The 68,317-nt window shown below is 47.8% G+C and overlaps 2 protein-coding genes across 2 annotated transcripts; both read left to right on the forward strand.

The window, feature by feature from the left end:
• Nucleotides 1-1,679: 1,679 nt before the first annotated feature.
• Nucleotides 1,680-4,622, forward strand: LOC139047385 (uncharacterized). The gene is made up of 3 exons (XM_070521210.1): nucleotides 1,680-1,792; nucleotides 1,875-2,134; nucleotides 3,542-4,622. Coding segments are annotated over exons 1-3 (582 nt in total). The 5' UTR covers nucleotides 1,680-1,790; the 3' UTR covers nucleotides 3,862-4,622.
• Nucleotides 4,623-15,355: 10,733 nt separating this feature from the next.
• Nucleotides 15,356-46,591, forward strand: LOC139047387 (uncharacterized). Its single transcript, XM_070521212.1, has 5 exons — nucleotides 15,356-15,484; nucleotides 36,629-36,835; nucleotides 39,631-39,962; nucleotides 44,312-44,571; nucleotides 45,977-46,591. The coding sequence occupies exons 2-5, from the start codon at nucleotides 36,662-36,664 to the stop codon at nucleotides 46,432-46,434; spliced, it is 1,224 nt and encodes a 407-aa protein (XP_070377313.1). The 5' UTR covers nucleotides 15,356-15,484; nucleotides 36,629-36,661; the 3' UTR covers nucleotides 46,435-46,591.
• The last annotated feature ends 21,726 nt before the right edge of the window (nucleotides 46,592-68,317 follow it).

The raw sequence follows: 68,317 nt of genomic DNA on the forward strand, positions 1-68,317 counted from the left end.
GTATTGCGTATGGAGGCCTGTAAGTACTTTGCAATCGCCGCGTGGCGTCGGTTGGCGTAGCATTCCTGTATATGGTCCCCTACGGTAGCCGTGTACTCTGTACGGGAGCCATATACGGGGACACCATGCATCATTTCATACTTAGCCGACGACGACGCGGAAGCTATAGGAAAGTAGTGCGGTTATACGAGTATCACTCCGAGCGTTTCGCACTGCCTTTTTTTTTTAAATCTGCGACGCTTTCTACGGAATAGCTAGCCCATGTATTACGGTTACAACTGTTGGACGTAAGGTTCCGTAAAATCAGGCGTTATTTGCGCATCTCTGCGATATATCGAGTAAGCGGCTTACTGTGTTTTCGTCGCAAGCTCAAGCGGTGCGCTGTGGCTGGTCGCAGAAACGTGTCACTCCACTCATTCGGGCGGTATTAACAAGTTGAGACTCACGAATCTTTCAATGTAGTAACTATGCCGTATTTTGCGACATAAACGTGTGAGACTTGATACACCAAGTAACATGACGCACACCTGTGTCCGCTACGTGCGAAACAGAGTATAGGTCGGTGCATAGTTGCTGTATAAGTTCCAACGTATACAGGAGCACTAGGTTGGTGTAGAGTTAAAATATACACAGTAACTCTAGGCCGGTGTAGGGTGCCTCGAGTACCACGCTGTGCTGACATCGAGGCACCCTAGACCGGCATAAAGCCCCTTAAACTTCGTAAAGTAGTGACACTCTCCTCCTCCGCCTCCCCTCCTCCTCGTTTCTCCTCTCTTTCACGCTCCCTCCTCGACCGTGGCGCCGCCTACACTGCTCGAGCGTAGCAACGGCGCCGACATGCACTGCTCGCCATTCCGTAGACGCTTCTCGAGCAAAAATGGCGCTGATGCACGGCGAGACGGCCCACATGATGCTATTAGGCCAATAGCGATGCGGCGTTGGCTTCGGCCAGAGCACGCGAGGAGGAGGCGGGATTCTTCAAAGCGTGGCACTACTTTACGAAGTTTAAGCGGCTTTAGGCCGGCACAATGAACACCGCCACCAGTGGCGAAAATTTCGGCATTGTTCGGCAGACGACACTCCTGAGAAAGAGCGGTCGCTCGGCGGGATCGCGCGGGTGCCTGCCGCGGTTTTTCGGACAGTTTGTACTAAGCGCAAGCAATCGTAAGCGACATTATTGAGCTTTAAGTATGAATACGTTGTTGCACTTCCAACTCATTGCGTGCTCACGAGACAAGAGCATGCGAAAAAAGGATGTTGAATTTAGCGTTAATGAGAAATTCGGAGGGTTATTTCGCCCGAGACAAACACAAGCACGAGAGCCTGACGTCTCTCGTAGCTTCTTCTATACGTAACGGTGCGCAGGTGAGGCCTGCAGCACGTCTTATCGGTGCCGCTGCGACCGGCAACACGGGACCTTCGTTTGGCTACCGTCTTCTTCACAGGCTACGGACGATCGAGATCTCTCCCACAGGTGGCGCTGCTCAATGAAGCGCGGTATGAGAGTGCATGCGGGCTGTACCGCAGACTATACGAAAGGGGCTGTTTTTGGAACCTCTAATATTGAACAAAATATCTAAGGTCGCAGGCTTTTTGCAGACATGTTACAGGCTCCATATAACACATCTACGAACCTTCGTAGTTTCTCTGAATCTGCTTTTATTTCGTGTAAGGGCACGATTCTTTGCACTGTCCATATATCGTCCTTCCCGACACAAGTCGCGTAAGGCTGCCGCAATTGGTTGCCACGGACCAGAAGAGAAACTTGCGCGACTTGGTGGTGGGGCGAAATGTAAGTCAGCGCCGGTGTTGTGTTCTTGTTTTCCTTCGTCGCTGTCTGTTTCGCGCCGTTAATTTCCGTTGCCACGGTGCAGGTCTCGCGCGGTACCGTCATCCGCGTTTCCCGCGCTGAGCAGCAGCGACGAGCGAGTCCTGTCCGCGTCGGTGGAACTTAGGCCTAACGTGGCGGCACCCTGGAACCGACAGTTCGGCAGCTTCGAGTCGCTGTATCCGACCAGGCCGCCACCGCCTCCGCTCAACTCGTCCCTCAGCCACTCTGCGCCGTGCGTGTCATTCGGCGGGGGCCAATCAGACCGCGACTACGTCCAGTACCAACAGTCCGGCGTCGCTGCTCGTGAGTACATGCCACGTGTCCCTACGTAACTCGTGCCATAATTGAAAAAAAGAAATAATGCCGGTGCCACGTAGTTGGAGAGAATGTAACGTTGTTTGCCACCGCTTGGAGCAAGTCGGACTTTTTTGCATTTCGCCTAATTACATTATTATTCATTAATAATTAATGCTTTTCTTTGGCTTCGTTCGTTGTTGGCTGTGGTCGTGATTCTAAAAAAAGAAATCGAGGCCCTCGGTTTCCCTTGTTATCGTTCACGCACACGCACATACACACACACACGTGTGTGTGTGTGTGGGCAGCACTTCCTTTTGGTTTGGGATATATGGTCTTTCTTAGCTGCGCCAAATTCTTAAAAACTGCCTGTGGCAAATACACGGAGTAAGACATTTAGGAGGTGAAACTCCCGTCAGTGCGAGCGAGCGCAGGCGACCAGATAAGGTCACAATTGTTGTATGCGCCGACGGGGTCGTATACAGTGGCGGCGCCATGCGGGGCGTCGTAGAAGCCGCAGCGAAAAAAAAAATGCAGCGCCCGGGCAGGCGGCTCCAGCGCGCTTTCAACGGCGGTAATTTCTTTCCAGGCCGCCAGGCGCCGCCAGCACGATAACGGCTCCGCGGGCTTGTGACCTTTTCTGGTCGCCACAAACAGCGGAGTTTCCACTCCTAAATGTTTCTTGCTCCGTGGGCAAATGGCACAATTCTAACCCTTGATATAAATTATTTGATGAGGCGGCCATTACTTGTACGAGAAATCAAAACCCTTAGCTGTATAATTAACAAATTACGCTAACTAACTTTTCTTAACTTAATTATTTTACGCATATATTTCAACCTACGAATTGTAGCCGGTGAGCTTACAAGGCATATCCACTTGGAACGAATTCTCAGGGCTACACCAATTTGGAGATAATAATTTTCAAAGTTTCCGACGAAATGCATTGGCGTACCAGTTACTTTTGTGCTTCAATGCACGAAACATATCTTTATCGCAACTTTGACGGCGCATGTCTCGAGACGTCAAGCTAAACCTACAGATCTAATCATTTCGTTGGGCGCTGACAAAACGCCGACGGCTCTCTTTGGGCATGCACTATCGAGTTTAGTAATGCAGGTGCATTAGAGTTTAGACGTCTGCAACGCCGCTGGCGGTGGCCCTCGTCACTAAGCCGCCGTTGTGAGACGCCCGGCATAGCTGCCGGGGCACTGTCTCTGCAGCGCAGACGCGTTTGCATCGCGTACTGCGTGCTGCGCCAACGCGTCAACCCCCCGTGTATCGGAACACGGAACACCGTCCGAGGAGTTCGAACGACGAACTTAAAAGCGTCGCTATCGCTTTCTACGCTTCGGACCTTCAGGGCGAAACTGCCAATTTCATCTTATGTCTTCTTTTGTGTCGTTTGCATTTTAGCTGCGAGCACGTCGTGGCAAGTACAACCGCAGTGGCCGCAAGTGCAGCTTCCTCAGGGACCACCGGCGAGCGACGTCCAACAGCAGGACTGGTGGTCGCAGGCGACCGTTGCGGCAGGCGGGGCCTCGGCTGACGTTCATGGCGATGCCCGCGAGCCGCCATCTTGGCAGACGGGCGGCGCTGGTCCCAGCACGTCATCCGAAGGGAGCGACGAGTCCGTGCCCAGCATCAGCAGCCTGACGTCTCTCGTGGTGGAGATGGAAGATCCAGACATCGAGATAGAGCGGTCCCGGCACTGGATGAACGCTGCGGACGCCTGACCAAACATCGTGACGTGCGATCGGACTTGCGAGTTGTCTCACAAAAGGCCGTCGTACGCGTGAACCCGGAAGCTTTACGGACAGACAGAGAAGCGCGACTGTACTTTTCCACGATCCAACGATCCCTGTGTAGGATGTCGTAACGTTTTGCAGCCCATATCCGGCATTGAGAAGCATACCTTCGATTCGTTGCCAAAAACTCCACTGTGATTTTAAAAAAGAGATTGATCCCTGCATTTTGTCGTTCAGACACATGTAATACAACATTTTCACTGTATTTAATACATTTGGACAAGGAACGGATAAGGGCTCGTTAAAAAAAAAAGAACTGTACCATAATAACTCATTTTTGTGCTCAATATAGTTAACATGGTTAGAACACAAAAAAAAATGCATGTTTGGCAAGTAGCGTAGACACCGTAATTCGATAGAAGCGATAACAATAGAATGTCTACCTCTGCAGCTTACACGCTGAAAAAGAAAGAAACGTCGTTTGCTGTGCACGAAAGAAGTTCAGCAATTGTCAAAGTAACAGTGACGAAATGCCAAAAAGTGACACTTGCTACTGACGAACTGAGGCTGTGCATGATGCCTTCAGGGATTAAACCGGCCGTGTAGAAAATACACGGAAAGATACACTGCGATGCTCTTATCTACCTCATGTCACACATTATTTATGATGCATTGTCAATAAACGTGCCAGAGCTACACAATTTTGTTCCAAGACGTACGCAGACTCCACAGAAAGAAAGTCATGGTGATATGGCGACCTCTTGCAGTTGTAGCGAATGGCCTTACTTACTGAGTATCTAAATGTCAATCTCCATCTGTACATTCCTGTCACCCTTCATTTTTTTCGTTTTGAATAAAGACATTTGATCACTCCCTCATTTGTTGCTCAGTTATTCGTGTCACGCTTTTTTTTATTAAGAGACAAATCATCGGCTGAAAGGACACGCACAATTATTGGCTGCATGCATAACAAGTAAAATGTATTGCCTTTTTCATTCAGTTAACCATGCTGCATTGCAAGCAGAATGATCGACTGCCAGCCAAGTCGCCTTAGTCCAGTTTTCCCTGGAAAGTATCTTACAGGGATGCCGCTCTTTCAAAGACGGCTGCGAATGGTGCAGGAGTCAAATGGGAACACGCATTTTAGAACTGTTTACATGTTCTACAACGAAGCAGCCTACGGCGAGTCATGGATTCTATCGTACCTCGGATTCTATTGTACTTCTTGTGATAAGCTATAGATGACCAGCCGTCGGATCGTCGTGAAAGGCTCCCAGAACCTGCAGAGAACGCGGTATGACGGTGACCCATTTGTTGTCCCCGATGAGATAAATGTAGCAATACGAAATTCCACTGCGGAGCTTGAGTTAAGCTGTCTACGAAGTAGGGCGTTCGGGAATAAAGGAGAATTTTCCAGGCATTCGACAACAGTGCGGCATGCAGCATGGGTCGGCACCTTGGTGGGAAACAAGGACGGATGGGCGGTCGGGGCCTATAGTCAAATAGCCTCGCGACGGTTAAAGACAGTGGAGACGACTCAGTGTGTAAGCTGGCGCGGATAGATGAGTGATCGGGGATCGGGAGTGCGCAGCGAGAAAGGGTGTCTGCGTCCTGGTGCTTCTTTCCAGACCTGTAGGTGACATTGAAGTCGTATTCCTGCAAGCGAAGCCCCTGCATGCGGCGACCCGATAAGTTGTTCAGCGATGAAGGCCAGCACAACGCAGGGTCGTCGGTTAAAGCGGCGGTCATGTAGTCATAACCACTGTTCAAGTTGGTTTTTGTGCCCGACTGGCGTGTGACTAAGGTCAACATAATTTTTTTTTGTCCGAACTCTTGCTCTACAAACCCACAAGGAGAGGTCGTAAAACTCTGCGCGAAGAGGAACGGGAATATTCCAAAATACGCATTACATTGGCAGATGGTACTCCCGTACCGCACGTAGAGAAAATTAGCATCCTAGGGTTACACCTGTAGGCAAACGGCCATAACGGAGAGACGGTGCGAATACTTCGTCGTTCGGTAGATGACACGATCCGACTCTTGCTTCGCATCACGAATAGACGCAACGGTATGCGTGAAGAGTGCGCGATCCGTCTCGTGCAGGCGTACGCGATAAGCCGCATAACGTATGTTGCCCCCTACCTGAGGTGGATCGGGTCCGAAAAAAACAAATTCGAATGCATGATCCGAAAGGCTTTCAAGAGGGCGGTCGGCGTTCCACTCAACGCGAGCACCGACAAGTTTCTAGAGCTCGGAGTTCACAACTCCCTTAACGAGTTAATCGAGGCGCACGACATTGCACAATACGAACGATTATCGAGGTCAAAGGCAGGTCGATGCATCCTCGAGTCGCTCAGCATCGCGTACCACACCCAGCATGGAGAAAAGACGGAGGTTCCCGCCTCTGTTCGCGACCGCCTGATCATCTCGCCGCTTCCCAAGAACATGCACCCGACGCACCACACCAGGAGACGCAACAAACGAGCAAGCGACCTACAGAAGAAGTTTGGTAACAGCAACGAGGCGGCATACGTAGACGGGGCACCATATGGAGGAGGGAGAAGCGCAACCGCGATAGCGGTTGTAGACCGCTCGGGTAAGTGCCTCGCGAGCGCCACGGTGACCACGGGACACACGGAGGCGGCCGAAGAAGCCGCGATAGCCCTAGCACTCGTCGCGGTGCCGAACGCTGCGATCGTGATCAGCGACTCGCAGGCGGCAATCCGCGGCTTCGCGCGCGGTCGTGTCTCGCGGGAAGCGGCCCGCATACTCCAAATTTCTGACGACGGCGACTCGTCATCGCCCTCGCAACGCCAAAATTCTACGGTCTTCCTCCTCTGGACCCCGGCACATACCGATGTTCCGCTCGCGGGCAACGAGGCGGCCCACGCCACGGCTCGAGGTCTCACACGCCGAGCCGCCGCTGATTATGTGGCCGCCTCCGCCCCCGAGAACGGGGCATCGGATCTGCCGGATCGAGACACTACAACAGAAACACAACAAGAAGCACACTGGGCGTGGGGCGATCGCCTAACCACGTTCAGAGACCTCACCCAACACTACAGACTCGAAAGACGCACATTCCCGCCACCGCACGACAAACTGAACAGGAACGAGGCCGTAACTTTGCGCTTGCTCCAGACACACACCTACCCTAGCCCCGCTATCTTACACCACTGATATCCGCGTTTATATTCAACAGACGCATGTAAAACATGCGGACAGAGAGCAACGCTGCGACACATGCTCTGGGAGTGTGCCGGCAACAACGGTAATCAAACCAGCTCCGTTGGCGACGCGTCCATAATCGCGGCCTTTGCCAGGGTAGGAGAAGGCTCGAGCTCGCTTCTTCCCGACGCCGCCCCGGATGCGGGAGCCGCCGGGGACCTTCTCCGTAGGCGTCGCCGCCGCTGGGAGGCGGCTATCAGAAGTTCAGAGCTGGCAGCTCTGGGCCGTCCGGCAAGCCGAAGATGCCGCTCGAGTCCAAGGACTTCGAGCCGTCACCTGAGGCCACCACAGCCAGAACTGCCGGACTATTCTTTATTAAAGTTTCTTCTTCTTCTTTGCTATAGGGGGAAGCTAAATTTATGTCACTAGCTTCTACACACACACACACACACACATATATATATGTGCATGAGAACGGAGAAATCGTTTTTTCTCGCCAACCACTGCACCGATGGTTTGTTACGTTTAAGCGAAGTAGTTATTAATCCATCAACGGTAAGAAGTATGCTTTCAATTTATGCCATCGGTTTTCTTTTAAAGGAATATTCCTGAAAATTGCAAAATTTCAAAAAGCAAAATGAGCAAGTTTGCTGCCCTGCAACACATCAATAAATAAAGGTATCACGATGCTGTAAACTGCACCTCATAATAAATCTAAAGCGGTAAAAAATTGTGCATTGCAAGCCGCTTTTAGGTATTGGCCTCGAGCTCCACCACTGGAAAAGCTGGCGCCACCGTCGGCGTGACGGGCTAGGAGGGATCACGTGGACGTAGCGGCCGCGTCGGCTGCTTCGGGAGCGCCGAAGCGAGCTGAAAACGAGTTTAAATTCCCTCGTACGCTGCGGTTTTCATTTAGTGGTGAAATTTTCCCGCTTCGAGTGTCTCCTTTACAACGCTTGAAAGCACTACAATAAGTAGTGGCTGCCTTTGAAGGCGCGCAACATGGTAGGCTGCTGCTCGTAGGGCATGGTAGGGCCGGAAGCACGTAACGGAGGCCGGTGTCAGCCTTATTCACACGTAGCCGCAGGACAAGAAGCTGTGTGAAACTTGGCTCGCGAAACATAAAACCGGCAAACAGTCATCGGCTACAACTCGGGTATGCAGCAAGCACAGACGCGAGGAAGATTTAGGCCCCGGCACCCGGTCTGCGATGTTCTGAAAACGCGCACTGAGACGCTCGCCCGAGTCCGCTGCCAGACTAATGTCGTGACGGTTTGGTCTATGAACTTGTCGATGCTATAGATACTGGCAAGTTCAGTGGAGTGGAAAGGCAGCGGTAAGAAGCACATTTAAAGAAAGCATGGTATGTGGTAATGTTTGTGTTATGAATTAATGCACTGGATTACAAAAAAGGAGCAGCGGGGAATTGCACGCTGAGAACGCCGATAAACATACAGTGCGACCCAACTCGAGAAATCGTATTGAAAGGTCAAAAAAAAAAGATTGAATCGTCGCGATGGCACATTACAGTCCCCGTAGGCGTCGAAGTCTCTACAATGAAATCATTTTTGAACAGCTCTGATAGCGCCCGCGCAACAATGGTTGCTTTTACATTGTCAAATGCTCATCGGTGCGAAAACGCGCGCGCGGTGAAAGCGAAACAGTGCGCGGACAAGCATGCAGACGCGCAGTCGGTCGCTGCGAATTTGCGCGATCGCTGCATTGAGGCTTCATTCTATTACGCTCCATTTAGTTATACAAACACTATAAGAACATATTTCACATAATTTGTTCTCAGCGTTTACCTACCTTTCACGCGAGAAGCCGGTTCGGGAGACTCCATCGCGGCGACCGCGCGCAGTAGCGTTCACTGTACGTATTCGGTAAAGAGATAGCGGCTGTAAACGATTGTGTGCTTTCAGTTTGCCCAAGATCATTATTTAGACAGTAAGAAACTTCTCTCGTTTCGAAAGTGGTTATAGAAATGTCCGGGAGAGCTCGCGCGTGGTGTTTTTAGTGAGCGCCGACAGCAAAACCTATGAGGAGCGCGCCACGTGATCCCTCATACTACGCCAGCGAGGCGCTTCCGATAGAGGGCGACTCCGTAACTCCTCGCCGCCAATACTGTCGTCGACGATTGAGGAAGACTCTTATATCCCCCCCCCCCCCCCACGGGATAGACAATACAGAACTTTCACAGGGCCGCACATCGAGGAAAACCACTTGAAAAAAAAAGAGAGAAAGAAAGAAAGAAGGAAAGATGGAAGTCGACTTCCCCGCAAGGCTGTTTTTTCGTCCAAAACTTGTCACATTTCTCCCTCTTCGGTATCGCCTCGTTTTGCCGCATTGATTTCAAAATTACAGCCGGCTGACCATGCACGCTTATTATTCAAGGCCACATTTATTTTCCGTATATATTTCCGTCCGACCACTCTGTCTTTTCCAGTCAATAAACTTCTTCTTCCGGCCATATTGTATATACGCATGTCCTCTTCGGACCCGAAAACGGCTTAGCGGCATAACCGCTGTTCAAGTTGGTTTTTATACCCGACTGGCGTGTTACTAACGTCAACAAATTTGTTTTTTTCGTTAGGGGGAAGCTAAATTTATGTCTCTAGCTTCTACACACACACACACACACACACACACACACACACGCTTATATATATATATATATATATATATATATATATATATATATATATATATATATATATATATATATGTATATATATATATATATATATATATATATATATATATATATATATATATATATATATATATATATATATATAATCATTGATTAATGATTTAGTGTGTGTGTGTGTGTGTGTGTGTGTGCATGAGAACGGAAAAATCGTTTTTTCTCGCCAACCACTGCAGCGATGGTTTGTTACGTTTAAGCGAAGTAGTTATTAATCCATCAACGGTAAGAAGAATGTTTTGAATTTATGCCATCGGTTTTTTTAAGGAATATTCCTGAAATTTGCAAAATTTCAATAAGCAAAATTAGCACGTCTGTTGCCCTGCAACACATCAATCAACGAAGGTATCACGATTCTGTAAACTGCGCCTCATAATAAATCTAAAGCGGTAGAAATTTCTGCATTAATTGCAACCCGCTTTTAGGTATACGGCTAAATTGTGAGTACGGCCTCCAAGCGACGGCAGACAACAGTACTTTAGTTCTGTCCAGCTACGTGCACCATGGCATTTGCATATATATATACATGCATATAATCTCTGTGCATGATAGTTGGGACACCCTGTATACAGTTGACTGTTGCTGATACTGTGTCTTTTGTATAATTTTTCTGTGACAGAATGACGTTTTATCGTCTGATGAAATTACAAGCCAAGGCTATCATGACATCGTGTACTTTACGTATTTCTTGACGCAATTTGAAAACTTCAGCCTTGTCACTTAGGCCTAGCGGAAAGGCCTAGTAGAAGAACGGGTAGCAGCACATTGAAATAACGCGCTCGCTCGCTTGCATTTGCATTCGTGCGAATTTCTGCATTCTGCCCCAATTGAATCTTTGAAACAGCGTCTGCTGCGAACGGGGCAAAATGCCTTCCCACGCAATTCATACGCGGCTTGTCCCGATCATGTCCCCCATGTGTACATGCGAGGAATGTCCGCGCTGGGCACATTCAACGCATCCCTGTAATACCCATGTCTTGCCATGTGGATCTCCATCCAATGGACGATCATTGCTGTCTCAGAAATGGTATTGTTATAGTCCGCATCGTTTAGCGTAATACTTGGCACTGTTAGCCGCCATGTTTGTCAACAAATATGTGCGAAGTCGCCTTTGGACGCACGGCGTAGCAGTTAATGGAAGGCAATCTCGAAGTAAATGCTTCGTCGTATTGCAGACCTGGTACGGCAAACGCAAGATATAACGGGCATGTTTTGAACTTTACCTGACTTCGAGGGGGCGCAGACGAAGGCAGATATGCATTTTTTATTTCTTCTTGGCAAATCGGGCAAGTGACTATATATTCCGTCTGGTATATATTAAACAATCCAGATTATACCATAAGATGTGATGTTGCTGCAAAATTTGGACGAGAACAGAGTAGCGACAAGCGCAACATAATTCGTTTAATGATATTAATGGGAGGAGGAAGAAAACGAGGTTTTCAGTAAATGCGTGTAAACACAACCCGACGAAAATAAATAAATAAAGAACGTCGGATCGTTCGGCAGCTTTCGGTGCATGTCTTTTACGGAAATCGCGCTCGTATTCATCGAAACGCGTTCTGTCGTCTGCCCACCGCCGCCTTATTGGGCAGAAGGCAGTGAGATAAAACGCATTTTTTTTTAGGAGGAAGCTTTAGCTCAGGTGCTCCTATCTAAATACACGCAAAAGCAGAATTCGTCTTTCTCGGCAACCACTGCACCAAATTTGGCGAGGTTTGTTGCACTTAAAAGGAAAACCTTAAAATCTAGTGACTGTTGGTGTCGAGTGTTTGATTTATGTTGTCAACGATTTTATTAAAAATTGGCGAAAATCTAAAATTATCAAAAAAAGAAACTATCATGTTTACAACTCTGCAAAACGACAATGAAAAATGATATCGCAGTTGTGTGCATTGCGTGTAACAGTGCATCTAAAGCTGAAAAAATTCATTTGTCGGACACGAATCTAAAAAAAATTTAGCAATAAGAAATAACAGCGTTTGCAGAAACCTTGTACACACGTAACAAATTCACGTAAGAGATAAGATGTCATATTGAATTTGTCCGCTTCCAGTGATCTAATGGGTGCGGTTTACAGAACCGCGATACCTGTTGTCGATGCAAAGTTGCATTATTAAGTTGTAAACTTCGTGCTTCTACTTCATTCGAGCTCTCGAATTTCTGAAAATTTTAAAAATAAAATTCAGGCCTTAAAGCGATTTTCCGCTCCCAACAGTCACTAGAGTTTAACCTTTCCCTCTCAAATGCAACACATTTCATCAAAATCGGTCCAGGGGTGGGAAAAAAACGTTTTTCGCATTTTACACGTATTTGAATAGGCCGCGTCGGAGTTGGGCCCGAGCTAAAGCTTCCAACGTAACAAATTCACGTAACAAGCCCGAGCTAAAGCTTCCAACGTAACAAATTCACGTACGATGTAAAATGACATATTGAATTTGTCCGCTTTGAATGATCTAATGGATGCCGTTTACAGAACCGCCATATCGGTTCTTGATGCAGAGCTATAAATTTGTAAACTTCGTGCTTCTCTTTTTTTCAAACGTTCAAATATTTGAAAATCGTTTTAGGAAATTCAAGCCCCAAATCGATTTTCCGCTCCCAACAGTCACTAGAGTTTAACCTCTCTCTCTCAAGTGGAACAAATTTCATTAAAATCGGTCCAGGGGTTATCTCTTAAAAACATTTTTGCGTTTTACACGCATTTCAATAGGCCGCGTCGGAGTTGGGCCCGAGGTAAAGCTTCCCGCTTAACACAGACACATGCCCAATTATGCTCGGTGCCAATGAGACGCGGGCGAGGGGGGTTGGGTTTAGCTGCCGCGCACAATCTGTTCTCTCTAATATTCGGCGTGCAAAACGCGGTGTCCGACTTTCAAGGCGCTACCGAGAAAGCAGGGGGGTGATCCCCACCCCTGGACCACCGCCGTAAGGACAACGCGAGTCGTGCTAAAGAGTGACAGTCGCGAAACGCCTCGAGGTTATTTATACTGGTCGCTGCCGCAGAGGAATTCGCCTTTGTTGAAGATCTCGCCCCCTTTCTTTCTTTCTTTTTTTTTTTTCGAGTCACCTGTTCTAGTTCGCGAGATGTGGCGATTCGGAGGCGTTCCGAAGTGTTTGGGGCTGGTAGGATGACAAGGCTGGCAGTTCCATTGGTGAGCACTGCCGTTTGACGAAGTTGGCGCCGCGTATCACGAGTTCAAACGGCAGGAAAAAAATAAAAAAGAAGGAAGAGAAGGATGGAAACTAGGACAAAGATTAACGTGCGCGCATGATCCAGTGCTGTTCCTGCATGCATCTTTGATCTCCTCTTTTCGCGCCGTTCAGGTTTGTCACGTGCAGTTTGGGCGCGTGCAGAAGGAAGAACGACGGAGCGAAGACCAGACACCGAAGATAATTGTGTTAGCTACGGGCGGGGGTCTGTTATCGCGTTAAAGAGGGGCACCGGCATTGGCCCCGCAAAAGCGGCTCCTTTTCACTTGCGTGGGTGGCTAAACATGCCACAGAGTTAAAGGTGGCGGCCGCGTATCACTTGTCATGCTGTTGAAGGAGCTTTGGGTGCTTATTTTTCGCGGTTGTAGAAACACGATAGCAGTTTTTCTTATTTTTTTTATCGCACGCGAAATAATGGCACTCGGCAAACAACGAAGGTTAGGAAAATTAAAGTATGTGGTTTTACGTGCCCAAACCACTTTCTGATTATGAGGCACGCCGTAGTGGAGGACGTCGGAAATTTAGACCACCTGGGGCTCTTTAACGTGCACCTAAATCTAAGCACCACGGGTGTTTTCGCATTCCGCCGCCATCGAAATGCGGCCGCGCGGTCGGGATTCGATCCCGCGACCTCGGGCTGAGCTGCCCAACACCATAGCCTCTGAGCAACCGCGGCGGGTAAAAAAGGTTAGCAAACGCTTGTCTGACATTTTTATTTGATCCATGTAAAGAGGTGGGTTCGAAATGCCGGAAGTGGCGTCACGGCACAGCAAAATGAACTCACGTTGTGTAGCGGGAAACCTACACGATGATGGTGCTGGTAATACTAACAAAACAAATTAATTATTTGATTAAATAACACGTGAATGTTTCTGCAGGCTTCGCTAGCGCGTCGCCGCCGTAGCCAGTGTAGTGAAGTGGGTCGCACTACAAAAGGAGCGAGCAGGTGTATCGTGACGTCGCGGCAAGCTCAACTACCGTGTACCGAAACCGGGGGTGGTTCGAAGAAATGAGTGTTATAGTGAATTATTTGGGGGCACTCCGACGTTTGCCAGTATTTCTCATAGTAGTGTTTAGAGCGTCCAACCCAACACTCAACGCAGATAAGAATATAATATAATAATATTGTTAATTACATATATATATATATATATATTATAAGAATATACTTGTCAGTATATTCTCATGAACAAGGCGACGAGACGAAGCAAGGGTTGAATACTCTTATTCCATCCCTTCCTGCTTCGAGCGATTGGTGATTATGCTAGCAAATGCTTTCAAGAGACCCTAAAGATAAACGTTTTATCAGTCTCGACGGATCAAGTATTATTTCAAAAACTGTATTTAATTTGGTTTCGATGTGACACGATGAACTTTATGAGAAAATAAAGGTGGAAGTTCCTTTCCTTTTCTTCCTCTCTTTTTTTTCTTAATTTCGCGCCAAATCTCCGGAAACGGAACGTCAGTGTGAAGCCAACAGCTCTAAATCGGCACGAAACAAGAACTCGCCTTACAAAAATAGGAAGGCACAAGAGCAGCGCACAAGACAGTCCCGCCTTCCTGTTTTGTAAAAAAATGCCTTGTTTTATCCCGCTTTTAGCGCTATTCGCTTCCAAATCGTGTACCAACCAGCTAACCCAGGTCCCTTTCTGGACTTTGTCAGATTCTGTAGTGGTGGCATATTGAGCCAATCTGAGAGGCCCAGAGTTTTGCTTATGGCCTCTTGTGATGCCTCCAATACCAAATTTGTCAATATGGCGGAATTCGACAGCGTTCAAAATATCACCTTCAATTGCGTTACTTTCTCGTATTCGGGCCGTTGTGTCCCCACGTAAAGTTCGTTGAAAATAACTCGTCGAGTTAAATCCTTTGCTTGTCTTCACTCCCCGCTTGAGATTCCCCCTCTCCTCGCCTCCCCTGTCCCCTTTCCCACTGCCCCTATACTTTCCAAGTATCCCTCCGGTGGTGCCTATTGTGTACCTCCTTCGCCCCTTCGCTTCTTTCTTTTTGTCGCCTGGGGGTGAAAGGGCACGATAGTGAAATACCCGGAAGAGAAAAGAATAAAAGAACAAGAGGAACCAAGGGGGAAAGAAGGAAGAATACCCACGTGGTTGTGTGAATTGTCGAAGCTCGGTCATTTTTTCGGCCTATCCGCATATATTTGAGTGTCGTCTGCGACAGTAGTTCATCGTGCGTCTGCCGACGTGGTGGTCCCCAGTATACCGTCTGCTTACGGGGTCACTGAGCGCATATCGTGTGAGAATATAAGCCACTCCACGCAGGATATCGCCTGAGACTGTGCGCCCGATTACGGACCTGCGAAGTTTGTGCATCGAATGTGTGCGGCTTCGTGTTTTTCTTTTGTTTTTTAATAACGTTTTGGGTGTTACCGCTTTCGAGGATAATTGCGATTCGGCTCCCGTCGCCTTTGCGCTTCCGCGTCGCTGGCCTCCAACCCTGCATAGACCCGAAGAAGCCGTTCGGAGTCCCGTGAATTACGAGGAGAACATCGCCGACACTCAGGCAAGTTTCAAGTTTGGTTAATTCTTTTTTTCGTTAATTCATACATCGGTCTCGTGATATCTTCACGGAATCATTATCTCTCAACAGCAAGCAGGTATTGGGCCTCTCTTACAAAGGCCTCTTGTGTACCTTTTTATACTCCATAATAATATATAATATATTAGCAAGTTAATACTCCATAATAAAACTTGCTCTGTTTTCTGAAAAGAAAATGAACTGTTGGAGGTTAGCGATCTGTTCTCTCTGCTGTTTTGGGGCTAGTATTCACACTTTAAAGCAGTTCAACGAACCACCATATAACTGACGTTGTCTGCTTTAGCGTGGGCACTTGGTTGACCCTTTCGTTTTCTTTTTTTCTTTTCAAAATGATTAATGAAGCTCCACTTAAATTTTGACCACCTGAGGTACTTTAACGACCACGTGAAATACGCGAGGTTTTCTTCTTTAACTTGTTTTTCTTTTTCTTTAAATTATCTAAGAACTAAGGTCCCTAGATATGTTTCATTCTCCCTTTGTTCTCCTCCTCTAATCCTTTTCCTACACGGAATGCTGCCAGCGCCCCAAAAAATGTTTCGAATCTCTCAACACACGTGCAAATATAACAAATAGCTTTTATAGCTTGCGTCGCACTACACATCCGTTTTCGATACTCGTTTTGAAACGTCTATTTCATGCAGTAAATCCTTATTCATGCGCGTATTGGCGTAAATTACGCTGCGTGAAAAAAAAGGCACTTTTTTTTGCCGTGCCACGTGACCGCGCTCAGCCAATCACGCACCGGCAATGGCGGGAGAACGCGATGATGAGGAGGTCGGCGGCGAGGCGAAATAATGGCGCTACCTTGAAATTCATTTATCTAGGCACCTTCTGGCGAACATAGTTAAGGTCCCCAGAGAGAGAGAGAGAGAGAGAGATGCAAATGAAAGGAAGGCAGGGAGGTTAACCAGACTTAAAACGTCCGGTTTGCTACCCTGCACTAGGGGAAGGGAAAGGGGAAATAAAGACGGAAAGAAGAGCGTGACAAAAATGAAAGCATGCGAAAAAAAAAAATATGAGAAGGGACGAAATGGGGTCATTAGAGTCTTTCTAATAGGCCACTGTCACGTAGAAAAGTCAACAGAGCCTTGACCGACTTTTGCTGCGACGACAGTTCACGTCGGCATTCCAAAACTGACTGTTCTGAAAGTGGCCTGTCGTCAAGGCGCGCCAACGCGGTCGCTAGTGACAGCCGGTGCGCGCTGTATCGAGGACAGTGGCAAAGCACGTGTTCGATAGTCTCTTCGCCGCCGCAGTGTCTGCAAGCCGCGCTGTCATCCATACCGACTCGGAAGGCGAAGGATCTTGTATAGGCGACACCAAGCCACAGTCGGCAAAGTACAGCTGTTTCGAGTCGAGAGAGTCTAGGCGGGGGTCGAAGTCGAAGGGATGGGTCCAGTCGGTGTAGACGTGTATGCTTTAGGCTGGGTGTGTTCCATAAAGTTTTGATGGCTTCATTTGCAAGCACACGAATTTTCGTTGCAGCGTCTGTTCTTGAGAATGGAATGGAGTCTTGTAAGCCCTCCTCGTGTGCAGATCGTGCTGCTGCGTCGGCAAGTTCATTGCCCATTATGCCACAGTGGCTTGGAATCCACTGCAACGTGATATCGTGTCCTTGCTCGACGAGGTGGTGAAGCAGCAGTCTGATTTCCATAACTAGTTGTTCGTGGGGTCCTCGGCGTAGGGCAGAAACCAAACAATGAAGAGCAGCCTTGGAGTCAGTGAACACGCTCCATTTCCTGGGTAGTTCTTCAGAAATTACACGAAGTGCACAACGAATAGCAGCAAGCTCCGCGGCAGTCGATGTAGTCTGGTGAGATAGTCGAATCTTAATTGTGGAAGGTTTTGCAGGAAAGATCACCGATCCTGCAGACCCATTCACCGTGGTGGAAGCGTCAGTATAAAGATGATGATGCTCGTTGTAAGTCTCATACAGCAAGAGCAGTGAAAGCTGCTTGAGTGCTGGAGACGAGAGTTGGGCCTTTGTTCGTATTCCTGGTACCATTAGTCGAACATTTGCCCTAGCCAAGCACCATGGTGGAAACGGAACTTTCGCTGGAGCTGTATAACCTGATGGAAGGTATGCACGATAAGGCAGGACTGTTTCGCAAAAGGAAGCACGTGGTCGATGCTCTGGCAGTGAGGCTAGATGATGGGCAGGGGCTCGAGCAAGGTGTCTTACGTGTGCTCTGAGCGCTTCCATGACTATATGGGTCTTGGTTGGGAAATCGTGTGCAATGGCAATTGTTTCAGCCGTTGACGAACACCGCGGCAATCCAAGACACACTCTAAGTGCCTGGGCCTGGACGCTTTCGAGTGTGCGGATATTACTTCTGCAGGTGTTGGTCAGCACAGGCAAGCTGTATCGTAAGTACCCAAGAAAGAGCGTCCTGTACAGCTGCATCATTGCATGTGCTGAAGTACCCCAGACATTTCCTCCAAGAAACTTAAACACATTAGAAATATCCGTCAGGCGCTTCTTTAGGTAGGCCACATGAGGGCTCCAGCAGAGGTCACGATCAATTATTACGCCTAAGAATCGGTGCGTCCTGACATAAGGTATGCTTTGGCCGTCGATAGAGACATCGTATGATCTCATTGGCTTTCGGCTAAACGCGACCAATGCGCATTTTTCTGGCGAGATCTTGAGGCCTTGTTCATTTAAGTATGCCGATGTTGACGTGGCAGCTTTTTGAAGCCTGGCGCGTACTTGCGGCCGTGTCACACCAGATGCCCAGACGCAGATGTCATCGGCATACATTGATATTTTAACTGTGCTCGGAAGTCGTTCCACGAGACCAATGAGTACAAGGTTGAAAAGTGTGGGACTCAAGACACCGCCTTGTGGAACTCCATGGTGCGTATAGTATTGCGAGGTTGGGCCAGCTTCAGTGTTAAGAAAGAGAGACCGCCTATGTAAATAACTGCGAGTCCAACGATATAATGGACCGCCTAGGCCCACCGATTCCAATGCTTCAAGTATGGCGTCATGAAGAACGTTGTCGTAGGCTCCCTTTATGTCTAAGAACATTGCGACAGATAACCTCTTACACGTCTTTTGGTGTTGAACATAGGTTACCAGATCGATAACGTTGTCGATAGAACATCGGTGACGTCGAAAACCAGCCATGGCGTCCGGGTAGATTTCGTAGTGTTCAAGGTACCACTCAAGTCTGGCGAGGATCATTCGCTCCATTACCTTCCCAACGCAACTTGCCAGCGCAATTGGTCGGTATGAAGTAATCTCTAAGGGAGACTTGCCAGGCTTAAGAAGCGGTACCAGGCGGCTGATCTTCCAATCTTGGGGAACGTTGCCCTCCTGCCACGACTCGTTATAGATATTAAGGAGTGTTCTTCGTGCCCGTTCACCAAGGTGACATAGCATGCGGTAAGATATGCCATCCGGACCAGGCGACGACGACCGATTACATAGGGCGAGCGCCGCGTCAAGCTCTTGCGTCGTGAAAAGCAGATCCATGCGTGAATCTCGTGAATCTGGAATACGGTTCAATGTAAGCGAAACTGTACGAGTTGGCTGGCCCGCAACCATAGCACAGAAGTCTTCCGCCACATCAATGTCTTGTCGGCGCTGGAATAGTGCTAGGGCCTTAAACGGGAAACGCTGTTCCGGAACAGAACGTAGACCACGCACAGTTCTCCATATTTGAGATAGCGGTTTGCGGGGATCTAGCGACGCACAAAATTTCGACCACCGCTGAGCCTCTAGTTTGTCCATGCGGCGTTGTATCTTCTTTTGCATTCGCCTGGCTGTTCTTAGATCCTGAATTGACTTAGTGCGTCGATATCTTCTTTCGGCACGACGGCGAATCGCACGAAGCCGCTCCAATTCCAGGTCGAATTCAGAATACCTTGGAGAACACGTGAGTGTGCGCGTGGCTGTCTGTGCCGTTTCCTTGATAGCTTGTTGAAGTCCACAAGGGAGGCCTTTGTGACAAGCGTCCTCAATGTGGGATTTAAAGACAGTCCAATCTATTCTTCGTATCGTGGTGGACGTATACGTGTTAGACATTCCCGTGATCTTGAGGTAAGTGGGGATGTGGTCACTTCCGTGCGTTTCAATGTCCAAAAACCACTTAACATGTGTGGCGAGGCGGTGGGAGACGAAAGTCAAATCGAGGCAGCTGCTGTATGTTATTCCCCGCAGAAATGTTGGACTCGCGTCATTCAGCAGGTAGAGACCATTGTTGGAAGCTAAGGAAGCTAGTCGTCTTCCCGTCGCGTTAACCTTAGAGCTTCCCCAAATGGTATGGTGTGCATTGAAGTCCCCGGTGATAATCCATGGACCAGGTTGTGTTTTTAAGATGTCTTCTAGCCTTTTGGTGTCAAATCGGCTTGATGGAGACAGATACACCCCCAAGAGTGCAAAGGTGACATTCCTATTTTTAACAGTCATGCACACATACTGATTGTCGTCATGAGGTTGCACCGGTTGGACGACGTAAGTAAGTTCACGGCGAATAAACACGACGACCTTGCTGCTTTTGATGTCGCTTGATGAGAATGTTGTCTCGTAGCCGGATAGTCTTATTGGATGGGATAATCTTGGTTCACAGATGACAATGATTGGAAATCGGTTAGTGAGAACAAATTGACGAAAATCGGCGATGCGAGATCTTAGACCTCTCGCGTTCCACTGAAGGATCGACGCTTCTCTGACCTCCTTACGAAATGACTGGTGATTGTCAGTCATGGCTTCACTCAAGGCTTGCTAGGACGGGGCTCAGCGCGTCGAGCACTTGTAGCCCACTTCGAGCAGATGGAGTGTCAATGCTTGTCAGCATGGCCCTGATGACATTCACAATAGATCGCAGCACCGGGATCATTTGGCAGTCGACTGTTGAAGCCTCACCAACAGAAGCGGGCTTCGATGGGAGCGTCAAGCGTGGAGGCTCCTTAGAAGACTGATAGCTTGCAAGCGTCGGCCACTCTTCCACGGGGGCAACGTTTCCCGTCTGAGGTCTCCTTGTGCTCTCGGGCATTCTATTTGAGGATGATGGCGTTGCCACAAGCGGCGCACGAACTCCACCCTGTCTTGAGCGTTTTCGTCGATGACGACGTCGACGCCGGATCTTTTCTGAGGCTTCTCTATGGGTTGAGTTATCCCTGACCATTTGCTTCAGAACTTCGAACTCTTTTTTGAGTCTTGGGCAATCTTTAGACGTCGCTTCATGGGTGCCTTTACAGTTGCCACACCTAAAGTTTGTTGCACGGCAGACATCTACAGTGTGTGACTCCGCGCACCGGGGGCACATTGGGGAGTTTGCGCAGGCGCCCTTAACATGCCCGATCTTGAAGCACTTGTGGCATTGAAGCGGCTTAGGGACAAACCGCCGTACGACATGTCGGAAGTGACCGACCTTTACGTGTGAAGGGATGGAATCCCCCTTGAACACAATCTTCACACAACGGCTGTTGCCGAGTCGGCATACGTGCGTGATGACCACTCCTTCGTATGCCGGTTTGATTAGAATTGGCAGGTCCGCGTTCGAAATAGCCAAGTCAACGTCGTAGATCACACCTGCAGTGCAGGCCCCATCCATAGGTATGATCGGCCGTACTTTTATGTTCCCCAATTCTGTGATCTGTCGTAGCGTCTCCAGCGTGGTTCCACGGGTTGTATCGACAGCTAGAACATTCTTTCGTGTGTTCAGCCGGACTTCCTTGATTTCGTTTGGCGCCTTTCCCTCAAGAAAAACAGAGAGAGCTTGCCTGTTCAATACTCGAAGGTTGACGGAAGAATCCACTGGCATGAAGAGGATGGTGTGCGGCCAGCGTTCACTGCCTGCCTGCATGGTTGACGTACTCGCTGGTGACGACGCCTTGATAAGCCTCCTTTTAGCCCTTCGGCTCCTCACCGACACGAAGCTGTCATCGGATGAGTCGTCACCTGTGATTGAGTAGACCTCTGTGTCTTCACTGGTGCTGGACCAGGTGCCTCGTTTCCTTGAGGAGCTTGTCAATGTAGTGATCTGGCCAGACGGGCCGGCAATAGGCTGTGCATCCATGGCCACAGGAGTAAGAGTCTCTCTGGGGCGTTCACTGGTGGTTGACCAGGTGCCTTGACTCATAGAAGAGCTTGCAGTTGCAGACTTCTGGCTGCACGAGCCTGCGGAACGTTCCGCGTCCATCACCTCAAGCCAGGACGCGGAAAGCGCTCCAGAGACTGATGAAAATTTGACGAAAAACTGGCTAGCTGGCACAGGTGCGTTCTAGCACTGAGTAACTTCGTCGTCGTCCCCCTTTGTCTTTTATATTTAGGACCTCTTAAAGGCGCATTCAAGGTATAGCAAACTGTTGCCTGCCTTTCTCTGCCGCCGAAATGCCTCCATTGCATCCGTGAACCGAATTCGCGACCACATCGGACCTGCCGACGTTTAGGTCGTTGACCGCGAACTTCAGCGGCTGTTTTTCGTATAAACGGATCAGCGGCATAGTTGGCATTGACCACTCTTGCCAGCTGTGGCCGGTCGAAGTCACGTGGGCTACAGACTCCTGACCTCGTTCCACGCATGTTTGACTGAGTAAGGTCGCGGACAGAATAAAATGGACCACGGGATCTCCGAAAAAGTTTAATCCCCGAGCAGCCTGTAGCAGTAACCAGTAAAACTGCCCACGACAACGTTGTTAGCATATTCTAGTCGAGGTCCAAAATGCAAATACCAGATTGCGTTGTGAGGTTGCGGAGATATTCAGCTTTTTCTTAGATATCATGGTCCGTAATATTCTGTCCGCGACTGTACGTGTATACGTGCGAATATGTTCCACTTGCTTGGTTTACTAGCATTGCCATGTATCATTCTTAATCGCGTACGTTTTGGCTGTGTGTGTGGAACATATTAATCTCGGTCTATACTTAGGTTCCACAAAGTGCAGGAGGAACAAACTTGTAAAGGATCTTGTCACATGCACACATGGCGAAACTTGTGTGGTGACGACACGAAATAAAAAAATAAGTGTAGGTTAGCCAAGCGTGCTCCCTCAAGAATACGCGTAATGCGGCGATCGTTTCCACGGGTCTCAGTAACCGTGAGCCGTTTGTTCTTTTCGCTTATGCAAATGTGGCACCATTAAGTAACGCGCTGTTGCCAACCGCGCGTATATTTCTTCCACGCAGTTGCGGCGGTTACACGCGCCTCTCTTTGTGCAGTTCGCGTTTACTGTATTCGTCTCCTCTGTAACGCTGTAACAACGTATATTTCCTTTCTTCATTTTTTAAAAATTATTACATACGTGCACGCTACAACATGGCTCGTGCAGGATAGGCACAGTCGCGTGCATTATGAACTGCAACGCGGTCGCCATGACGAAAGGTGCCCCCTGGGTGCGTGGCAGCACCGACACACAGAAAAGAAATGTGCCTTTCTTAAGTATACCAGTAATTGACACGGTGTTCTTCGATATTTTTCTACGTGGCTGCCCCCGCGCTGTCACGGGGCCCCTTCGACCACGGGCACCGGGTTGCAGCTAGTATTGCACGCGACAGCAGACACATCATACTGAAAAACAGTAGCCAACTATAGCCCACGTTCAGCATTAGTAATGATACACTCTGGTGTCCCACTCTCTGCCACTGGTTCAGTGCCCTATTCTGTGTTCATGCAGAGGGGAGGGGGGGGGGGGCGAGAGCGGTGTCGGCTTTTCCTGGAAAGCCACCGCTACGGTGCCTCAGATGCGCCCGCTTCCCTAAAGCTTTAGCGCTCCCCTCCGCCGCCGTGCGAGAGGGTGCGCGCATCGAAGCACCCTAGCCACCCTCTGGCCACACGGGGTCACTAAGTCCACTGTGTGCGGAGAACAATACGCCGCGCCCTCGACCTTTCAACCCTCGGTGCCACACTGGTCGAAGCCGTATTGAGAATGGACAATTTGAGAAATTCGCAGCGCGACTTCCAGCTCTGGAATCGGAAACGTCGCGCTTCGTCACGGGGTTGGAAAACAAGTTTTCCCAGCGGTATATACACGTGCGCTGATTAGGCTACATCGAGGGACCCATGACCGCGTTTACATTCTCGTGTTTGCTGGCAGTAATGTCGCAAGTATGCTGTCGTCGACGATTGAGGAAGACTCTTATATCCCCCCAGGGGATAGACAATGCAGAAATTTCACAGGGCCGCACATCGAGCAAAAGCCAATTGGAAAAAAATATATATGCGTAATTTCACTGCCCTGCCAGGCTGTTTTTTTTCGTCCAGAACTTGTTACATTTATCCATCTTCCGTATTGCTTCGTCTTGCCGCTTTGCTTTCGAAATTACGAAAGCCTGTGTATGGTCGTTTATTATTAAAGGCCACCTTTATTAGAGCGCAGCTCTTTGGCGTCCGTTCCTGGGTTTCGCGTTGTCGTCGGCGTTGTCGTCGGCCTCGTAACCAGCTCCGCCCCCCTTTCATCCCCCCAGCGCTAGCAGCGACCGACTGATACCGCTGGATGCCGCTGACGCCGCTAGAGAGTCAAGATAACGTGACTGCATAGAACACCGTCGCCGCCATGCAGAAAGAGGAGGAAAGGGTCCCCCCCTCCCCTGTTCTTGTGTGGCGGATAGGGTGCTCTTCAGTTGCCGACGCGCCGGTTATTTCACGTAGGCCCCGGCACGTCGATGAATACGTGACCACCTTCCCACGGCTAGACCTGGTTCTTAGCGCTGCGGAAGCGAGGGTATCATATTGTTTGTGTCGGCATCGGCGGCGTTGTCCCTGAAACCAACTCCGCAGCTGGGGTTGACTCACTATCGGCGTCAGCGGCATCAGTCAGTCGCTGCTATCTCTTCCCTCCTCCCTTTATCGTGTTGTCCGCTTGCTGCACGCGCTTCTGCCCCCATCGTTTGCCGCTGGGTGTACACGCCGCCCCCCTCCCCCCTCTTCCTGCGAGTCTCCGGTTGTCAAAGCGCCGGCTCGAACTTAATTCCTTTCTTCGCTCCTCCTCCAATGCAACCGCTGTGCGGTGGCAATGAGAGAGCCAGATCGGTGGCGGCGGATCTGTATATGTGCACCGCCTGAGCCGAAATTGCCGCTGCCGTTCGCCCTGTGCGATGGCAATCAGAGAGCCAGATCGGTGGCGGCGGATCTGTATATGTGCACCGCCCGAGACGAAATTGCCGTTGCCGTTCGCCACTGCGAAATTATCTGCCAGTTCTTTCTGAGCTATGAGCGAGACGGGACTTTAATGTAGACATAAAGACAAACAGCAATTTCCTAATACTTATGCGGGAGAACATCCCGTTCCTCTCGCTCGTAACACGTCCCACGGCTGTGACAAACTCGCGAGGCACTTGTATAGATCTCGTCTTTGAGAATCAAGCATTGGTGTACCAAGTCGAACATATATCAGTCTATTTCTCCGACCACAAAGCTTCCTTCATGACTGTCAAGAACTGTTAGTGGAGTCTTTGTTAAAGGAATACGTGTGAAAAATTAAAAAAAAAATTCTGTGATAGCGCATACATGTGTTGCTCGATTTCTTTGCCTCAATCTATCGAAAAGGTGAAACAGCTTATTTGCTGCGCTCAAATTTCGCATTAGGAAGTAACGTAATCGTCGGTAATTTTTTTTACATAAATATTTCCGGCCGACTTCTCTGCCTTTTCCAGTCAATGAACTTTTTCTTCCGGCCTTATAGTATATACGCATATCCTCCTCGGACCCGAAAACAGCTTGGGGGCATAGACACTGTTCCAGTTGGTTTTTATAACCGACTGGCGTGTTACTAACGTGAAGAACATTTTTTTTCCTTTATTGGGAAGCTTTATGTCAGGAGCTCCTACCTCTATGCATGCCTGAGAACGGAGAAATCGATTTTTTTCTCGCCAACCACACCATGTTTGTTACGTTTAAGCGAAGTAGTTATTAATCCATTAACGATAAGGAGTACGTTTTCAATTTATGTCATCGTTGTTTTGTTTTGTTTTTTTAGCAATATTCCTGAAAACTGCAAAGCTTCTAAAAACAATATTAGCAAGTTTGTTGCTCTGCAACACATGAATAAATGAAGGCATCACAATGCTGTAAACTGCACCACATAATAAATCTAAAGCGGTAAAAAAAAATTATGCATTGCAAGCCGCTTTGAGGTATACCCCTAATTTGTGAGTAAGGCCTTTTGTGAAATTCTGTTAAACGTTGTAACGCAAGCAGCATATTCATACATCACACTTGTCCAGCTGAGATACTTTAACAGTTGAGGCTTATACAAAATTCCGGCATATGTTTTCAGTGCATAGTTTCGGAGCTGTAAACTGCGTGCTCCTATTTTTATTTATTTTGCGACTTTCCGTCTTTCGAAAATTTTCGTAAAATATTCGAGGTTCAAAATTAAAATTCTACTTCCTAGAGTCGCTGGAATTCCGCCATCTCTCTCAGGTGCAACAAACTTCATTCAAATCGCTCAACCGGTTATATCATGAACTGCGTTTTTACATCTACTTGAATAGATAAATCGGAGTTGACCTCGAGCTGGAGCTTCCTCCTAAATATCTAGGCTTGACGCTGAAGCCAGCACATTCGTGGAAGAAGTAACACTCTCCTCATATTCCAAGCGGTAAAAAAACAGTTCTATTTGCCTGAACACTTAGCGAAGGCTTAACACTGCGTGGCAGGTTGGCTTGTTGACGCTTCATCCTGAATTTTAATAGATAGTTTTAGACTAGGTACGCAAGGCGCTTGCGTTTCCTAACCTAAAACTCTCTAATGTCAACTCACCGTATTCGAAAGGGCACTTAATCACGGGTACTTTTTTGTCGCCTGTGACGACGCATATACATCAAGTTGGTGGCACTTTTCACGACAACCAACCTCGAGTAGCCTTCTGTATATCCGGGATGAATATTTTACGAAATCACTTCCGAGTTAGCTTTGAAAAGGATTGAAGACGACGCGCATCATACATAATATGCAAGGTCTCGCTCGAGGATATACCATGCATCAGTGGCTGTCCTGAGGCGCTAATGCGAACAAACCGCGCGAAACCAATTTCCGTCCTCTGATATAGTTTCCGCTTGGTTCAAGCCTCGTTTGCAGAACGTGACGCAGTACTGACGTCAATCTGCTGTGTTATGTTCATCATCATCATCAGCCTGGTAACGCCCACTGCAGGGCAAAGGCCTCTCCCATACTTCTCCAACAACCCCGGTCATGTACTAATTGTGGCCATGCCGTCCCTGCAAACTTCTTAATCTCATCCGCCCACCTAACTTTCTGCCGCCCACTGCTACGCTTCCCTTCCCTTGGGATCCAGTCCGTAACCCTTAATGACCATCGGTTATCCTCCCTCCTCATTACATGTCCTGCCCATGCCCATTTCTTTTTCTTGATTTCAACTAAGATGTCATTAATTCGCGTTTGTTCCCTCACCCAATCTGCTCTTTTCTTATCCCTTAACGTTACACCTATCATTCTTCTTTCCATAGCTCGTTGCGTCGTCCTGAATTTGAGTAGAACCCTTTTCGTAAGCCGCCAGGTTTCTGCCCCGTAGGGGAGTACTGGTAAGACGCAGCTATTATACACTTTCCTCTTGAGGGATAATGGCAACCTGCTGTTCATGATCTGAGAATGCCTGCCAAACGCACCCCAGCCCGTTCTTATTCTTCTGATTATTTCTGTCTCATGATCCGGATCTGCCGACACTACCTGCCCTAAGTAGATTTATTCCCTTACTACTTCCAGTGCCTCGCTGCCTATTGTAAATTGCTGTTCTCTTCCGAGACTGTTAAACATTACTTTAGTTTTCTACAGATTAATTTTTAAACCCACTCTTCTGCTTTGCCTCTCCAGGTCAGTGAGCATGCATTGCAATTGGTCCCCTGAGTTACTAAGCAAGGCAATATCATCAGCGAATCGCAAGTTGCTAAGGCGTTCTCCATCAACTTTTATCCCCAATTCTTCCCAATCCAGGTCTCTGAATACCTCCTGTAAACACGCTGTGAATAGCATTGGAGAGATCGTATCTCCCTGTCTGACGCCTTTCTTTATTGGGATTTTGTTGCTTTCTTTATGGAGGACTACGGTGGCTGTGGAGCTGCTATAGGTATCTTTCAGTATTTTTACATGCGGCTCGTCTACACCCTGATTCCGTAATGCCTCCATGACTGCTGACGTTTCGACAGAATCAAACGCTTTCTCATAATCAATGAAAGCTATACATAAGGGTTGGTTATATTCCGCACATTTCTCTATCACCTGATTGATAGTGTGAATATGATCTATTGTTGAGTAGCCTTTACGGAATCCTGCCTGGTTCTTTGCTTGACAGAAGTCTAAGGTGTTCCTGATTCTATTTGCGATTACCTTAGTGAATGGTTTGTAGGCAACGGACAGTAAGCTGATTGGTCTATAATTTTTCAAGTCTTTGGCGTCCCCTTTCTTATGGATTAGGATTATGTTAGCGTTCTTCCAAGATTCCGGTACGCTCGAGGTCATGAGGCATTGCGTATACAGGGTGGCCAGTTTCTCTAGAACAATCTGCCCACCATCCTTCAACAAATCTGCTGTTACCTGATCCTCCCCAGCTGCCTTCCCCCTTTGCATATCTCCTAAGGCTTTCTTTACTTCTTCCGGCGTTACCTTTGGGATTTCGAATTCCTCTAGACTACTTTCTCTTCCATTATCGTCGTGGGTGCCACTGGTACTGTATAAATCTCTATAGAACTCCTCAGCCACTTGAACTATCTCATCCATATTAGTTATGATATTGCCGGCTTTGTCTCTTAACGCATACATCTGATTCTTGCCAATTCCTAGTTTCTTCTTCACTGTTTTTAGGCTTCTTCCGTTCCTGAGAGCATGTTCAATTCTATCCATAATATATTTCCTGATGTCAGCTGTCTTACGCTTGTTGATTAACTTCGAAAGTTCTGCCAGTTCTATTCTAGCTGTAGGGTTAGAAGTTTTCATACATTGGCGTTTCTTGATCATGTTACGTTCATTGGCTTCTATTTTTTTTCGTTAGCTTGCTATTCCACGTAAATGGTGGCCACTTCCGAGCAAGCGAGGAAATGAGGGGAGATACGCGTTCCTGATAGTTTGTTTATCCCTCTTCTCCTCGTACGCTATATCGTGTTCCTGTGTCGTCTTGAGGCGCCAAAACATGGTCCATTCGCTCCCACGGAATGCTTCTCTTTTCCCTTGTGACACGCGTATAGACGGCGACAAAATGAAACGCGAGAAACAAGACAGTTTTTTCCAAATTCCGCCTCCACCGCCCAGCGGTGCCAAGTCTGGGAATCGTTGCCGTCTGCTTCCATAACTGTGCTCGTGTGAAAAAGTCTGCTCGTGACGTCGTCTGCATGGAATACCAGCTCGCCTCGTCTGCGCATTTTAAGTCGTCGTCTGCTTCACGCGTCGTTTGTTGCACCTTCGCGTAAGTCAGGCAGCTCCTTATTTGTTTATTTTTTTCTGTTGCCCTATATTTCCCTAAAGAACTTACCTAATCTCCGTTTAATATTTCTTTTATTTAATTTGTTTTTGAAGTTCTGCGCGATTTCTGTCCATCTGCTGGAGCTGCCGCTAGCGTGCTACAGTGTGCGAGATGTTGTTCTGAAGTTAATTAACTGTTTTGAAGTGATGACGGTGGAAAAAGAGGTATACTATATCTAAGTATACGGGAAAGGAGAAAGTTTTGTTCCAGCATAACTGTCATGCCTAGCAAACCAAAATAAGCATGATTTCTTAAGAGTTCTCGTTTTACTTAAGTCCTTATCAAAATATGGGTCGACGTTTATGTCTACATTTTAGAAATGTTTTCGAAGGAATGATAGCATCCGCTATTGTAGTTATGGCTCAGAAGAAAGCCAAGTGTAACTAAAATAAGTAGAACATACTTCAGCTGCGTGCCCCCAAAAATGTTTCTCAAAAGTGTTTTTTCACCAAAAAAAAAAATATTCGTAATTGATATCCTAATACAATAAACATATTTAAGTTATTCTGCATAATATTCAAGAAAAATGTGGCAGTGGAGTAGTTGGTTAAACATATACCAGAGTTCGTGCACTAAAAACAACGAAAGGGCCAGACCTGAGCGAGTACACAAACACAGGACACCGAGCACTGAGACAAAAAAAAGAAGAAAAAAAATTTGACTCGCCATCCCGGCTATGCGAAAATGGATGTATAGCGACGCCGTCCAAAACCGTACCACTACAAATGATGAGATAGGGTATGCAACGCTTTATTACTTTAGTGTAATGGTAGTAATTGTGATTTGGACAGCACGCCGCCGGACATAGCGGTGCTGCAACAATATTGAAATCAGTTGCGATGCTTGTAATCTCATACACGAAAGGCTAGGGACGTCACACCCCACCTCGTAATCTGCCGTCGCCGCAGCAGCTTGAGCAGCAGTAATCTTATACCGCGAAAACATTGCTGCGTCTCAACACCACCGAGGGCGTTGATTGAAAGTTTGCCATGTGTCAAACCAACGCACCTCCTAACGGCGTGGCGTGGACAACGACTGAAAGCGCTCACCCCGTTATTGCCTTGAAACCGGAGAAAAGGATGAATGGGAGGGAACCGCGATAACGAATGGATAAGCGCAGTTAATTAGACGCCCTTCAGCCCGCCCTTCACCTGGCAGACTGAGCGAAGGACTGGGTGGGCAACAACGAACGAACCAGGTGTCGCCGGATGCTTTCTTTCTTCCACAAATTCCAAACCTGTTTTTTCGCGGCGGAGTTACTGCGGGTTATGGATAGCATGAGCGCAACTGAGTCGACGATGGTGATTTGCTGCTGGACAGTCTTCAGATTCCCCAGTCGACTCGCCTAGGGAAGACGACGGGATTAAAAGCAGAAACTTTTCGAGAGTGTGGACAGAGGGTCCTGATGTGAACTGAGACGTTTAGCTTGCTCCTGCATGAAGTGAGCTTCCGTACTGGAGCCGTGTAACTGAGCTGATAAACCCTTTCTCCTTCATTTTCTACAACCTGACGTAGTAGTCGATGGGCTTGGCGGATTCCATGCTCTGAACGCCGCCCTGTATCCGCAACAACGTATCCGGAGAGCGCTACGTGCTTCGCATTGCTATCACGAGCGGCTTATCATCAATTATGCGGTTTGGATGCTTGTTTCGATCTTGTTCTTTATTGAAACGCGTGCTGTTCTGCATGTTGTATGCGTGATTCCAAAGAATGTACGCACTGTTCGCTTCACTTGGCTGAGTGCTCGAAGCCTCTGCCTTAAGGCGGTGCGAGCCACTGCAGCTCCTGTCCCGGCACTGCGGCCGGGGTCGGCCCACATTTTTGATGACGGACGCGGGCGCTAAATATGCCGGATGCTAATGGACACTAAGTGCCTGGCTAGCAGCTTCGCCGTAAAGAAGAAAACAGAGAGAGAGAAATTAGCATAATCAGTGACAATCGATGACGTGCATAGGCATTTTTGTGCATTCGATTGGGCGACATATATATTCTCCATATAGTTTGTGAAAAGTAAACAGTTGACAGTTCGCGCTTGGTGTCCTGTGTTCCTGTACTCGCTCCAGTCCGGCGTGGCTGATGCTCCCTGCGCACGAACCCGGTATCATATTCGACTTGTTACACGAGAATTGACTTGAAGAACGGGCCGTAATATTTGAGCTCGTTTGCTAAAAAGACGATGCAAGTTAGAGGCGGACTGCAACACGTTATAGTCGAGTGCTCGTCCCCCATTAAAATAATAATAAAAAGAAAGTTTAAATGTACCGTTTGTGTAGGGCATGGATTCTTTTTAACCCTTTGAGGGTCGAATTATTTTGAAGAAAACTTTCCCGGGTGGTCAAATTATTTTATTGCAGATATTGAATGTACAAGGTGTATAAAGTCGGGAATAAATAGTAAAAAAAATTAGGGAACAGTATTTTGGCGTCGGCATCACTCAGAACTGCAATATGTTCAATAGTATTTTAGAGGGTGGTACTCCTTGAAACACGAGTCTCCGCGCAGCCGCAGAGAGCGAGAATACCGAGAAGAGTCGTGCCAATCAAGATAGAAATCAACTTCCGCCGCCCCTGCGATAGCGTGCCGACAAAGATAAAAATCTCGTTTCACGCGCCTCCGTTGCGGCGGAACCGAAAGCGCGTTGCCGCTGAGAGCGACAATACCCCGCGAGCGGCGATTATGAACAAGCTAAGAGCAGCGCCAATCAAGATAGAAATCAGCTTCCACAGCATTTGCAAGAGAGTGCCGACAAAGAGAAAAATGACTTTTCGCGCGCCTCCGTTGCGATCACGCGGCGAAACCGAAACCGCAAGAGGGGTGTGGCCGCAGTCTGCGCTACGCGCTGAAGCTTGAAGTCAGTTCTGTTTATCTCCTCAAGAAGGTAGCACAAATTTCAAACGCTTCTTGTAAGACCTAAGAGGTGGCAGCACCTCCCAGTAAGCGCGCATCGTCATTATGGCGCGAAATTTCAAACGGAGGGTCGAAACCGTACCCGTACGGCGAAGACCTTGCGGGACAGAAAACCGCCGCCGTACATGTACGGCTAACCGTCAAAGGGTTAATGTGCAATTGCATTATAAGCGTACTGCTCGCGCAAACTGTGTAGACATCCGTATGACGAAAACTGCGGGCCGATCCCGAAGACAGTACAGTCAAAGACGGCATCTCAAAGCGCTAACTATCACGAGGGAAGAATGCGACGAACTGGCACGCGACGATCGCGCCATCTTTCACTTCCCACTCCCTCTCCCCCGACGACGCTTCGCCGCGCTCCCTCACGGGTTGCAGAATCAAGAAGCGTCTTTCCTTTCTTTAGATCGCTATCATCATCAGACGTTTCCAAGTTGGTGTTGGCACGAGAGAGAAGTACGCGTGCGGCACTGGCCTAGTGCTTTGAGCGTCGGGCTGCTGTAATGGACGAGGAAAATAACTCGAAGGGAGCAATTGCGCGACAGTGATTGAAGCCAGACGCGTTGGCCCTACGTGTGATCAACACGTCATAGCGCGCGCGGTATGGTTTACAGCGCTCCCGCTCCGCAGGCAGAGCTACGGCAGGGCGGCCCCGAACGAGTGCGCATCGGTTAAACACTACCGGGAACCAAACACTCCCGGCCAATACGATAAGTCTCTGAGGTCACGTGTTGTACTATCAACACAGCGTAACGCAGTGTTCGTGTACCGAGGCTGGTCTGGTTACAGAAGAACTTCAGTTTGGTCTAGTTGGCGTTTACTGCATATCATGTCGACCGCGAATAAAGACCGTCCCCGCCTTTATTTGCGGTCAATATGATATGTGGTCTGGTTACGTTTAATGCTCTCTCGTTCCTATAGTTTATTTTCTTCCTGCATGGCTGCTGTTTTGGTGTTAGATCCGACCGCCGGTCACGCGTTTCTTTTTGTCGAAGATGTCCGACAGTAGCCTGCCAAATCCATATACCTGTGAGGAAGCGAAGAACGCTTTGCATTAAAGAAACGGTATCAGAATACTCGAAATCGCACATATAGTGAGGCATCCATGACACGGACGAAATTGGTGTACCACTAATGTGTGAGAAGCGCTTTTGCGAAATCCGCGTAATCGCTGTAACCAGTTACAGGTATAAACTGGAAACGCGTTTCAAAAATTTCCCGCTTCAGATATTTATAACAGATGCAGATTGCACAACAGCGATATCGTTTTTGTGGGTTTGTAAACACTGTAGTTGTTATTATTATTGTTGTTGTCGTCGTCGTCGTCGTCGTCGTCGTTGTTGTTAGTAATAGTATTAGTAGTAGAAGTAGTCGTAGTAAATGTTTTGCTAGTCTTTGTATACATCAGAAGAAAGTACAGAAGTTCACAGAAAGATATCTCAGACCGCATTACTGAAATGGGACCTCTTGTTATTACTGAATACTGAATGTGAGCAGTTGCACTAACATTTGCAGAAAATTAGTAATAGATAAGTGTAGTGAAAGGAAGTCAGACCAGTGATGCATAAGAACGTGTCGCTTATATATTTTATATATCTATAAGTGAAATACACTCGCAAAGCGATGACATCCATTTAGTATGTCCTCAGCTCCAATCCGGAAACATCGACAGACTGCTCTCCAAAGCGGTTGTGGGCTATAGGAGATAACACATTATAAATTAAAGCTAATCCTGTATAATTTGCGTCGACTACGTATATATTTCGTCCAATAAAAGAACCGTAGACTAGGGTCATATGCCATTCAAGTAGTTGTAGTAGAAATATTGTATAAATGAGTTATTTTATGGGTAATATATATGAACTTGTAGAAAATTGGATTCATGCGTGCATTAAAACAATAAACTGTAATAACACGAAATTCCCGATCTTGAACCAGCTGAAGAGGAGATAATAATAACATTAGGTAAGGCCCGAAGACGATATGCTGTAAATAATGTGGCTTTGTAATGTGTGCTCCCTTAAAATATTAATGTCGCCTTTAACTGCTACGCTAAAATGACACCAAGGTGCACTCATTCGTAGTCAAATAGGAAACGAGGTAAAATATATTGGAGATATGTTAGTTGTCTTCCTATAGCCCGGAGAAAACACCCTGTGCTTTGTTTTGCTGAGATTTCATCATTACATTATTTGCTTCGCACCATGAATATTAGAGTTCGACAATGTTATCAATGAGCCCGTTTGTAAGTTCGCTTATGTCATAGGCGAAAGAGAATATGGTGGGGACGTTCGCTACTGGCGAAGTTGCGAGTTAGGCAAGACACTAAAGTAAATTGAAAACAATATCGAGCCAAGAATTCAACCTTTCTTAACGCCGATATTTTGTTTGGTGTCAGGCATTATTCCCGATATGCATGCCTGTTTTGAAGGTAACTTCGTATCTTTATTTCTAAAGGGGGTTGGAGGGAGGGTGCGGCAATTTCGTAAAGGAGTACGTGAGCTTACTCATCACAATGATTATTTGAGTCGAACACTTCAGTGAAATTAATAAAAAACTGATTCAACTACAGAAGCGTACGCATTTGGGCTGTTCGGTTCATGACTTGAATTATTTGATTCAACTAATTTCCCATCTTCAGTATCAGTTTTAATGCTGCCATCACGGCGGTATTTCTTGAGTGTTCATTACGAAAACCACACTGTCTTGTCATTAGCGAACTGATATTTTCCAAGTAAGTATAAAGATATGGGATTCAATAAGCTTTTATGCAACCTATATTTTTTTAATGAGAGGATTATAAGGATAGGCCTATAGTTAGGCTTTTCATTCTCAGCAAGTATCTGTAAAGTAGTTATGCGTGTAAAAAATGCAAACAGTTTTTAGTGATTACTCCTTTCTTGTATGTTTCTTTTTTCCAAGAATATGATCAATTCAATTCTGTTCACTTCTCCCAACTTTTTTGAAGAATAGGATGCTATTGCTTCCTTCAAGTGCCCCTGCGGAAACAGCGCTCCTAAATATCAAATTAATAATGTAATCTATATACATATACCAAGTATTTCTGCTACCACTATAAGCATTTCTTTTAAAGATCATCTGTAGCTGATAGCACAATTTTAGTTCGTGAGATGGTCCCCTCGAAGAGGCAAACACTACTTGCATAATAAATAGGAATGCCTAATCGTCGAATTAAAAAAAAGACACATAAGATTTTAACCGTTACCTTTCAGCAATCATTTTTTCTGCGCACAACACGAGACTGGAATGGCCTGCCCGCCGAAGTTGCCACTATCATCGACCCACTTGCATTCAAGCGACTCATCGGAAATATCCCTTTGTAATTTGTAGTATCTCTTTGTCACTAACTCCCCACTCCCTCATGTAATGTCTCAACAGAGACCTTTGAGGAAATGAATAAATAAATAAACTGATTACCTTACGGCACACGTAGCAATTTACAATTTGTAGCCGGCTAGACCGCAAGGCATAACCACTCGAAAATAATTATGTTGGCGACACCATTTTCGAGCTGTACACCATCATACTTGCGGTAAAAATGCAATGTCGTTTCAACTACTTTATTTAACAAAACAGCGTTCGATACATTGAAGCACAAAAGTAACTGAACCGCCAATGTATTTCTTCGCGAAGTTCGGGGATTTAGGTAATATCTAAAGACTAATGTCATCCTACGAATTCTTTGCAAGTGAATCAGCCTTAAGAACTCTCCGGCTACAATTTGTAAATTACGCTATGTGCCGCACGGTAGGTAAATCTGAATCAGTAATTGTTTGTTAATTATTGAATTATGCGTTTTGATATTTTTTTCGTGCAAATAATGTCCGCCTGTTTGAGTAATCCAGTTCGAGGATTATAATCGTGCTATCTGCCACATGTGATCTAAAAAAAAGTTGGTTAAAGGTCTTCGCAGAAACGCCTAGTACCGACTTTAACTCAGTGCGTAATATCATCAGGACTCGCGCATTCGTGATCAGGAGTTGTATTGTGCACCTTGCTTGGTGAAATACGGACTTTTTTGTCGATGACCAGTCGTTGCGCGGCCTAATGCGGGCGACTCAGCGAGAGAGAGACAGTGCTAAAAACCTCACTATTGTTCTGCTCCCACGTGATCACTTTCTGGGTAATTGCGTCACTACGCATATGCCTCCCGTAAGAATGCTATTGCACCAAATTATTTCTGGCGCTCCGTGGCTTTCCAGCAATAGAGACGTTTAGCTTGTACGCTATTCCGGTAAATGGGAGCGGTTTGGGCGGATTACCGGATGGTCGGGGCGTAAGAACTTGAGCGCCCGGAGCGGTGAAACCGCCTGGTGTTGTAGAGCTCAACCAGGCAAACGCATAGCTAAAGCTGCAGTAGCTCACCATATCCTGCTTCGCCACTCGTGCAAATTTTTGGCAGCGGCGTAACTGTGAACACGATTACGCCACTGTCGAAAATTTACGCCAGCAGCTGAGCAGAATATATAAATTAGCTCTGTGTTTGTGTGGTTGAGCTTTGCGCCACGAGCTGGCGCCACCAATCTGGCCGCTCACGTTGACGCCCCCGCTAAACCGGAAAACCGCCCGCGCTTGCCCGAATACCGGACACGCTAAAAGTCTCTAATATTTCTTTGAGTGTTTCGGGAGCGTTCATTCAAAGCCCATACAAGTCGATGACGTCATGTCGGTACGGCTTTAGCGTATCGACGTACACCACGCCATCCCGTGGTTACGAGTGTAAACTAACCGGCGCCTCCCTCTCTCTCTCTCTCTCAGGTGGCTCCCCCTTGCGACCTCCTGACAACCAACATGGCGTCTCCACCGGCAACAGCAGCAGCCGACGGAACTCGGGTGCCCCGGGCCAATTACAGCCGCAGCCAGCTGGACAGGCTGGAAGAGGTGTTCGGCCGCAAGCAGTTCATCGAACGTCAGGAGGTTGAGCAACTCGCCGGTGAACTGGGCATCACCACCAAGCAGACCAGGGTAAGCGGCAGTTTGCGTCGAGTCGCGATGTCTATAGGAGAACTGACGTAACAGGATTCACAATAGGCAAATAGTTTCTATCGTTGCCTGAATCGAAGTATATCAGCAACATCTTGCGGCACACTGTTCCGAGCAAGAGGCTCTCAATGCGATGACATTATCGGCGGGCATCAAACGCCTTGAAGGTGTACGCCTGACGGAAAGTAAGAGGCCAGTCCCCCAAGGCAGCGCATTCTAACATGAAGTACAAGTGATGACAAGAGATAACATGAAGTACAAGTGGAGTACAAGTACAAGTGCAACGCCCAGCTGCTGCCACCTGAGCTATGCCTCGCAGGTTCCGATATTGAGGGGCCGCCGACGCGAAGACCGCCAGGCTGCCAAGAACGAGCGCTTAGCGCCGCTGACACGTCAGCATGTACGTCACAAGCGGTTGCCGCCCATCCATTGGCCACACGCAGCACAACTGCGAGAACTCCCACCACGTGGGCCTGCGCAGCTGCCACGCAGGACCGGTATTTGGTTCACTGCTGTCTCGGCGAGTCACTCACTGCTGAGACGGTGAGTGGGTTCACTGCCTGTGAGCAACTTGTTACGTCTCGACACCACCAAGGAAGTCAATTGAATATGTGCCACGTATCAAACCGCCGCACCTCCTGATCAGAAGTCAGCGCAGCGTGGACAACAACTAAAAGCGCTCTGCCCACCATCGCCTGGAAACCGGAGAAAAGGATGAACGGGAGAGATCGAACCACGACAACGAATGGATAGGCGCAATTAATCAGACGAGTCAAATCACCACCCATCCCTCGGCACTTATCCAGCCGTCAAGACAGCGTGTAAACCGGCTGTTGCAGGGTTCCACGAAAGGCCCCCAGCCCGCCCTTCACCTTGCAGACTGAGCGAAGACTTAGCGAATGGGCAACGACGAACGAACCAGGTGTCTCCGGATGATTTCTTTCCACAGATTCCAAACCAGTTGCTTTGAGGCGGAGTAACTGCGAGTTATGGATAGCAAGAGCGTGCTTCACAACTGAGTCAACGATGGTGATTTGCTGCTGGACAGTCTTCAGATTCCCCAGTCGACTCGCCTAGGGAAGACGACGGGATTAAAAGCAGATACTTTTCAAGAGTGAGGACAGAGGGTCCTGATGTGAACTGAGACGTTAACTTGCTCCTGCATGGAGTGGGCTTTTGCACTAAGTTAAATAAACCATTTTCCTTCCTTTTCTACAACTTGACGTCGTAGTCGATGGGCTGGGTGGGTTCCACGCACTGAACGCCACCCTAACCGCAACAATCTCAAGATCAGGAAGAACGGGAAAACCATGCCGATCAAAAATTACAACGTCGTTATGAAACCTGAGCTAATCCAAGAATACTTAGGAGGAAGCTTTAGCTCCGGCCCAACTCCGACGCGGCCTATTCACATACATGTAAAACGCAAAAACTTTTTTATGAGATAACCCCTGGACCGATTTTGATGAAATTGGTTGCATTTGAAAGAGAACGTTAAATTCTAGTGACTGTTGGAATTGGAATTTCGATTTAGGGCTTGATTTTTCTTACAACGATTTTCAAATATTTGACCGTTTGAAAAAAATAGAAGCACGAAGTTTACAAATTCATAGCTCTGCATCAAGAACTGATTTAGCGGTTCTGTAAACGGCGTCCATTAGATCATTCAAAGCGGACAAATTCAATATGTCAGTTTATATCTTACGTGAATTTGTTACGTTGGTTACTACGGTTTTGCAAAAGTACTATTTTCCTATGATTAATTTTTTTATACTCGTGTGTAACATATCAATTTTGTCCGCTTTAGATGTACTATTAGATGCAATTCACAGAATTGTATTATCACTTTTAGTGGTTGAGCTACAGAGCTCTAAGCTTGATAGTTTCGTTTTCTGAGAATTTTCGATTTTTGCCAATTCTTAATAAAAAATTCACGAGCTAACTCAAGAATTCGAAACCAACAGTCACTAGATTTTAAGTTTGTCTTTTTAATGCAACAAACCTCGTCAAATTTAGTGCAGCGGTTCCCGAAAAAAACGAATTCTCCTTTTACATGTATTTAGATAGGAGCACTCGAGCTAAAGCTTCCTCTTAAGCACTTGATACGAGTTGTGAATGCGACAACATTAATGTCCAAATGAACGCTGTTTGCGCTGCGAATGATGTGCCATAGCGGTGCGTGCTGGCCGAGAAAGCAAGCAGCGGGAGCCTGCGTTGCCAACGCCGCATGCCGCCGACGTCCAGCGCGACGAGAGACAGAGGAAGCAGCAGCAGCCACCAAGGCCGGCAGGTACGCGCAGCAGCTAAGCCCAGCGCAGTGCCGGCTATCGAGAGCGAGGGTGACGTGGCGTCGCGGCGGTGCCCTCTCCCCTCGCGCAACACCTGGCGCTCTGCGGCTGCATAGGTGTTTCCGTTCGCCCGCTCTGCTCCGTCTAGGCGCGCTTACATTGTGACGTGGCGTCGCAGCCAATGGTAATTTAGGGGCCGCTTCGCTGCTACAGACGCCGGCTTTTTCGCTCCATGGGCCATTTGCTGTTTTCGCATCAAAAGCAAACTTCACTGTACGTAGATTGCACACAATCAAAAGCCGTTGACTGAAATGGCCGGTACAATATCGTACTGCGACTGTCACTCGCTCTCTATTCGTATCTGCTTTCTTCTGTCGCCTTTGTACCCTTCGCGCTCTCCTAACAACGCACCCACACCAAATCGCCCATTTTTTCTAATCTTTGCATCCCATTGCCCTCCTAACCCTAACGTGGCGGCGGCTATTGCAGACGTGGTTCCAGAACAAGCGTGCCATGCTCCGGCGGCGAGCAATCAGGATTATCGGTGACAGCTACGTGCACAACCTACAGCCACCGCCAGGGTGCCCCAACGCGCACCCGTCACCATTGGCTTCCCCACGAGACACAGGGGACAGCCGCCAGTTGGCATCGCCTGCGGTTGTGCCACCTGCGACCATGGTCGTCTGTCCCGGACTCCCGGTGCAGTCACACACTCTCGCGGGAAACGAGACCCGACCGCAGCAGAGCCTGCCATCGCTTGGTTCTTTTCACACAGGACACGACTTCCTCGCGATTCCGCAGCCACGATGGGACGGCAGAGTGTAAGTACTGTATATTGCTACGAGGATGCTCCCGTACATATACAATCCTTCGCTATTTACAAGCAGCTGCACAGATTCAAGCAGAAGGCAAGACGGCATCTTATAACCCGAGCGAAGCCTTTTATACACTCCTCGACGCTGGAAGGTGCTCGATATTTAAACCCCAGAAAAAAATACAAACGAGCCTCAGAGGGCACTAAACAACTTAATAGCTTTTCTACAGCCAGTTCCGGCTTCGTTTACCAGGAGGTGACATCATGGGGTGGTCACGGGAGAGCAGGACATCGTGACGTTTACCTGTGTAGTAGGCGATCGCGCGAGACGGTTTGCGAGTGCTGTAACGTCGCTCCCACGTGACCCCCCTACGCGTCATGACGTCAGGACACAGTAATCTCCCGGCAAACGAAGCCGGAACTGACTGTAGAAAAGCTATATAACTATAATATTTAGCGCGCTCTGAGGCCTGCCACTATATTCCCCAATGGTTTCGACGTCCCGCACTTTCATCTAACACAAAAAAAAAGTGGCGAATCGAAAATATCATGGCAGTACTGCTTTAAATGAAGTTTTCAGAGTCTATCAAACGTCTATGCAGACCTCAAGTAGGTTTCGTCACTTCATTACAAACATCGTCTGCCTACAGGTAATGTGTGCAGTCGCCACACGGCACCAGGTAGCGTAGAGACACTGCATGTTTCGAGCACTATATAGGGCGGCGGTATACTATATATCGAGCCACCGCGAATTATTGGCGCAACTAGAAGGGCCGCCAATGGCACGAATTCCGCGCTTGGCATGTGAAGTGTATATAGACGACTCTCTATAGGAGTGATGGCCGCCTTTATGAAAGAAGCTTGATAATCTGTCGAATTTCTCCACAATTCAAGCAAATTGCTATACCTCCTTGTTGACTTATCTGTATTGCGTATGGAGGCCTGTAAGTACTTTGCAATCGCCGCGTGGCGTCGGTTGGCGTAGCATTCCTGTATATGGTCCCCTACGGTAGCCGTGTACTCTGTACGGGAGCCATATACGGGGATACCATGCATCATTTCATACTTAGCCGACGACGACGCGGAAGCTATAGGAAAGTAGTGCGGTTATACGAGTATCACTCCGAGCGTTTCGCACTGCCTTTTTTTTTAAATCTGCGACGCTTTCTACGGAATAGCTAGCCCATGTATTACGGTTACAACTGTTGGACGTAAGGTTCCGTAAAATCAGGCGTTATTTGCGCATCTCTGCGATATATCGAGTAAGCGGCTTACTGTGTTTTCGTCGCAAGCTCAAGCGGTGCGCTGTGGCTGGTCGCAGAAACGTGTCACTCCACTCATTCGGGCGGTATTAACAAGTTGAGACTCACGAATCTTTCAATGTAGTAACTATGCCGTATTTTGCGACATAAACGTGTGAGATTTGATACACCAAGTAACATGACGCACACCTGTGTCCGCTACGTGCGAAACAGAGTATAGGTCGGTGCATAGTTGCTGTATAAGTTCCAACGTATACAGGAGCACTAGGTTGGTGTAGAGTTAAAGTATACACAGTAACTCTAGGCCGGTGTAGGGTGCCTCGAGTACCACGCTGTGCTGACATCGAGGCACCCTAGACCGGCATAAAGCCCCTTAAACTTCGTAAAGTAGTGACACTCTCCTCCTCCGCCTCCCCTCCTCCTCGTTTCTCCTCTCTTTCACGCTCCCTCCTCGACCGTGGCGCCGCCTACACTGCTCGAGCGTAGCAACGGCGCCGACATGCACTGCTCGCCATTCCGTAGACGCTTCTCGAGCAAAAATGGCGCTGATGCACGGCGAGACGGCCCACATGATGCTATTAGGCCAATAGCGATGCGGCGTTGGCTTCGGCCAGAGCACGCGAGGAGGAGGCGGGATTCTTCAAAGCGTGGCACTACTTTACGAAGTTTAAGCGGCTTTAGGCCGGCATAAAGCCCCTCAATCTCCCAAAGTAGCGCCATTCACTTCTCTCCTCCTCCGCTCGGCGCGGCCTCGACGGTGGCGCCGCCGGCAGTGGGCCTGCCGTAGCAGACGACGGCTAACACGCTACGGGAGGAAATCCGCGGAAAAGTTCGTTCGAGTCCTGCGGAGCAGTTTTTTCAATCTAGATCTTGCTTTGTCAGTCGGTAACTGGCCTTAAGAATGTCGTGTCGGATTTGCGGAAGAAATAGAGAAAAGCACCATTATTCAAGGCGTATTTAAGGCGTAAAGCGCGCGCACGTTGAAAGTTCGTGTTGCTGAAACACGACACAAGCACGCGGTGTGCTCAGACATGCGAGTAATTACCAGAGTTTCAGGTTTTGACAGAGCGAAAGTATGTGCACGTGGTTTCGTAGGTTAATTTACGTACCTGCAGGATGCTTTTGTTCGGCCGGCGCGTGAGAGATTCCGACTGTCTGCGGTCAGCAATGCCTGGCAGCAGGGCCGTTTCTGTTCCGCGCCTTTTACAGATGTACGTAGCTCATGCACAGGTTGTGGTGGCCATGAGCAACGTTTTCACACATAGGCGGTATAGATAATTTTAACAACTTACCAGCATATGAAATCGTTATTTATTTATTACAGTGCAAATGGTTAGAATTTGATAGAAAAGAAAGAAGGAACTTGATGGGACAACTGGAAAGAGGTTCAGAAAATAATTATCCCCCTCCCTCATTGGCACCAGCAACACTTTTGTTGAAGTGCTAATTTTATCTCTGTATACTACGTGCGTCTGTATTCTTTTGCGTTGTAAGTTTTCACAAGGAAGCAGTGTTGCGTTAACTGGAACAGTCAAGGCACACAAGACAGAAGAAAAGTTGATTCTTGGGTTTTACATCCCAACACCACGATCTCATAAGGCACGCCATAATGGGGGCTCTGGATTAATTTTTTTTTGCAGCTGGGGTTCTTTAACGCACCCCCAATGCACTGGACACGGGCCCGTTTTGACACGGGCGTCAAAAGAAGAGGTTGGAGGAGCCGTGTCACTTAACAAAGCCGCGCGTTCTTTGCCACTTGCTCGAAGTCAGCCCGCCCGATCTTGTGAATCCACACTTTTCTTCGTTTTGCGTTGCGCCCGGCGGATGGTAAAACAAAAAGCTTTTTGCCGTCACTGGGTCTGTTGTGGCAACCGTAGGCGCAGCAGCACGGCATCGCAATTAAGCACTCGGCCCTAACACATTGTATAAAACTACCGCGCTCCTTCAAACCGCCTGCCGTACTTCGTCGCGGAGGCCCAAAAATGGGGGTCGCAGGCCCAAGATTGGGGGTCGCAGCGCGCTGGAAAGAAAAGATATACAAAAGCGCGGCGCCTGCTCTGCGCCGGAAAGGAAAAAATATACAAAAGCGCGGGGCCCGCTTTCACGTGACACAGATTGGCCAATGGGGGAGCGGAGGAGGCTGGGGCGACAGGAGGAGTGGAGGAGGAAGCGCCTGGGTGAGCGGGGTGGCGGAAAGATCTAAGAATGGCGCTACTTTTGGAAAATTGAGGGGCTTTAGGCCGGCACAATGAACACCGCCACCAGTGGCGAAAATTTCGGCATTGTTCGGCAGACGACACTCCTGAGAAAGAGCGGTCGCTCGGCGGGATCGCGCGGGTGCCTGCCGCGGTTTTTCGGACAGTTTGTACTAAGCGCAAGCAATCGTAAGCGACATTATTGAGCTTTAAGTATGAATACGTTGTTGCACTTCCAACTCATTGCGTGCTCACGAGACAAGAGCATGCGAAAAAAGGATGTTGAATTTAGCGTTAATGAGAAATTCGGAGGGTTATTTCGCCCGAGACAAACACAAGCACGAGAGCCTGACGTCTCTCGTAGCTTCTTCTATACGTAACGGTGCGCAGGTGAGGCCTGCAGCACGTCTTATCGGTGCCGCTGCGACCGGCAACACGGGACCTTCGTTTGGCTACCGTCTTCTTCACAGGCTACGGACGATCGAGATCTCTCCCACAGGTGGCGCTGCTCAATGAAGCGCGGTATGAGAGTGCATGCGGGCTGTACCGCAGACTATACGAAAGGGGCTGTTTTTGGAACCTCTAATATTGAACAAAATATCTAAGGTCGCAGGCTTTTTGCAGACATGTTACAGGCTCCATATAACACATCTACGAACCTTCGTAGTTTCTCTGAATCTGCTTTTATTTCGTGTAAGGGCACGATTCTTTGCACTGTCCATATATCGTCCTTCCCGACACAAGTCGCGTAAGGCTGCCGCAATTGGTTGCCACGGACCAGAAGAGAAACTTGCGCGACTTGGTGGTGGGGCGAAATGTAAGTCAGCGCCGGTGTTGTGTTCTTGTTTTCCTTCGTCGCTGTCTGTTTCGCGCCGTTAATTTCCGTTGCCACGGTGCAGGTCTCGCGCGGTACCGTCATCCGCGTTTCCCGCGCTGAGCAGCAGCGACGAGCGAGTCCTGTCCGCGTCGGTGGAACTTAGGCCTAACGTGGCGGCACCCTGGAACCGACAGTTCGGCAGCTTCGAGTCGCTGTATCCGACCAGGCCGCCACCGCCTCCGCTCAACTCGTCCCTCAGCCACTCTGCGCCGTGCGTGTCATTCGGCGGGGGCCAATCAGACCGCGACTACGTCCAGTACCAACAGTCCGGCGTCGCTGCTCGTGAGTACATGCCACGTGTCCCTACGTAACTCGTGCCATAATTGAAAAAAAGAAATAATGCCGGTGCCACGTAGTTGGAGAGAATGTAACGTTGTTTGCCACCGCTTGGAGCAAGTCGGACTTTTTTGCATTTCGCCTAATTACATTATTATTCATTAATAATTAATGCTTTTCTTTGGCTTCGTTCGTTGTTGGCGGTGGTCGTGATTCTAAAAAAAGAAATCGAGGTCCTCGGTTTCCCTTGTTATCGTTCACGCTCACGCACATACACACACACACGTGTGTGTGTGTGGGCAGCACTTCCTTTTGGTTTGGGATATATGGTCTTTCTTAGCTGCGCCAAATTCTTAAAAACTGCCTGTGGCAAATACACGGAGTAAGACATTTAGGAGGTGAAACTCCCGTCAGCGCGAGCGAGCGGGGGCGACCAGATAAGGTCACAATTGTTGTATGCGCCGACGGGGTCGTATACAGTGGCGGCGCCATGCGGGGCGTCGTAGAAGCCGCAGCGAAAAAAAAAATGCAGCGCCCGGGCAGGCGGCTCCAGCGCGCTTTCAACGGCGGTAATTTCTTTCCAGGCCGCCAGGCGCCGCCAGCACGATAACGGCTCCGCGGGCTTGTGACCTTTTCTGGTCGCCACAAACAGCGGAGTTTCCACTCCTAAATGTTTCTTGCTCCGTGGGCAAATGGCACAATTCTAACCCTTGATATAAATTATTTGATGAGGCGGCCATTACTTGTACGAGAAATCAAAACCCTTAGCTGTATAATTAACAAATTACGCTAACTAACTTTTCTTAACTTAATTATTTTACGCATATATTTCAACCTACGAATTGTAGCCGGTGAGCTTACAAGGCATATCCACTTGGAACGAATTCTCAGGGCTACACCAATTTGGAGATAATAATTTTCAAAGTTTCCGACGAAATGCATTGGCGTACCAGTTACTTTTGTGCTTCAATGCACGAAACATATCTTTATCGCAACTTTGACGGCGCATGTCTCGAGACGTCAAGCTAAACCTACAGATCTAATCATTTCGTTGGGCGCTGACAAAACGCCGACGGCTCTCTGTCGGCATGCACCATCGAGTTTAGCAATGCAGGAGCATTAGAGTTTAGACGTCTGCAACGCCGCTGGCGGTGGCCCTCGTCACTAATCCGCCGTTGTGAGACGCCCGGCATAGCTGCCGGGGCACTGTCTCTCCAGCGCAGACGCGTTTGCATCGCGTACTGCGTGCTGCGCCAACGCGTCAACCCCCCGTGTATCGGTACACGGAACACCGTCCGAGGAGTTCGAACCACGAACTTAAAAGCGTCGCTATCGCTTTCTACGCTTCGGACCTTCAGGGCGAAACTGCCAATTTCATCTTTTGTCTTCTTTTGTCTCGTTTGCATTTTAGCTGCGAGCACGTCGTGGCAAGGACAACCGCAGTGGCCGCAAGTGCAGCTTCCTCAGGGACCACCGGCGAGCGACGTCCAACAGCAGGACTGGTGGTCGCCGGAGACGGTTGCGGCAGGCGGGGCCTCGGTTGACGTCCATGGCGATGCCCGCGAGCCGCCATCTTGGCAGACGGGCGGCGCTGGTGCCAGCGCTTCCTACGAAGGGAGCGACGTCAAACAGCTGGACTGGTGGTCGCCGGCGACCGTTGCGGCAGGCGGGGCCTCGGTTGACGTCCATGGCGATGCCCGCGAGCCGTCATCTTGGCAGACGAGCGGCGCTGGTGCCAGCACGTCCTCCGAAGGGAGCGACGAGTCCGTGCCCAGCATGAGCAGCCTGATGTCTCTCGTGCTGGAGATGGAAGATCCAGACATCGAGATAGAGCGGTCCCGGCACTGGATGAACGCTGCGGACGCCTGACCAAACATCGTGACGTGCGATCGGACTTGCGAGTTGTCTCACAAAAGGCCGTCGTACGCGTGAACCCGGAAGCTTTACGGACAGACAGAGAAGCGCGACTGTACTTTTCCACGATCCAACGATCCCTGTGTAGGATGTCGTAACGTTTTGCAGCCCATATCCGGCATTGAGAAGCTATACCTTCGATTCATTGCCAAAAACTCCACTGTGATTTCAAAAAACAGATTGATCCCTGCATTTTGTCGTTCAGACACATGTAATACAACATTTTTACTGTTTTTAATACATTTGGACAAGGAACGGATAAGGGCTCGTTAAAAAAAAAAGAACTGTACCATAATAATTCATTTTTGTGCTCAATATAGTTAACATGGTTAGAACACAAAAAAATGCATGTCTGGCAAGTAGTGTAGACACCGTAATTCGATAAAAGCGATAACAATAGAATGTCTACCTCTGCAGCTTACACGCTGAAAAAGAAAGAAACGTCGTTTGCTGTGCACGAAAGAAGTTCAGCAATTGTCAAAGTAACAGTGACGAAATGCCAAAAAGTGACACTTGCTATACTGACGAACTGAGGCTGTGCATGATGCCTTCAGGGATTAAACCGGCCGTGTAGAAAATACACGGAAAGATACACTGCGATGCTCTTATCTACCTCATGTCACACATTATTTATGATGCATTGTCAATAAACGTGCCAGAGCTACACAATTTTGTTCCAAGACGTACGCAGACTCCACAGAAAGAAAGTCATGGTGATATGGCGACCTCTTGCAGTTGTTGTAGCGAATGGCCTTACTTACTGAGTATTTAAATGTCAATCTCCATCTGTACATTCTTGTCACCCTTCATTTATTCGTTTTGAATAAAGACATTTGATCACTCCCTCATTTGTTGCTCAGTTATTCGTGTCGGGCTTTTTTTATTAAGAGACAAATCATCGGCTGAAAAGACACGCACAATTATTGGCTGCATGCATTACAAGTAAAATGTATTGCCTTTTTCATTCAGTTAACCATGCTGCATTGCAAGCAGAATGATCGACTGCCAGCCAAGTCGCCTTAGTCCAGTTTTCCCTGAAAAGTATCTTACAGGGATGCCGCTCTTTCAAAGACGACTGCGAATGGTGCAGGAGTCAAATGGGAACACGCATTTTAGAACTGTTTACATGTTCTACAACGAAGCAGCCTACGGCGAGTCGTGGATTCTATCGTACCTCGGATTCTATTGTACTTCTTGTGATAAGCTAGATGACCAGCCGTGGGATCGTCGTGAAAGGCTCCCAGAACCTGCAGAGAACGCGGTATGACGGTGACCCATTTGTTGTCCCCGATGAGATAAATGTAGCAATACGAAATTCCACTGCGGAGCTTGAGTTAAGCTGTCTACGAAGTAGGGCGTTCGGGAGTAAAGGAGAATTTTCCAGCCATTCGACAACAGTGCGGCATGCAGCATGGGTCGGCACCTTGGTGGGAAACAAGGATGGATGGGCGGTCGGGGCCTATAGTCAAGTAGCCTTGCGACGGTTAAAGACAATGGAGACGACTCAGTGTGTAAGCTGGCGCAGATAGGTGAGTGATCGGGGATCGGGAGTGCGCAGCGAGAAAGGGTGTCTGCGTCCTGGTGCTTCTTTCCAGCCACTGGCGAGATCGGGAGCCGCAACGCGAGGGCATTTCGTGGGCAGACAGCACACACCGACCGTCTGAGCGAGGCTGCTCGCTTCGCTTGCACGTTTGCCCTTCGCAACGACCGCGTCGAGTAAACCAACTGTATTTAATTACGGGTGACCCAAGTGTATAGTGTCAGTTGTTTTGGCAAACATAAGCGCTCTTCGACTAGCTCGGTTTGGATCGTAAGCGCCGTCGGCCACGGCGTCTGCCTAGCTAGGCCTACCGGCCCTATCGCTGGCTGTTAGCGGAGTCGTCAGTGGACAACGCGCCGTCGTGAAGTGTTCTGTCACTCGCAGGGTCATCATTTTATTGACAGATTTTATTATTTTATCGTAAAGCGAAGCAGTGCTGTGCAGAGTTGTTTATATTGCGTTTCTCGACGGGTATATGAAGTCAAGCTGGAGGGCTGGATCTGGGCGGAGCTTACGCGCCGCTCAATCTTTCGGATGCACGCACCGTGTGCCTCGAATCATCGTACGCCGCATGCCGGAGCATGCGGCGCCGCACGTCGGATCCGATGCCGAATCGTACCGTGTGTCTCCTGCTTACACGTATTTGAATAGGCCTCGTCGGAGTTAGGCCCGAGGTAAAGCTTCCCTCTTAAGGCAGACACATGCCCAATTATACTCGGTGAGAATGGGACTAGGGCGAGGGGCCGGCGGAGGGGTCAGCTGCCGCGCACAATCTGTTCTCTGTCAAATTCGGCGTACAAAACTCGGTGTCTGACTTACTTTGGAGGGGCTACCGAGAAAGCAGGGGGGTGATCCCAACCGGGGTGCGAGCCGCATTGTCTGTCTCTGTAGGCGAGGCTAGGAAGGACACTGTCGGGAGTACAACGCGAGTCGTGCTAAACAGTGACAGTCGCGAAATGCCTTGAGGTTATACTGGTCGCTACCGCAGAGGAATTCGCCTTTGTTGAAGAACTCGGCCCCTTTCTTTCTTTCTTTCTTTCTTTCTTTCTTTCTTTCTTTCTTTCTTTCTTTCTTTCTTTCTTTCTTTTTTTTTCAAGTCACCTGTTCTAGTTCGCGAGATATGGCGATTCGGAGGCGTTCCGAAGTGTGTGGGGCTGGTAGGATGACAAGGGTGGCAGTTTGGTGAGCACTGCCGTTTGACGAAGTTGGTGCCGCATATCACGAGTTCAAACGGCGCGAAAATAAAAAGGAAGAGAAGGATGACAACTAGGACAAAGATTAACGTGCGCGCACGATCCAGTGCCGTTCCTGCGTGCATCTTTGTCCTCCTCTTTTCGCGCCGTTCATGTTTGTCACGTGCAGTTTGGGCGCGTGCATAAGGAAGAACGACGGAGCGAAGACCAGACACCGAAGAGAATCGTGCTAGCTATACGGGCGGGGGTCTGTTATCACGTTAAAGAGGGGGTTCCGGCATTGGCACCGCAAAAGCGGCTCCTTTTCACTTGCGTGGGTGGCTAAAGAGAGAGAGAGAGAGAGAAAACAAGGGTAGGAAAGGCAGGGAGGTCAACCAGAACAGCATCCAGTTTGCTGCCCTACACTGGGGGTGGGGGATAGGAGAATAAAAAGAGGAAGAAAGGAAGAGAGTAAGCACTGAGTACGTGTGGGAGGGACACCGTACACAAGGACACTATGAACGGTCTGTTAAGCCCTTGCACTTCAAGTACCGCACAAGTGCACGAATCGCTTTTCGAGCCAGTGACGGGTGTGGCCACAGTCCGAGTATCTTTCTCGAGTCCAGCCTGCGCAAAGTTGCCCGCAGAGAGAGGCGTTGGACATCGTAGCGAGGGCAGGTACACAGTAGGTGATCGATAGTCTCCTCGCACCCACAGGAGCGCTGTTCGCTTCCAAATCGTTTACCAACCAGCTAACCCAGGTCCCTTTCTGGACTTTTGTCAGATTCTGTAGTGGTGGCATTTTGAGCCAATCTGAGAGGCCCAGAGTTTTGCTTATGGCCTCTTATGATGCCTCCAATACCAAATTTGTGTATATGGCGGAATTCGACAGCGTTCAAGATATCACCTTCAATTGCGTTGCTTTCTCGTATTTGGGCCGTTGTGTCCCCACGGAAAGTTCGTTGAAAATGACTAGTCGAGTTAAATCCTTTGCGTATCTTCACTGCCCGCGTGAGATTCCCCCTCTCCTCGCCTCCTCTGTCCCCCTTCCCACTGTCCCTACTTTCCAAGTATCCCTCCGGCGGTGCCTATTGTGTTCCTCCTCGGCCTCTTGGATTTTTTTTCTTTTTGCCGCCTGAGGGGGAGAGTGCACGATAGTTCGATACCCGGAAGAGAAAGCAATAAAAGAACAAAAGGAACCAAGGGGGAAAGAAGGAAGAATACCCACGTGGTTATCTGAATTGTCGAAGCTCGTGTCCTTTTTCGGCTCATTCGCATAGTTCCGTGTCGCCTGCGACAGTAGTTCACCGTGCGTCTGCCCACGTGGTCCACAGTATACCGTCTGCTTACGGGTTCACTGAGCGCATATCGTGCGAGAATATAAGCCACGCCACGCAGGATATCGCCGGAGACTGTGCGCCTGATTACGGACCTGCGAAGTTTGTGCATCGAATGTGTGCGACTTCGTGTTTTCGTTTTGTTTTTTCATAACGTTTTGGGTGTTACCGCTTTCAAGGATAATTGCGATTCGGCTCCCGTCGCCTTTGCGCTTCCGCGTTGCTGACCTGCAACCCTGCATAGACCCGAAGAAGCCGTTCGGAGTCCCGTGAATTACAAGTAGAACATCGCCGACACTCAGGCAAGTTTCAAGTTTGGTTAATTTTTTTTCGTTACTTAATACATCAGTCTCGTGATATCTTTACGGAATCATTATCTCTCAACAGCAAGCACGTATTGGGCCTCTCTTACAAAGGCCTCTTGTGTACCTTTTTTTTCATCATCGTGATTTTTCGTTAAGATGCTTACGAATCTAATAATAACCATGAATGTGAACTGTATATGTCCTAAATATATTATCTATACTATGCTCAAGTAAGAAATACAGATATAGTACTCGTGCCATTATATATTCGGAAAGAAGTTTATGAGTGTCTGTATTTGCGATACAATAACTAGGGTATAGTGTTAGAATGCGAGGTACTCCACCACAATATCCACTGAGACGCTTAGTCGCTGTAAATATAAATATATTAAACAACAAAATGAAAAGTGTTTTTGCCCGCACAAACCGCCATTCACAGCGACTTTTAGTTGCTCGCATGCGAAGTATAACATGCGTAATAGCGTCCAATAGCCAAATATCATCCTTGTGTTGGCACTCATGCTTTTCGAAAACAAGATCCTCTTTGTTGCCTTCGGGCAGGTTTGGCGTATCTGGAATCTGGGTACTCTGTAACCATTTCAGGAAAAAAAAAGACGGTTGGTTAGGCAACTTGTAGATGTCGTATAAACGTGAAAATTGTATCAACTGATACCTTTCCACGCCGAAAACACGTAGCAATAGTCAGCGACTTAAGCCTGTTTCACATGCAAGCGAAAACACTCGCGAATCCTGCCGTCGCGCCGCCGAAATCTGTTTCGAGCGGCGGCGGCGCCACTAGCGGCGGGAGCGGCGAGGTTCGGCCATGTTGGAATTTCATCGCGGCGGCAGAGCGGCAGCACCGCTTCCGAACGGCTCGTCTCGCCACGTGACCAGTGGAGGACTAGTGCGGGAAAGCCTGCGCATAGGGCGATGTTTATTTACTTGCCACTATCAGCTGTGGAGATTCCCACTCTGAATGCCTGCAGGGCGACATCTTGAATTTGCATCCCCGATGCCATGTGCAGGGAAGGAAGCAAAGAAGTAAATCTGGCGTACTCGGATAAGCGACTTATCAATAAAAGGCGGCGAACTACCTAGTACCTCAGTCATTGCAAGTCTTGCGCATGACGCTATAGGTTTCGTGAGCGGCCCTTCAACCAGGTCATGGAGCGCCTCAAACTTTTCTGCCAACATCTTATAATACTCCTGAACACACTCGGTGTTGGCGTTCAGGAGCAGCGGCATCTGCACAAAAATATTGCACACTAAAGTACTGTTTCTGTGCAAACACAACCTGCGGCGGTGTGGAACCCGGATTCCTCCTTCCGATTCTCCCAGATAGGTTTCACCCACCAGCGCCGTGGAACCCGGAGTTGGAGAAAAGCATTTTTTTTTCTTTTTTTTAAAGGCGAACAGAAGAAGATCTGTGTAGAATCCTCAGGTGGCGCACATAAATCCATCTCTGTTGACACCGTGGTTAACACGCTGGCGTCTGTTATGGCAGCGTACCGAGCCGCTCGCGAGTTTGTGCGCCGCATATGCGCATTTTATTTACAAAAAAAAACACGAAAGATGAAAATTAAGCATGATTAGATATTTAGAACGCAGAACATTCACCAATATAATAAAAATTTCAGAAGCAGGGACAAACCAATGCTTTTGTTAGTAGTCCAAACTACCGAACCTGGCGGAAAGTCCCGCGTTTTTTGCCAGCAACATTTATATTCGCAGCAACGGAAGACGCGCGGTGGCAATGCATGTGAAACGAAACCTCGCGAAAAGCTTCGCAGCGCCGCGCCGCTATTCGCTCTATTCGCTCAATCGCTTGCATGTGAAACAGGCTTTACGATATAATGAAGAGGGAGTATAATTAGCCGCAAACACTGTAAGCTATTTGAGCGAGCGATATTTTGCCACTAGCGCCATCTGCTGCGTATGTGCGCCAACTAACATGCAGGCGCGGGGTATCCCGGATGTTCCCGCTCTCTCCACGCTTCGCCGTGCGCGTCAAGTTGGCGTGCATTTTAAAAACAAGTTCTTATTTGCTGACTTCACACGGGTATGGCGTATCTGGGATCTGGCTATCTCGTAACCACTTCCAGAAAAAGAAAGGAAGGTTTAGCCAAGTGTTGACGCTGCAGAAGGCAATATACGATACGACACGAAATGAGTGAATAATCAACGTGAAAAGGAAACAGGAAGAGACAGAATAGAGACATATAATCAACACTTAATAATCGAATCAGTTGAACGAAGCGTGTAGGATTGGGCTTGTTGGTAAAACATGCTTTAAAGCTTCAATAATAGTGCAAAGACAGCAGAGGGGACAGAAGAGAGAACAGAGCGCTAACCTCCGACAGTTTATTTTCTTTTCAGAAAGCATAGCAAGTTTTATACTCCATAATGATATATAATATAATAGCGTGTTAATATTCCATAATAAAGCTTGCTCTGTTTTCTGAAAAGAAAATAAACTGTTGGAGGTTAGCGATCTGTTCTCTCTGCTATCCTTGCGCTATTATTCAAACTTTAAAGCAGTTGAACGAACCACCATATAAATTTGACGTTGTCTGCTTTAGCGTGGACACTTGGTTGACCCTTTCGTTTTCTTTTTCCTTCAAAATGATTAATGAAGTTCCATTCAAATTTTGACCACCCGAGGTGCTTTAACGACCATGTGAAATACGTGATGGTTTCTCCTTTATCGTTAACTTTTTTCTTTTTCTTTAACTTATCTAGGCAACTTATCTAGGAACTAAGGCCCCTAGATATGTTTCATTCTCCCTTTGTTCTCCTCCTCTATTCCTTTTCCTGCATGGAGCGCTGCCAGCGCCCCCACAAATGTTTCGAATCTCTGAACACACGTGCAAATATAACAAAGGGCTTCTAGCTTGCGTCGCACTACACATCCGTTTTCCATACTCGTTTTGAAACGTGTATTCCATGCCGTAAATCCTTATTCATGCGCGTATTGGCGTAAACCATGCTGCGTGAAAAAATAAATGGCACTTTTCTTTTCGTGCCACGTGACCGCACTCAGCCAATCACGCACCGGCAATGGCGGGAGAGCGGGATGAGGAGGAGGTCGTCGGCGAGGCGAAATAATGGCGCTACCTTGAAACTCATTTATCTAGGCACCTTCTGGCGAACATAGTTAAGGTCTCCAGAGAGAGAGAGAGAGAGAGACAAAGGCAAAGGAAAGACAGGGAGGTTAACCAGAGATTATCTCCGGTAGGCTACCCTGTTCGGGGGGAAGGGAAAGGGGATGCAATAGGTGAGAAAGAAAGAAGGATAAAAAAGGAAAAAGAAAAAAAAAACCTAAGCACACACACGCACGTACACAGGAACTATTTCTGTGGGCACTGTCACGCAACCCGCAAAGGCATTCCTAGTCTTACGCAGTGTCACCGTACAGTCCTGCGCCACACAGTGTACTGTCACAATTTGTCAGAAAGTCCCGTGTCTTTCAAGTATCGCAGCAGCGCCTTCATAGCGGATCGCGCTGATGTTCGCGTAGGCCAGGTTTCAAGGATCTTGTGTTCTGTCATAGGGCGCTCCAGTTTGTCTTTTATATTTAGGACCTCTTAAAGGCGCATTCAAGGTATAGCAAACTGTTGCCTGCGTTTCTATGCCGCCGAAATGCCTCCACCGCATCCGTGAACCGAATTCGCGAACACGTCAGACCCTGCCGACGTTTAGGTCGTTGACCGCGAACTTCAGCGGCTGTTTTTCGTATAAACGGATCAGCGGCATAGTTGGCATTGACCACTCTTGCCAGCTGTGGCCGGTCGAAGTCACGTGGGCTACAGGCTCCTGACCTCGTTCCACGTATGTTTGACTGAGTAAGTGGAAGGTACGTGTATACGTGCGAATATGTTCCACTTGCTTAGTTTACTGGCATTGCCGTGTATCATTCTGAATCGCGTAAGTTTCGGCTGTGTGTGTGGAACATCTTAATCTCGGTCTATACTTAGGTTCCACAAAGTGCAGGAGGAACAAACTTGTAAACGATCTTCTCGCATGCACACATGGCGAAACTTGTGTGGTGACGACACGAAAAAATAAAAAAAAAGTGTAGGTTAGCCAAGCGTGCTCCCTCAATAATACGCGTAATGCGCCGATCGTTTCCACGGGTCTCAGTAAGCGTGAGCCCTTTGTTCTTTTCGCTTATGCAAATGTGGCGCCATAAGTCACGCGCTGTTGGCAACCGCGCGTATGTTTCTTCCACGCAGTTGCGGCGGTTACACGTGCCTCTCTTTGTGCAGTTTACTGTATTCGTCTCCTCTATAACGCTGTAACAACGTATATTTTCTTTCTTCATTTTTTAAAAATTATTACATACGTGCACGCTACAACATGGCCCGTGCAGGATAGCTACAGTCGCGTGCATTATGAACTTCAACGCCGTCGCCATGACGAAAGGTGCCCCCTGGGTGCGTGGCAGCGCCGACACATATAAAAAAAATGTGCCTTTATTAAGTATACCAGTAATTGACACAGTTTTCTGCGATTTTTTGTTGCCCCCGCGCTTTCACGGGACCCCTTCGACCACGGGCACCGGGTTGCAGCTAGTATTGCACGCGACAGTAGACACATCATAGTAAAAAATAGTAGCCAACTATAGCCCAACGTTCAGCATTAGTAACGATACACTCTGGTGTTGTGTCCACCCTCTGTGCTGGTTCAGTGTCCTTTTCCGTGTTCATGCAGGGCAGGGGGGTGTTTTGTAAGAGTCCACCTAGTGGACTGTCCATTTCGCCCGCCGCTAATTGGATGCAGCTGTACGAGGGAGGAGGAGACGAGCGGCCCTAGCCAGTGAGCAGCGACCGAAATGGACAGTCCACTAGTTAGGCTCTTACAGAATGCCCACCACCCCCCAGAACTGACCCGCGGCTTCTGCAAGAGAGTGGGGAAGGTTTCGGAACTCGCGCTCAGCAAGAATCTTGTACGTGTGAGCACCGGCGCGAAACGAATGACGACATATATGTGCAGACGGCGCTGCATCTTCCACAGCTGTTGCATCAAACAGCGAAGCCCGGCAGATCCTTAACCCCGCAATGCCCAGTGCGTCGTCTAAGCTTCGCCGAGGTTGACGGCTCGCAATTCTGATGTAGGCGGCAAGAATGGTGTAGCGCGAAGCAAGACAGGAGGACGATTAAAAATCATTGTACTCGTCCTCCTGTCTTTTTTTTGCACAGCGCCATTTGTCACTATTAAAGAAAATGCGCCTGCACCCCACCCTTTGAGAGGGGATGTACCGCGGAGCTGTACACCCACGTTAGAAAGGCACGACAGACGTTAGACAAGCACTCCCACCACAAGCGACGTACAACCGTGAGCAAAATATACGGACCATGGATTACGCGATAAAGCCGTTTTTTTTTCCTCTGCCTGTGAATACATGTTGAAATTCAGGACTGCATCCCAAACTTTGACGTTGTGAACTTTTTAGTGTACTCGTCAATTTCAGTGCATGCATGTCAATTACAAAAAAAAAATAGTTTTATCGGCGACCCTGTGGTCTGTATACTTTTGCTCACGACTGTATACGTCACGCGCGCGTGCGGGAGCGCAGCATACCTGCTCATTCCTCTAGGCCCTCCGCCAATTAAGCGCAAGTGACTTATTGAACTAATTGAATTTCTTGAAGTAGATTCCGTCAGAGAATTCGTAAAACACGACTTACGCGCAAGCCGCAGACACGACAACTTCGGATTGTAATTCGAATATATACGAGAATAACGGTATCGTCGGGTGACGATATCACCTGGAGACGTCATCACGTCAAACGCGACGTCACGCGATGACGTCTTCGTTCAATGGATGATGCCACCTGATGACGTCTTGCGATGTATCTTGGAGAACGCTGTGCGCCTTTAGCCTTTGCACTGTCTCCGGGATCGGCCCAATTTTTTTTTTTTGTGCGAGCACGCGGACACGAACAATCCCGGCCCACTAGAGGGTAACACCTTCGCTGTAAAACAACCTATAACCCATCCCGTCCCCATTCTGATTTAAGCTCGAGAGACTTAATGCAGAGCATACATGCCTGTTTTGATGCACTGGAGCCAAGTATTAGTTGCGGATAGTGCAACGAAGCAATTACTAATTAAGTACGGCGCAAATTAGGTCATGATTCAAATAACATTTCATTGTTTTTCTGCGCATATGTATACTCTTCGTTGCCCGAAATAATGGTGAAAAATTTGTTGCCAATAGTCCTTGCTCTGAAACTGTGGAGTTTACAGGTTAGAGTAATACTGAATAGAAAATTTTGACCTATATCTCGCTTTATTTTTCTCTCTCCCTTAATTGTTGACTTCACAATTACTACTTACTAATTAATTTCCAATTACCAAGCGCCACAAGTAACTAATTACGGCGCCTTTTTGTGTGACCCGTTCGAGGCGCGTGCTAGAGCGTATCGCCGCTTCGGACGTGACGAAAGGAGCCTATTCACGTCATGGAGACGGCGGTCACGTGGTATAAAAAAAAAGATACACTGAAGAGAGAGAGAGGGAGAGAAAGACAAAGGAAAGACAGGGAGGTTAACCAGAGATTATCTCCGGTTGGCTACCCTGTACTGGGGGATGCGATAAGTGAGAGGGAGAAGGATTAAAAAAAAAAGAAACTACACACACACACGCACGTACACACAAACTTTTTCTGTGGGCACTGTCACGCAGCCCGCAAAGGCGTTCCTACTGTGATGCAGTGCACCGTACAATCCTGGTCGAAGCCCGTATTCTACGAACTCGAGAATGGACGACTTGCGAAATTCGCAGCGACTTCCAGCTCCGGAATCGGAAACGTCGCGCTTCGTCGCGGGGTACGAAAACAAGTCTTCTCAGCGATATACGTGCGCTGATCAGGCTACATCGAGGGACCCTTGGTTGCGTTTACATTCAGGAGAGCACGTTGTTGGGCGAGTCGGTCGTACATACTTAAAGAAGGGAATTGCGCTAAAAAAAGACACGGACGAGTAAGGACATGGACGGGCGCAAACTCGCGACTGATTTTATTCAGAAGGAACACAAATATATATACCTAGATTCTTATTGCCTAATCATTGCCTAAGCGCACATGCCAAGAACGTTTTTTTCTTTCTTATACAAATTTATACTGGAATCGCTTACGCAATCATCACCTGACCTATCAATGTAAAAAGCTTCTGCGAGTTCACGTGCTACCTGGTTACGACTGCGCCTTAAGATTTTGGTTCTAGCCAGCAAAGGCTGGCATGCTTTATCAGGCGTAGCCAAAGGGCATGCGCCGCAATGTAAGGGCAAATTTGATCCTTTTTCGTTAACCATAGAGAGCTTGTGTTCCCTTAGTCGTTCATTTATACAACGGCCCGTCTGGCCAATGTAAACTTTTCCACATGTCAGGGGAATTTCATACACAACCCCGACCGAACACCTGACAAACTGGGTGGCGTGACGTTTGGTGCAGTCTCGCACGCATTCCTCGCCGGAGACAATCCGGGGGCACAAAGAGACAACTCTCCCACAACCTGAAGAATGTAGCCAATCGCTACGGTGTGCCGGTGGTATTTTCTGCCCCGCGCAAGTTGGCCTCTTTGTGCCCCCGGATTGTCTCCGGCGAGGAATGCGTGCGAGACTGCACCAAACGTCACGCCACCCAGTTTGTCAGGTGTTCGGTCGGGGTTGTGTATGAAATTCCCCTGACATGTGGAAAAGTTTACATTGGCCAGACGGGCCGTTGTATAAATGAACGACTAAGGGAACACAAGCTCTCTATCGTTAACGAAAAAGGATCAAATTTGCCCTTACATTGCGGCGCATGCCCTTTGGCTACGCCTGATAAAGCATGCCAGCCTTTGCTGGCTAGAACCAAAATCTTAAGGCGCAGTCGTAACCAGGTAGCACGTGAACTCGCAGAAGCTTTTTACATTGATAGGTCAGGTGATGATTGCGTAAGCGATTCCAGTATAAATTTGTATAAGAAAGAAAAAACGTTCTTGGCATGTGCGCTTAGGCAATGATTAGGCAATAAGAATCTAGGTATATATATTTGTGTTCCTTCTGAATAAAATCAGTCGCGAGTTTGCGCCCGTCCATGTCCTTACTCGTCCGTGTCTTTTTTAGCGCAATTCCCTTCTTTAAGAGTGCGTTTACATTCTCGTTCGAGAGTGTTTGCTGGCAGTAATTTCGCAAGTATGCTGTCGTCGACGATTGAGGAAGACTCTTATATCCCCCCCATGATATAGACAATACAGAACTTTCACAGGGCCTCACACCGAGGAAAAACCTAGTGAAAAAAAGAATATATATATATATATATATATATATATATATATATATATATATATATATATATATATACATACTGCCCTGCAAGGCTGTCCTTCCGTCCAAAGCTCGTTACATTTCTTCCCCTTCCACATATAGTCTTGTTTAGCCGCTTTGCTTTCTAAATTACAGCCGGCTGAGTATGGACGTTTATTTTTAAAGGCCACCTTCATTTTCCATATATATTTCCGGCCGACCTCTCTGTTTTTTCCAGTCAATAAACTTTTTCTTCCGGCCATATAGTATATACGCATATCTTCCTCGGACCCGAAAACAGCTTAGAGCCATAACCATTGTTCAAGTAGGTTTTTATACCCGACTGGCGTGTTACTAACGTCAACAATTTTTTTGTTAGGGGGAAGCTAAATTTATGTCACTAGCTTCCACACACACACACACAAATATATATATATATATATATATATATATATATATATATATATATATATATATATATATATATATATATATATATATATATATATATATATATATATATATATATATATATATGCATGACAACGGAGAAATCGTTTTTTCTCGGCAAACATGGCACCGATGGTTTGTTACGTTTAAGCGTAGTAGTTATTAATACATCAATGGTAAGAAGTATGTTTTCAATTGATGCCATCGGTTTTTTTTTTAAGGAATATTCCTGAAAATTGCAAAATTTGGAGAAGCAAAATGAACAAGTTTGCTGCCCTGCAACACATCAATAAATGAAGGTATGACGATCCTCTAAACTGCAGCTCATAATAAATTCAAAGCGGTCAAAATTTCTGCATTGCAAGCCGCTTTTAGGTATACAGCTAAATTGTGAGTAAGGCCTCCGAGCGACGGCAAACAACATTGCTTTAGTTCTGTCCAGCTACGTGCACCATGGCATTTGCATACTTTCCTTTTTTTAAATCTCGGTGCATGATTGTTGGCACACCCTGTATGTAGTCGGCTGTTACTGATACTGTGTCTTTTGTATAGTTTTTCTCTGACAGAATGACGTTTTCTCGTCTGATGAAATTACAAGCCAAGGCTATCATGACATGGTGTACTTTACGTATTTCTTGACGCAATTTACTTTGAAAACTTCAGCCTTGCCACTTAGGCCTAGCGGAAAGGCCTATTAGAAGAACGAGGAGCACATTGCAATAACGCGCTCGCTCGCTTGCATTTGCATTCGTGCGAATTTCGGCATTGTTGACATAAAAATTGTTACAGCGCAAACACATGCAACCACAAGTATCAAGGACGGGACACAAGCGCTGACTGTCAACTAAATTTTACTTACGGAAGAGGGATACCTTATATAAGGGGAAAGGCAGAAGTGAAGGGGGAAGGGAGTGGTACAATCGGGGATAATGACATTGCGCATGGATTCTGCATTCTGCCCGAATTCAATCTGTGAAAAAGCGTCTTCTGCGAACGGGGCAAAATGCCTTCCCACGATATTTACACGCAGCATGTCCCGATCATGTCCCCCATGTGTACATGCGAGGAATGTCCGCGCTGGGCACATTCAACGCATCCCTGTAATACCCATGTCTTGCCATGTGGGCCTCTATCCGGCGGACAATCATTGCTGTCTCAGAGACGGTATTCTTATAGTCCGCATCGTTTAATGTAAAGCTTGGCACTGTTAACTGCCATGTTTGTCAACGAAAATGTGCGATGTCGCCTTTGGACGCACCCCGCAGCAGTTAATAGAAGGCAATCTCGATGGAAATGCTTCGTCGTATTGCAGACGCGGTACGGCAAACGCAAGATACAACGGACATGTTTTGAACTTTACCTGACTTCGAGGCGGTGCAGAGGAAAGCAAAATTGACGTTTTTTTTTTTTTTTTTTTTTTTACATATGGCACAAGAGACTGCGCGCCGTGTGCTATACTGAACAGTCCAGATTACATACGATATGATGGGATGTCGCTGCAAAATTTGGACGAGAACAGAGTAGCGACAAGCGCAAAATAATGTTTGATGATTTAAAGGGGCGATGGAAAAGAACGCTGTTTTCAGTATGTGCGTGTAAGCACAACCCGACGAAAGAAAAAAAGAATGTCGCAACGTTCGGCAGCTTTCGGTGCATGTCTTCTATGGAAATCGCGCGCGTATTCATCGCAACGCGTTCTCTCGCCTGCCCACCGCCGCCTTATTGAGCAGAAGGCAGTGAGATAAAACGCATTTTTTAAAGAGGAAGCTTTAGCTCGGGTGCTCCTATCTAAATACATGTAAAAGCGGAATTCGTCGATCTCGGCAACCACTGCACCGAATTTGCCGAGGTTTGTTGCATTTAAAAGAAAAACCTTAAAATCTAGTGACTGTTGGTGTCGATGTTTTTATTTATGTTGTCAATGTTTTCGTTAAAAATTGGCGAAAATCTAACATTCTCAAAAAAAGAAACTATCATGTTTACTACTCTGCAACACAGCAATGAAAAATGGTATCACAGTTCCGTGAAATGCATTTAACAGTGCATCTAAAGCGGACAAAATTGATTTGTTAGACATGAATCTCAAAAATTTAGTAATACGAAATAACAGCGTTTGCAGAACCCTTGTACACACGTTACAAGTTCAGTTAAGAGATAAGATGGCATATTGAATATGTCCGCTTTCAGTGATCTAATGGGCACGGTTTACAGTACCGCGATAACTGTTCTCGATGCAAAGTCGTATTATTAAGTTGTAAACTTCGTGCTTCTACTTCATTCGAGCTCTCGAATTTTTGAAAATATTTTTAGTAAAATTCAGGCCCTAAATCAATTTTCCCCTCCCAACAGTCACTAGAGTTTAACCTTTCTCTTTCAAGTACAACAAATTTCATCAAAATCGGTCCAGGGGTGGGAAAAAACGTTTTTTTGCATTCTACACGTATTTGAATAGGCCGCGTCGGAGTTTGGCCCGAGCTAAAGCTTCCCTCTTAAGAGGAAGCTTTAGCTCGGGCCCAACTCCGACGCGGCCTATTCAAATACATGTAAAAACGCAAAAACGTTTTTCTGAGATAACCCCTGGACCGATTTTGATGAAATCTGTCGCATTTGAGAGAGTAAGATAAATTCTAGTGACTGTTGGAAGCAGAATTTTGATTTAGGGCTTGAATTTTGTTAGAAAGATTTTCAAAAACTCAGAAGTTTGAAAAAAATAGAAGCATGAAGTTTACAATCTAATAGCTCTGCATCAAGAGCAGATATCGTGGTTCTGTAAACGGCATCCATTAGATCATTCAAAGCGGACAAATATTATATGTCATTTTACATCTTACGTGAATTTGTTACATTGTTTACGAGGGTTCTGCAAAAGTTGTAAATACATATCAATACATTTTTTGAGGTTCATGTGTAACATATCAATTTTGTCCGCTTTAGATGTGCTATCAGATACAATTCACAGAACTGCGATGTCATTTTTTCTTATTGAGTTACAGAGTTGTAAACTTGATAGTTTTGTTTTCTGAAAATTTGCAATTTTCGTCAATTTTTTATAAAACATTGACGACCTAACTCAGAAACTCGAAACCAACAGTCACTAGATCTTTAGTTTTTCTTTTAGATGCAGCAAACCCAGTCAAATTTGGTGCAGTGGTTGCCGAGAAAAACGAATTCTCCTTTTACATGTATTTAGATAGGAGCACCCGCGCTAAAGCTTCCTCTTAAGGCAGACACATGGCCAATTATACTCGGTGCGAATGGGACACGGGCGAGGGGGGTGGGGTTCAGCTGCCGCGCACAATCCCATCTCTCTCAAATTCGGCGCGCAAAACGCCATGTCTGAAGGTGCTACCGAGAATGGAGGGGGGGTAACCCCACCGCTGGACGAGCCCCACTATCTGTCCCTGTCGGAGATCGAATCGAGCGAAACGCCTCGAGGTTATACTGATCGCTACCGCAGAGGAATTCGCCTTTGTTGAAGAAGTCACCCCATTTCTTCCTTCTTTTCTTTCTTTCTTTTCTTTTTCCAAGTCACCTGTTCGCGAGATATGGCGATTCGGAGTGTCAGGATTGGGGGCTCAATCCCATCGCTCGTGGTCCTTTGTCAAGATTGGAGTCCGGCACGAATTAGATGGTAGCTGGCCCATGCCGTCGTCCAACTTATCCACACTCTGAGGACGTTGTTGAAGGGAAGGACTGCTTCTCATCGAGAACGAGGAATATGGGTTTATTTACTTTATGAGACAATAAAGGTGGAAGTTCTTTTCCTTTTCTTCCTCTCTTTTTTTTTATTAATGTCGCGCCGAATCTCCGGAAACGGAACGTCAGTGTGAAGCCAACAGCTCTAAATCGGGACGAAACAGGAACTCGCCTTACAAATGTAGTAAGGCACAAGAACAGCGCAAGTCGCACCTTCCTCTTTTGTAAAACAATGCCTTGTTTCGTGCCGCTTTTAGCGCTGTTCGCCTCCAAATCATTTACCAACTAGCTAACCCAGGTCCCTTTCTGGACTTTGTCAGATTCTGTAGTGGTGGCATATTGAGCCAATCTGAGAGGCCCAGAGTTTTGCTTATGGCCTCTTGTGATGCCTCCAATACCAAATTTGTGAATATGGCGGAATTCGACAGCGTTCAAAATATCACCTTCAATTGCGTTACTTTCTCGTATTTGGGCCGTTGTGGGCCCAGCGAAAGGTCGTTGAAAATGACTAGTCGAGTTAAATCCTTTGCTTGTCTTCACTCCCCGCTTGGGATTCCCTCTCAAACCTCGCCTCCCCCTCCCCACCCCTTCCCACAGCCTCTGTTTTCCAAGTATCCCTCCCGAGGTGCCTAGGGCGTACCTCCTCCGCCTCTTGGATTTTTTTCTTTTTGCCGCCTGGGGGACAAAGTGCACGCTAGGGAGATTCCCGGAAAATGAAGGAATAACAGAACACGAGGTAGAAAGGGTGAAAAGAGGGAAGAATACCCACGTGGTAGTCTGAATTGTCGAAGCTCGTGTCTTTTTTTCGGCTCATCCGCATAGTTCAGTGTCGTCTGTTGCGGTAGTTCATGGTGCGTCTGCCCACGTGGTCCACAGTATACCGTCTGCTTACGGGGTCACTAAGCGCATATCGTGCGAGAATATAAGCCACGCCACGCAGGACATCGCCGGAGACTGTGCGCCTGAATACGGACCTGCGAAGTTTGTGCATCGAATGTGTGCGGCTTCGTGTTTTTCTTTGGTTTTTTCATAACGTTTTGGGTGTTACCGCTTTCGAGCATAATTGCGATTCGGCTCCTGTCGCCTTTGCGCTTCCGCGTTGCTGACCTGCAACCCTGCATAGACCCGAAGAAGCCGTTCGGAGTCCCGTGAATTACAAGTAGAACATCGCCGACACTCAGGCAAGTTTCAATTTTGGTTAATTCTTTTTTTCGTTACTTCATACATCGGTCTCGTGATATCTTGCCGGAATAATTAGCTCTCTACAGCAAGCAAGTGTTGGGCTTCTCTTACAAAGGCCTCTTGTGTACCTTTTTTATTTCATCATGGTGATTCTTTGTTAATATGCTTATGAATCTAATAATAACCATGAATGGGAATTGTATATGTCCTAAATATATTGTATATACTATGCTCAAGTAAGAAATACGGATATAGTACTCGTGCCATGATATATTCGGAAAGAAGTTTATCAGTGTCTGTATTTGCGATACAATAACTAGGGTATAGTGTTAGAATGCGAGGTACTCCACCGCAATATCCACTGAGACGCTTAGTCGCTGTAAATACAAACATATTAAACAACAAAATGAAAAGTGTTTTTTGCCGGCACAAACCGCCATTCACAGCGACTTTTAGTTGCTCGCATGCGAAGTATAACATGCGTAATAGCGTCCAATAGCCAAATATCATCCTTGTGTTGGCACTCATGCTTTTCAAAAACAAGATCATCTTTGTTGCCTTCGGGCGCGTTTGGCGTATCTGGAATCTGGCTACTTTGTAACCATTTCCAGAAAAAAAAAGAAAGACGGTTGGTTAGGCAACTTGTAGATGTCGTATAAACGTGAGAATTGTATCAAGTGATACCTTTCCACGCCGAAAACACGTAGCAATAATAGTCACCGACTTAAGCCTGTTTCACATGCAAGCGAAAACGCTCGCGAATCCTGCCGCCGCGCCCAACGTTACTAGACTAGCTTCAGTTTTAAAACTCAGCGCCGTTGCGCGGAACCGCCACCCGCCCGCGCCTTCGTGGCGCTGCAGTCGCGCCCAGCTTCACTTCCTCACTAGCCGGCTACGCGGGCGGGCCGGACTAAGCACGCGGTGCAGCGTTAGTGTATTCTGTGAAGTTATGATGCATGCTCCTAAGGTCGCTCGGCTCGGCCGTGTGCGCCAGTCGATCTACGGGGTTTTGTTTGGTTCAGTGGAACCCAGAGCTAGAACCGGTGGTGGCGCACCTTTGGTTGGTCGCACTGCTCCGCGGACGGCTTTGGCGCTCTGCATGGTTGTATGCCTTGGCCTCTTTTGCGCCGAGGCAGTCCGAGGGTCAGTCAGGCTTGAGTCCTGTAAGACCGACATGGCTGTTTGTGCGTTGAGTGCCGTGACTTTGTGTTGCTGCACCACAACAGCCCCCTTGTCCGGGAAGGACCGTTGACCCGAACCAAGTCCCCCCACCCAGTCAGCCCGGGTTGTGGGGGAGAACCGGGGTCAATGTATCGGATTATGCTGGGTTGATGAGTACATGAACGCTCATGGTCGCGGTGCCTTCAAAGGTGCCAAGTCCTCTTCCCATCTAACAGCGGTTCTGTGGTTCGTTGTTGGCGGCGAATTTCAGCAAGCATGTCATCCGTGAAACTGTAGCCTTCGCCGAGTTTCTTAAGAATATCAGCAGACGATGCCGAAGTGCTGCGTACCTGGCTGCTTAGGCCGCTATCGGAACGATGTCGACAGTTCGGCGCACCACTTTTTCTGTGCTACCAGCAATGCGACGCTTCGCTCGGCGTGAAACAGAGCGATTCCTCGTGCCGACCGGGAACTCACTGCGAAATCAACGGCACGCGTTTGTGCCACTGCTCCCGCGTTCGTCGTCGTCTTCCACAGCTGGCTGTGTGGCCGTTCATCTTTCCAGCGTAGAATTTCACTTCACTTCTGTCGTCGTGATGGGGAGGCCGCGTTTACGGGGGTATGAGCCATTGCTTAAGGGAGTATGAGCCACTCATGGTCATAAGTAACGGAAAGATTTAATTCTGAAGAACTTTAATTTCGAAGAATCACAAGCAGCAAATCGCAGGCGAAGGCTGCTAACCACGCCCCTGAGCAAACTCGAGACATCGAACGCAAGCGACAACTGCGGACATACCGTCAGTGAAGTCGTTCTCTCTCGCAGCCGATTGTGTGTGTAACCTCACAACTGAGAAATACTTTAATGAACCCTCGGGATTAACCCAGTGATAAACACAGGGGCCGCACGTTTCAGCTTCGCTGATTAAGCATCTTCACGGAATAAAAAATCCGACTTTTTTTTGTGTGTCTGTGGCTTGTGTGTACAAAGACCAACCTCATCTTTCTTTTTATAGCGCTTCTTTGGCGTGGTGAGAAGCTTCGGTGAGGATGAAGATCATCCTACAATCACGCACTTTGACCGAATATTCAGGCTCATGAGCCTAAACTGCGGGAGACAGGAACAAACAACATTTAGAAATGCACCTTCTTCGCTTCGCTGTACGTGTTTCGTCCTTTCGTTCAGTGTACCCTTCTTTCAGTATTAACGAACTGGCGCGATAAATCTTATTGCTGTAGGTGGATACCGCTTTCTCGTGGTATCACTAATTCGGACAAGGGAGAACGCCAGCGAGCGTAAAACACGCGCAAACTGCCCGTCCGCACGAGCTCAAGGCTATGACGAGGCGTCTGCAGTGGAGCCCGATGAAACAGCGTTGCCCTCTGGCGGCTGTCATAGAAGTGGCGACAGCGGCTGTAAGCGCGCGGGCGAGGAGTTTTACAACTGAAGCTAGTCTAGTAACGTTGGCCGCGCCGCAGAAATCTGTTTCGAGCGGCGACACTAGCGGCGGGAGCGGCGAGGTTCGGACGAGTTGGAATTTCATCGCGGCGGCAGAGCGGCAGCACCGCTTCCGAACAGCCCGTCTCGCCACGTGACCAGTGGAGGACTAGTGCGGGAAAGCCTGCGCATAGGGCGATGTTTATTTACTTGCTACTATCGGCTGTGGAGATCCCCACTCTGAATGCCTGCAGGGCGACATCTTGAATTTGCATCCCCGATGCCATGTACAGGGAAGGAAGCAAAGAAGTAAATCTGGCGTACCCAGATAAGCGACTTATCAATAAAAGGCGGCGAACTACCCAGTATACCTCAGTCATTGCAAGTCTTGCGCGTGACGGCATAGGTTTCGTGAGCGGCCCTTCAACCAGGTCATGGAGCGCCTCAAACGTTTCTGCCAACATCTTATGTTACTCCTGAACACACTCGGTGTCGGCGTTCAGGAGCAGCTGCATCTGCACAAAAATATTGGACACTAAAGTACTATTTCTGTGCAAACACAACCTACCGCGGTGTGGAACTCGGATTCCTCCTTCCGATTCTCCCAGATAGGCTTCACCCACCAGCGCCGTGGAACCCGGAGTTAGAGCAAAGCCTTTTTTTTAAGGCGAGCAGAAGAAGATGTGTGTAGAATCACCATGTGGCGCACATATATCCATCTCTGTTGACACCATGGTTAACACGCTGGCGTCTGTTACGGCAGCGTACCGAGCCGCTCGCGAGTTTGTGCGCCGCATATGCGCATTTTATTTACAAAAAAAAACACAAAAGATGAAAAGTAAGCATGATTTAGATATTTAGAACGCAGAATATGCACCTATATAATAAATATTTGAGAAGCAGGGACAAACCAATGCTTTTGTTAGTAGTCCAAACTACCGAAACTGGCGGAAAGTCCCGCGTTTTTTGCCAGCAACATTGATATTCGCAGGAACGGAAGACGCGCGGTGGCAAAGCATGTGAAACGAAACCTCGCGAAAAGCTTCGCTGCGCCGCGCCGCTGTTCGCTCCATTCGCTGAATCACTTGCATGTGAAACAGGCTGTAGGATATAATAAAGAGGGAGTATAATTAGCCGCAAACACTGTAAGCTATTTGAGCGAGCGATATTTTGCCACTAGCGCCATCTGCTGCGTATGTGCGCCAACTAACATGCAGGCGCGGGGTATCCCGGATGTTCCCGCTCTCTCCACGCTTCGCCGTGCGCGTCAAG

Source organism: Dermacentor albipictus, chromosome 7, assembly GCF_038994185.2.
Source record: "Dermacentor albipictus isolate Rhodes 1998 colony chromosome 7, USDA_Dalb.pri_finalv2, whole genome shotgun sequence".
NCBI lineage: Eukaryota > Metazoa > Arthropoda > Arachnida > Ixodida > Ixodidae > Dermacentor > Dermacentor albipictus.

Coding starts and splice junctions, on each gene's coding strand:
- LOC139047385 (XM_070521210.1), top strand. Junction 2,135..3,541: donor ACAGTCCGGCGTCGCTGCTC/GTGAGTACATGC, acceptor TTTGCATTTTAG/CTGCGAGCACGTCGTGGCAA.
- LOC139047387 (XM_070521212.1), top strand. CDS start 36,662: ATGGCGTCTCCACCGGCAACAGCAGCAGCCGACGGAACTCGGGTGCCC. Junction 39,963..44,311: donor CCACGATGGGACGGCAGAGT/GTAAGTACTGTA, acceptor GCCACGGTGCAG/GTCTCGCGCGGTACCGTCAT. Junction 44,572..45,976: donor ACAGTCCGGCGTCGCTGCTC/GTGAGTACATGC, acceptor TTTGCATTTTAG/CTGCGAGCACGTCGTGGCAA.